Consider the following 71,940-nt stretch of genomic DNA (forward strand, 5'->3'; position numbering starts at 1 on the left):
CATGAAAACTGATACCTTGTTTTTAGTGCTCTCTTTTCCCGGCACTGCTGAAGCGTAGCGTGAAGTTTGAAAGCTTGTCTATATTCCTCGGGTTTTTTTTTGTTTTTTTTTTGCATAGAAAACTACTTTCGGGATTGGAGTGGAGCTGAATGAGTTACCAAAGGGTAGCTATGTTAAATTTAGGCTAAGTTGCATTTTGTCTTCACGGGCACCCGTCTTCACGGCCCGGTTCCTGGATGCCTTTAAAGAATATCGTCTTATCGAACCACCTGCGTCCATTTTATCGAAATAGTAGTATTGGTGATTTCATTATCACGTCATTTACATTATGTAACTGGCCACTGCACTAAACTAATCGCACATGCAAAACGACCCCTATACATTTTGACCTACCTTTCTTGTCGTCGTGTTTTTTCTTTCTTCATTAGGAATTGTTCTTACATTAAATGATGGCATTAAAGCATGTTTTATAAATATGTATAGCATTCTTTTCGTAGTACCCCTTAAAACCAGGGCCATGTCACGCTCTGCTTTCGCGCAAAAATGTGGAATTGGCGGGAGTAACATACTAGCGTAATCAAGAGAATTGGTCGAAAAGAATTTGAAATAACAAAGAATAAGAGAAATAGAAAGAAAAGACAATTTTGCAGTTATGATCCGACGAAATCAAAACTATGCAACTTGTACATATTTACATGTACACTACCCTAGCGTTCATGGTCACGTAATCCAGAGTCTTGTCTTCGCCAAATTTATCTAATCCGGCAGTTTTTGCGCGATTCCTACCCTGACCATTTGGCGGCATCCACGAAAAAAGAGGGAAGAGCATGAGGAATCGGAGCAAGAGAGATGAGAGGGTGTCACGCGGCAGGGACGGCAGATGACGACCGTCTATAGAATACATTTGCGGTGTAGAAAGCACACACGGTGCCACTTTTTAATTACCCGCTAGACACAACAACTCGCCTAACAAATTATTATAAATGTGGTTCTGCTCTATGTTTCAGGATGGAGGTCATCACTTCGAACAAGGGCCAACGCAAGCTATGCTTCGAAGGGTTTATGTATACCCGGCACAAGGATGTAGCAGCTGGGTTCCGGTGGCGCTGCATGAAGCGTGCTAAAGGCTGTAAAGGGTCAGTGATCACCGTTGAAGGCACAGAAAACGTCACAATGAGCTCAGATCATGATCACCCACCTAGTACTTCTTCCATTAACGTTGCGACAGCACGTTTACGTGTGAAGACAACTGCTCTCATTTCCAGCGAAAACCCTGCAAAAGTCGTGTCCCAGGCAACGCAGCAGTTGACTGCAGAGGAGAAGGTGATGCTCAAGAGTGAGGACAGCATGAAGAGAGCGATTCGGCAGCAGCGGTGCATTTCCCACCCGCCAACGCCAAGCTCCCTCGGCGACCTTCAGATAGTAGGTCCATGGACCTTGACGGGGGGCATTGCTCCAGAAAAGTTCCTTATCCACGACAACGGACCTGAAAACAACTCGAGGTTGTTAATTTTTGCAACCATGTCTTGCCTTAGGCTGCTGAGCGAAAGTGCCATCTGGTTCATGGATGGGAACTTTGATCAGGCCCCCAAAGGATTTCTGCAGCTGTACGGAATCCTTGTTCCTCTGAGGGAAGGAACCGTGGTTGTGGCGTACGCGTTGATGACACGAAATACTCAAGAGGCTTACGAGGAGCTCCTCACTGCCATTATTTCGGAGTGTGCATCCCTGGGATTGCACCCTGCACCTGATGTGGTCATAACCGATTTTAAAAAAGGTGCAATGAACGCCGTAAAGACAGTACTTCGTGAGGACACGCAGACGAAGGCATGCTTTTTTCACCTCTGCCAAAGCACGTGGCGCAAGGTTCAAGAGCTTGGCTTGGTGAGTTCCTACAGGGAAGATGATTCCTTCCGTACCTTTGTCGGCATGTTGAATGAACTTGCGTTCTTGCCGGTGGATGATGTTGAAGATGACATGCAGCTTCTTCGTGCTTTGATGATAAGCGTTGCCGGTGACCTCACCGAGTACTTCGATTCCACTTACGTCAGCGGGAGCTTTCGGCGCCTGACAAGACCTGACGGAGCACTCCATCTGTGGCGGTTGCCTCCGAGATTTCCATGTGATGAGGGGAACGTTCACGAAGCAACAGTGGAGGACAGCCACTGCACAAACAACAACTGTGAGGCGTGGAACCGCCGATTTAGTAGTTTAGTTGGACACAGTCATCCAAGTGTCTGGAAGGCCATAGAAGTTCTGCGCTGCGAGGTGTCATCAGTAGCTGCGAAAATTGCACAAGAGGCCGTGGGAGCCCCACCAAAGAAGCGCACAGCGTCATCTCAGGTCCAGATGCAGCGCCAACTGCAGGCTTTGTGCGCCGGGTACACCCAAGGAACTAAAACGATGGAACAATTCCTGCGCGGTGTGAGCCACACCATTCGCTTTTAAGTGCCCAGCATAATAAAGGAATTTCCTACATTACTTCAAACTGTAAATAACTTCATACTGTAAATAAATTGTACTTGTTTTTTTTTTCCAGAGATAACTGCCTCGTGTTTCTTGACCTTTCCCACTGACTTTCCCAAGGCTGCCAAAAATTCATATAAAAGTATGTATCAGAAACTGTGCCCAAGAAGGCTGCGTGAAAGGTTGTATGGCGTGAATGGTTGTAGTAATGTAAATAAATTTAAGATATGCAATCTTGAAATCCATAGCATGAACAAAGAAAAAAATACTTTCAAAAGCAATAAACAGCAATAAAGAGCGTGAGGAAAAGGGAAAATGTGAAGGCGAAAGCATCGTATTTTTGGTTGATATGTCTTGAATTTTATGTAAACATTTACGCCCTAGCCCGTCCACATTTGACCAGCCCTGGCCGGCCCCCTCCAACGCTCGTTCTTTTAACTAAACATCACCAGGAGCACCCTAGTTTCCCTTTCGGTACCTTCCGCTTCCCCCGTCGCGCGGCACCGGTTTACCCTCCTTTGGCTCTGTCTTTCACTTTCCCGGCGCGCGCTGCGTGACCCTGTATTAGAGCCCTCCTCCAACCCATCTCCCGTACAGCTGTTTTTCTTTCATGCGCACGCGATCTCGCGCTCACGCTCCCCGGCTTGCGCCATGTCCTGGCGCGCGGTTCCGTCTTAAACTTCCCAGGTCGTGCACGATCAACTTTTTCTAGCATAATTTTAAATGCGAAGGCATTTATTAGCCGGGGGTTGTCTTGCTCCGTTGGCCGGCGTGCGCCTGCATTACTCCAGCGCGAGCGCACGTGAGCGCGCGCCTCGTAGTTCTGCCTTCGTCGTCGTCGTCGTCGTAAATGCGAATGCATTTCTTAGTCGGGGGTTGTCGTGCTCCGTCGGCGTGCGCCCGCAGGTGTTATCTCTCCGCGCTCCTCCTCGCCCCTAGCAACAGCTGTGGCGCGCCTAGCAACCGGAGCAGGTGGTAGCTCGGGCGGGAGTAGCGGAGGGCAAGGGGAGAGGACACGCCCGAGGGAACTTGATATCGCACGCCGTTGCCACGTCTCCCGTTCGAGACACGTCTCCGTACAAGGACTTGTACACCCTTGCCTACACCGGAGACGGATTCTTTGTGGTGACCGTGTACCTCGCGCCCAACCTCGCTCGAGACGCCGTTGCCGCGCAACTGGACGCGGCTATGAAAAGTGTGCGCTTGCACTCCAAACCCTCTGACCCCATAGTCTTGGTTGGCGACTTCAACGTTGACGTGCGCAAGAAGATTGGCGAGTGGCTGGTCGAGTACATGCAGACCAGGCACTCTATGCATTGTCTCTCTGCCGGCTTCGACACGTGCCCCACTACCATTCACGGGAGTTGCATTGATCTGGTCTTTATGCTAAACTGTGACGCGCGTATGCTTCTGAAAGACCCTTTGACCGTGCACTTTAGCGATCACAAGGCAGTGATTGTGGCCGTCAGGTACAACGATAACACAAACAGGTGCTGATGAATAAATAATTACGTTCACACTCTCGTCATTAATTACGCCAGTACTCGCAACACACTTATCGATGCACCCAATGCATTCGCATTTCTGCCCGATTCCCTTAGGGGAGGTGCGGGGGAATTTTTTCCTTTGCCTCACAACGTGCGAATTTGAAACATACAGATGTGCTGAGATTCGTGCATGCCGTATGTGGTTGAGATGTCATTAATGTAAATATCTGTCGGTTAAGCTAGTGTAATAGCAAATCAGAAAATAAATGTGAGAGAGGCAATGAAAAGAACACAACCTGAATTTTGGTAAAACAAACGGTCATTATTTCATTAGCTGGTATTACTCGAACAAGACTACATTTTCCTGCGTTGGCATCGGGACCGATTTTTCTGGGACCATTCACAATTAACACGAGACAAAGAAACCACTTTCCGGCGCCTACAAACCAGTTCGTATCCCAATAACACCCCACTAAACGCTTTGTACCCCACCCAATACTCTGCCACCTGTAACTCCTGCCCTGCTGCTGGCATACCACGCGGTATAAGAGTGCCAACTGGCCCCACTCTAACCCCAAATCTCAACCCTACCTATGAGCCTATGACCAGTGTAGCAGCTGACCAGCTCCGATCTCTCGGACCAGCGCCGACTGGTGGAGCGTGCCCGGGCGGCCAGCCAGCTCCAAGGCATCTTGGAATAAGGATGACTCTCACTGGGTGTAGGCCCTAAGAACATCCTGTTCATTAGTACAATAAATGTTTGTCTCTCTCTCTTTCTCTCTTCCTACCTTGGCTTTGGGACCATTTTTTCCGGGACCATTTTTTCAGGGACCAATTTTTCCGGGACCAATTTTTCCTATGTAGGCTTTGGGACCATTTTTTCCGGGACCATATTTTCCGAGACCAGTTTTTCCGGGACCATTTTTTCCGGGACCATTTTTTCCTACACCCATAATTGTACATAGTAAAGTTGCTTTTAAAACGCATTTGAAACGCTTTTAAAGTTATTTGTGTTTTAGTTTTGTCAATAAAGCACGCCAAAAAACACATTTCGGTTTTTTTCAACCCTTTTAAAAACAATGTCTTTTTTTTAATTTCAGAAGAGTTAAGGGAGCTTTTAAGTTTACATTAAAAAGCTACGGAACCATCGCCAGAAGACCCTACAGGTCCATTCGATTTAGAACAGCGAATGACAAATGTGGAAAAAAAATTCTTTGGCGCCGACGCAGTAAAAAGGTGTGGTTCTGCGGTTTTTACCGCATTGCGGCTGCACCAATGGAGTTTCATACTATTATATACCATGGTCGAAGTCGACTCTCCTCCTAGTCCGGCCGAGAAATCTGGTGCTATAATCGCGGGCCGCCGTGGGAGGCGCCACTGCAGCTAGCGATGTTCCTCATCTAGCTTGCTAAAATGCTAGCTGTGAAAGCCGGCCTCCAAAGGCTGGTGCCAAAACGCGTTCCTGCCGCACGTCTGTGCCGCCGGAAGGGCCACCGTCGTTTCTTGCGGCGTTTGCATACCTCCACGCGGACAAATGTTCTGTCGCGCTTACTCTTTCCGCTTGAATACTCTTTCGACGCTGACGAATATATATATATATATATATATATATATATATATATATATATATATATATATATATATATATATATATATATATATATATATATATATATATATATATATATATATATATATATATATATATAAATATATATATATATATATATATATATATATATATATCTATATATATTTATATATATATATATATATATATATATATATATATATATATATAAATATATATATATATATATATATATATATATACATAATAGCAGAGTTGTTTAGGCCGAGCTGTGTCCGTCCGTCGCAGCAAAAAAACCTCGAAGCCTCGAGAACAAAAATGTGGTTTGGCAGTTCATCCATCGGTAATCAAACCCGGCACCTTTACGACGTGAAACCACCAATCAATCCTCTGGGTCGTCCCAAATGCCCGAAGGGTATGGGGTTAGAAGCGGCGGGCAACTATAACATGTGCAGCCAACCAGAAAGGAAAACAAAAAAAAGCGCTTCCCGGGGTCGGAATCGAACCTGAGTACTGTTCAGAAACCGGGGCCTCCCCGATCGAGCTGTCTTTTGTTCTTATTGCATGGGAGAATACGCTCGAACATAACAATACGAAAACAGTACATAATTAAGCAAGCAGGAGAATACAATGAAGTTTGGAAAAGCACAAATACGTCAAACTTAAGGCAAACCCACACAATCGTTCAAAAGAGGGAACCGAATAGATGGTTGGTCGAAAGAATTATGCACACTGCGTACAAACGCCACAGTTTCTGGGATATATGACTTCGTTAATCTAGGAGGCTCAGCATACCTATCACGTAAGCGGCATTGCCACAGGCTGTACAAATCAATTAAACCAAACACGTCATAGGGTGGCTCCCCAGAATAGCTAAATGGCCAAAAGCGGATTGAGAATGACGTGGTATCCATATCATTTCTGAACGTTCGCTTTAAAAATGTCGTAGACAAAGACATAATTTCTGCAATCTACAAAACAGCCCCGAGAAGCGAGACGAAAATGTGTCTCCCAAGCTATAAACAAACTCCTGTCTTTCATCCAAGTTTTTATAGCTGGGAGAGTACCAGGGTCCGATTTAAGAAAAAAAATGTTTTAACACGTAGTGTAACATACATTTCGCGCATTCTATTGAGGACTTCCTGATATCATTCCGGGTGCACAGCGTTTCCTTTGGGTTCGTAGAGCGGGCGTTGGCTTTGGAGTTGACCGTGGGTTCTATTGGCGGTGAGCTGGGCAACGGGCGGTGCAGCGAAGCGCGCCTTCGTGACGTTGGCTTAAGGACTCTCGCATTGGTCGTCTGCTTCAGTGTGGCTCGCTCTCCCTGCTGTTTCCTGGCGTGTGATTGACCTTAATGCTAGTCCGCTCCAGGTATTCCGTAGGCGCACATTTTCATAATAAAAGACTTAAAATTGGGTACAGTAGCACAAGGCGTGATTTAAAGTATACTTTTTGATATCGCTCCCGAATGATTTAATATTACAGTTAATTTAAAATAGCTTAGAGGCCCCTTTGTCAGGAACTTAGGGAGTGGGTAGGGTCATACAGCACAAATTTGTGAGTAACAAAACACAGCAGAACAGCAACGACTACGACGTTCGCAATCCAAGTTTAGGTCGGAAGACGATAACAAGAAGAAAAACCCGACAGTGTAGTCAGTAAAAATCTACGCACAAGATTTGCAAAGTATGCCAAACACAATCAGGGTAGTAGATAAAGGAAACAACCAAAGATAGCAAAGTAGGTGGCCGTGACGCACGAATCAGTTGCGATGGTTAAGAATGCTCATAAGAGAAAAGCACAGGAAATAACACGGAGCCTAACCACAAGTGTAAAAAACATTTGAGCTTTAAAAAATATACTGGGACACAAATTGCGACATTATAAAGTAAGAGCTTAACTAAGCACAAATGAATAAAAGTAATGAGAAAACAATAAAACACGTGCCGTAGTACAGAAACGACAGATTCTTTGGCTCTTCAAGCAGTAAAATGTTAAGAACAAAACAAAGTTATAGGATATGGCAGAAGAGGAAAAAGATGTAGAGCGAATAAGAAAATGTGAAATCAATTATGGGATTGATTGATTGATTGGCTGTTTATTGGAGGAGGTCATAAGACCCTGAAGCGGATGGGGGGGAGTGGGAAAGGGAAAAAAATATGAAAATAAAAGTAATCGATAACACATTTGCACTTTTTGTCCCATTAGAAAGTCAGTTCGCACTTGTCACAGAATCACTGACCCATAAAGGGCTGAGTCAATCACGAATCGAACTGCTTTATAGAGACCATTCTGGAGAGAGAACTCTACAATTGCCTCTAATAAAGAGGGATTGGCACGCATTTGGCTAATATGGTCCTGTTCATCACACGGGATGGAGTGTAGTGTTAAAAGCTCCGATGGGAAAAAAAATTCCGAATGCATAGTCGCAACTAAGTAGAGTCCCTTGTTTGAACTCAGCAAGAGTTGCATGTCGATGTTGGAGTCAGACAGACGAACCCTTTTTTCAATAAAAACTTCGTTGGCATTGTTGAAGAGCCATTCCATGGAAGCGCTTGAGAGTACTGTCGTGTTCTACTTCAAGAGAAGTTGGTTCAGTGCCTCGGAGTTCTAATCTGCGTCAACAGGCAGTCAACTGGTACCAGCAGGTGCCGCGACAGCTCATCCCGTGCCTCGACTGGAAGGGTTTGCTGCCCAAAGGAAAAGAAGTCCCCGGGCGTGGACGAGGTGGCAAAATCTGAGCTGGATGGCTCGTAACCGCATCCAGCATTGTCTTTATGTCGTTGGTCGCCTTGTCTCGCATAGAACTGTCTGGGATCTATGATAGCTTAAACGTTGGGATTAAGCAACTGGCGACAACGAGCTCACGCTTTCCTTTGAGGGGGCCAAACCTGCAATCCCGAACAATTCCCGGTGACTCTTCCAACGACCTCACAGCGAAGCAACTCCCTCGACAACAACGCACCAGAAGCTCGCGCGCACTAATGCGGTTATTACCCCTGAAAATATACGGTGGTTTCACAAGGTACCTCTCCCACGTGATGAAAGATAGGCCAGCCAATCCAGTCGAAGAGCAGAAGATAGCATTGCAATAATATGGAAGATTCGAACATGAAGAAGAGAATGCTGCTGTAATGGAAAGGGTAGAGGGGGATACTCGTGTGAAGGTCGACCGTTTCCCCGGTCAGACGATGCAGACGGTGATTAAAAAATTCAAGGGGCAGCTGGCCTTGTCGAGTAAGGCTAGAAATCTTGTGGTGATTGCGCGGGGCTTAACGATGTTCTCAAGAGAGGAGGGAAAACTTTTCCCAGCAGATAGCGAAGGGGGTAAACGACCTGCGGGCGACGGCCCCAAATGTGCTGATTGCAGTCTGCCTTGTGCCGGAAGGGACAAAGCAGGGCGTGCACACCCAACGGGCAGTACTCGCAGCTAACAGCGAGATTGTGAGGCGCGGCAGGGAACTTGGGCTTGAAGTGATAGACGTAAACAGGGTAGTCCGCAGCATTGGACATAGGCAAGCTTTTCAGTGGGACGGGATTCACTTCAGCCCCAGGCTAGGAAACAAGGTAGGGTCTGTTCCCGATACGAGTTGAATACGTTGAGTGAGTGTGAACCGTAAGGCAGTGTTGTACTACATCCTGTCTCCTGTAGTGCTTTCATACCCGGTTTTGTGGTAGCTAGCATTGCTTATGTACTACATAAGCGCACCTTGTTTCTTCGAGTAGCTCCGGCAATTCCATTGTCAGAGTGTGAGAGGTATCTTCTGTCGCTGTGAGGCCGTAGCCATCCTGCTGCGAAATAGAGGTATCTGGGTTTGATTGGTAGGTCGTGCGCATGTCTTTTCACGCTTCTCATTGCGCACTGGGGTAGAGGGCGTCGTCGTAATTTGAATGTTCTGCCTTTATTTTACCGTCGTGTTTAGCTTAGTAAGGGTTTCCTGGACGGCCAACAGGTTCTGCTGTATGAGGGCTTGATTTTCGCGGAGTGTATTTATCTGCACTTGCAGGTCTACGCTGAATGAGGAAGTTTTGATCGGCTGCTAAGATATGCGTCCGCTTTCTTCTTCTTTGGCATGGAGAGCTTTTCTTAGTTCCTGGTTTGTATGTCTGAGCTCCGCGTTTTCGGCTCGGAGGGCTTTGAATTCCGCTAATGCCTGTCGGAGTAGAAATGCGGTGTCGTAAGTGGTGTGGGTTGTGTCATTAGTTGCGTGGTCATGATTTCGAGCTGTGGGATGCGGCGCTACGGGCGCAGCCCAGTTCCCGTTCGTGGCACCCGCGCCTCCTGTCCGTGGGTCCTCAGTATTCCTGGTCGGCCAGAGGCGCCCTTACCACTTATTGGAAGGTCACTGATCACTACCGTTTCTCCCGCAACACGCTAAACCACCCGCCGCGGTGGCTCAGTGGCTAAGGCGTTGCGCTGCTGAGCACCAGGACGCCAGTTCGATTCCCGGTAGTGGCGGCAGCTTTTCTGATGGAGGCGAAAAGCAGAAACGCCCGTGTGTACGAGATTTCGGCGCACTTTAAAGATCTCCAGGTGGTCAAAATTAATCCGGAACCCTCCGCTACGGCGCGCCTCATCGCCTGCGTTGCGTCGGCGCGTTAAACCCAACCTTCAATCAACAGGCTAATCCGCTCACCCATCCTTAACCCTCTCCGAGGAACGCCTCTGGCTCCTCTTTCACGCTGAATCACTTGCCAACAGAGCCGACCTTTATCACATCCACCCATCAGCTCTCCAATCTCCTCCACTCTGCCGACACTGTGGCGCTAAATCGACACTGGAACAGCACATGTGGGCCTGCTCCTCTGACCCCCCCCTCAGCCATAACCACCCCTGACCACTGGACGGAGGCCCTGGGTCGCTTGGAGGAAGACTTTCAGCGACCACTGGTCCCTCAGGTACAAGCCATGGTGGTGTCCGTGGCGGCCCCTTAGCCGGTTGTGTCCAATAAAAGTTCTTATCTTTCTCTACACATCTTTCTCGACTACACACTAACTTGTAACACACAACACCCTGCTACGTGCCATGTATCCCACCCTATACCCTGCCATTTGCAAATCCTGCCCCCAACCAGGCACCTTGGACCACATAGTATGGGGGTGCCAGCAATCCCCATCCCTCACCCCTAACCCCATCCCTACCTATGAACAGTGGGTGGAGATGCTGATTGGTGGAGAGGGCACGGATGGCCAGCCCAGTCCGAGGCATCCCGTACTAAGGAATCCTCCCACCGGGCGGGTGCCCTAACATCAGCGCCTCGGCTAAAATAAAGTTTATTGATTATCATCAAAACCAAAAACATCTCCCAGCCTTCTCAGAGCCTTCTCCGACCCTGCTATTTCACTAATGTTTCCTTTTCCTGGCGCACGTCCGCAGCTCGGGCAACTTCAACTTCATTGGACCACTATTTCTGAACCTCAGAACACGCGTACATGAAACCTAGAGATTTAAAGCTTTTGCCTTAAACAGCGTGTTCCCGCTGCCACCATCCTCTCGAATAGGTTCTCGAGCTCTATACAACCAGACATTGCAATTGGTGGAGCGAATGCACCTCCCCGCGCAGTCCTCTCAGCTTGCGTATGTGCTCCCGAGTTATCGTCTTTCTTTTATCTTTCTCTTTATTTTGGGGGGTCGGTGGTGGTCTTTGCGCAAAGAAAAACCGTTCGTAACGGGTGGAAACAGTGGATGCCCCTTTGTGTGCCCATCGTGATTGTGCTGATAATTAAATAGCTTGCCCTTTGCCCTTGTGAAACCCATTCACATCTTTATGTCGCTGCAGAGCACGTGAGATGAACCTTGAGATATGAGCGTGAAGCGGCCATGAGATACTGAGAGAGGCTGCGCGCTTGAAATTCCCTAGTGGTCGACGGTGGGAAGTGAGCACGGCGGTATGTGGCATTTTCGGCTTCCGTGTGTTGTGGGAATTCTGACAGTGCCATCCTATCGAAGAATGCCGAAAGATTGTTCGCTAGTTTTCCCCGTAAGGTTATTCGCTTAGGGCCTTCCAAATTTCTTTGGCGCTAAGGAGAGGGTAGCTGTACCTGAAAATTAATATGCAGAAAACCAAAGTAGTGATCTCGGTAAAGACCTCGGGAGATCACAGCGGTTTGAGATAGGTGGCGAGGCAGTGGAAGTGGAAAGCGGATATATCTATTTAGGCCAAGTTGTGACCCCTGATTCCAACCATGAGGTAAGAAGGATAAGAATGGGGTGGAGTGCATACGGCAGAAATTCTCAGATAATGAATGGCAGCCTACCATTGTCCCTGAAGAAGAAAGTGTGAGACAGCTGCATCTTACCGATACTCACCTACGATGCAGAAACTTGGAGGCTCACTAAGAGGGTTCAACTTAAATTGAGAACGACTCAGCGGGCAATGGAGCGGAAGATGATAGGTGTAACATTAAGCGACAAGAGGAGATGGGAATGGGTCGGAAAACAAACGCGTGTTAAGGACATATTAGTAAAAATTAAGAAGAACAAATGGACGTGGGCAGGGCTTGTAATGCGAAGGCAAGATAACCGTTGGTCATTAAAGGAGCCATGAAGAGAAAAAAAAAGTTTGTTTTATTCGAAAGATTAGGTGTTTCATAGTACCCTAAGCACTTTCCCGGTAGCAAAGGATGCTTTATTCACTGAGAAATAAGGCAATTTAATCCAAAATTTTAAATCTCCCGCTAAATTGCACATTTCGTTACGTGAACAATGGCGTCATACGAGCCGGTCCATCAAACAGATACTTAGTATGTCGACTCCATATAGCAGCCACACGCGGGAATCTACAGGAACCGTAACTCGTGCCGAAACCGAGACGGCGGCCATTTTAAAAATACTAGTAAAACCTAGTGCACCCACAGCCCTAGTCATGGAATCGCCTGATCGGGAGAACAAAACTCTCGCCCAGAAGCTCGGGCTTGCATTTAACAACCTCACACCACTCGAACGCTCAATGCTTCTAAGTGCACGAGCGGCAGGAGTTGTGGGATACGCGGATGGACCGGAAAGCGATCATTCCGCGATAGCCACAACAGACGAACGCCCAGCCGTCGGCACCGCTGCCTCGTCAGCCCCGTCGCGACGGACGAATACAGACTGGTACGTATGTGCCGTATTTTTATTACGGTTAATAATATTTCAATTTCAGTAGCAGTATCGCTTATGCCAGTTGGCTGGTGTCGTGTATGGAAAGCCGTTCACGCGAGCTCTCTGCTCCGACCAGAAAGATACGAGCGTCAATGCGCGGTGTGCAGGGCATTTTTTTCCCCAAGGTCATAGCGCTTTGACGGCGACTTGACGAAGTCGTCGACGAGCGCCAGCATGTCCCATGAGTGAGCTAACGTAAGGGTCGCTGCCGTAATCACTTTCTCGGAAATGAAGCGAGCACACTCGTACTTCCTTTAGCTCTCTTTCTCCTCCGTTTGCAAAGGTCACAAAACGTAGCCACTTCCTTCGCCGAGGTTCGTCGTTGGGCAGCACATGAAAGGAGATCTCCTTACCGGCGGGGATGTCGCACTCCCTCGGCGATTTGCCCGTACTACATGGGCATTTCAAAACGCAGCAACGAAATTTCATTGTAAAGTACTCGAACAAACTGAAGTTTTCAGTGGTTGTAAACTGTAAACGAGCTCGTAACGACAGCAGCAAGCCAACACGACCTCCATACCGAAACCTGTGCGACGAGTGGCACTATCTCGTTGCTGATCTCTGTTTCTTACTCCCCTCGTTTCTATTTTTACCTTTGCTGGTAGGCGATATGACGGCCAACCTCCTGTGGAGGGATTACGATACCAAGCAAGGTCGCGGCTGTGCGTGCTGGGACGGTTCGTTGGCCCCGAAGAGCCTCGAACCCGAAAATTCGTCTGCGCGACGGTGGCGACGGCGAGATGTCGAGTTCAGTTGGCGGTAGTTTCGTACGCATTGGCGTACACGCTTGCGTGTTTATTCGGAACTTCAACCGTTTACTCCACCGTTCTTAGTGTCATAAAAGGAATGTGCAGTATGTTTAACGGGCATATAGCTCACTATGCAAACTGGTAAGCCCTGCCTAACTTGCGTCTGCTTTTGCCGGCCTCCGACAATCGCAGAGCGTTCTCGTGTGACATCACAGGTTTTGTTGCGGGAAATGAGCTGGGGGGTCACATGGTCATTCCCTTTTTTCCTAATTTTGTAGCTTATTTGAGCCAGTTTGCGTTAAAAGTGGTGTCAGTATGGTTCTAACGAGGCAATCTTTCGAATGAACCAGACGTGTGTTTTCTCTTCATGGCTCCTTTAAGAGTAACAGGGTGGATCCCTAGAGAAGGCAAGCGTCGCAGGTGGTGGAAGAAAGTTAGATGGACAGATGAGATCAAGAAGTTCGCGGGGATAAATTGGTCGCAGTTAGAACAGGACGGGGGTAACTGGATACTCATGGGACAGGCCTTTGTCATGCAGTGGGCGTAGATAGGCTGGTGATGATGATGAAGGAGCGGGTCTTCAACCACTACTACAACAGTCAGCTAAAATCCTCTTCTTCTGTTGTGGACCTTGTCCTTCCACTCCGCTGGGCATCTGCAAGCCGGCCTTCTTTATCCTTGTAGGCATAAATCGCTAGGCTGGCAGCATCCCTCGGAATATTATTGAGCACGCAAATTTCCCTTTGGGGAATTCCTTCTAAAAAGTAGCGAATAATCTTACGGCGTTCGACGATGGGAACCCGAGGTGCCATTTTGACGAAAGCAAACGTGCAGGTCGAACAAACAATTTAATGAGTGTGTCTTTGGATTAAATTTAAGCAGGGAAGTAGACAGCAAAAAACAGACAAATTGCTTATTGAACCTTGCAAATCACCGCCTTTATCGGCAGCGCAAAGCCAGCTTAAGTTCAATATTTAAGTAGAATACAATATAAGCTAGATGAATAAAGGTTCGCGAATCATATTGCTGGTATTTCGTGGTCGAAAGCGGGGCACCCTGCGATTGTGCTTCATACACACTTTATTCGGCGACGCCGTTCGCTAGCCGCTAGTGTCATCGTGTATAACCAATGAAGGACAAAACAAAAAATACCAATCAAAATATTTCTCGTAGTATTTTGAGTACGCGAGGAGCACTATTGGAAAAGCCGGCGCAATCGTCACATTAATCCGCAAATGTGCAACCGGGACAAAAGGAGCGCTACAAAGGCGTCGCTGTGCGGTGCTTCGTTACCTATCGCAACACCTTTGCATGAAACGAGAAAATCAGCGTGCCCTCAAGTAGAACAGGACGCACATGCGCGCGCGCCGGTATCGAAAACAAGCGCCAGGCCTCCAGAGTGCGCATCGGGGGCTTGTGCCGCGCGCTCGCGGGGTCAAGAATATTAAGTCCCCGCTGGTACCTTTTGCCCAGCATTACTTATCCCTGCCCATATTCGTACTGCTCGCAAAGAGGTGCGCCGCAGTGTGTGGGTATCGTGCTTTATAAAGCAACAGAGCATTAGCGGCGTATGAAAAACATGAAACAACTCTCTTTATGACTGCAGAATGGTGAAGCGACGGGCTGAAACGCGTAGCCACAACGGCGTTACGCGGCGCCGCTTCCTTTCTCATGTCGTCGTCGCGTCATCGCGTCAACAGCCACTAGTGTTGTCACCGCTGAATGTTCAGGGTTGCCTGACTTTAAGTGCGCAGCACTTTGGAACCTCGTACTGTGGTTTGGCGGCGGCGATGTCCTCGTAACCGAGCCAGCGAACGAAACACCGGCGGGGGAAACAAAATGGAGGAGCAACTGGCGAAAGTATGAGGGGAAGGGCGCTGCCGGTGGGGACGCATGGCGAAACTGTGAGAGGGAGGCAGTGAGGCATGCTGGGCCGTAGCGACGCGCTGCAGCGTCGCGTGCCGTCGTGCGCTCCAAGATGATGCCTTCACTTCCTCAGACGCAGTTCGCGCCGCCGACGCATACGGTTTTCCATAGAGTTTCATACAATAACAACTAGACAGGAATCTGACGCTGCAATCGTGCGCCTCAATGGGCGTGATGGGTAGTTTTGGGTTCGGATTGGCGCTCGATGGCTTGTGGAAGTTGATATGGATTGCACGAAGTTTCGTTTTCGTTTTTGATTTACACGAATCCAAAGGAGCCGGAGTTCGTGCGAACGCCGGCTCCTACGGCGTAGAACCAGAGTTACTCAATATAGACAGTTGCGAAACTCCGCTTCAGAATACGGGCGGCGCTAGCCCCCCCACTCCGTGGAAGCTGAGGGGCAAGTCGACGCGCGCGGCACCTAGGAGATAAAAACGGAACTTCGCTAAACTATTATTATTCAAAATTCTTCTGTAACATAAAAATTGCTTTTTAAATTAAAACACAATAATTACGTAAAATTTATTTGTGTTTCTGCGGCTTTCCTTTTTATGACTTACGGCAGCAGCCGCAAGCACTTGAGTACTGCTTCAACGTCCTGCCGACAGACGACAGGCTAGTCAACTTGCCCCGTGCTTGCCCCGGCGCAGGGGGGCAAACGAAGACCGGCTTTCGATACATGGGGCCTATGGGGTGTTTCGCAACTGTCTATATCCAGTAACTCTGGCGTAGAACAGCATCACCGGCGGCTGATAGGAACGCAGCTTCATGAATGTCACTAATTTAGGCAGGAATAACTTCTCCAAAGGTAATCGGTTTCTTTTTTTTTATGATCACAAAACCTTTCTTAGTATTACAAACTACAAGCGCCGAAACTTTTACAAAAAGTTTTTAAAGAAGTCCGACTCCTGCTGTAGTTGGCGGCAAATGCAAACCTGCTCCACAAACCTCACCAACTCCACGTCTGCTGTTTATTTAAACGCGCGGTTTTATTGCGTACAAAACCAGTTTTTAGTCACTAACTTCCTTGGTCATCATGTAATTTACAAACGGAGAACCGGGCAATAAGGGTTTTTTTGTCAGAAAACACCATTTGCGCAGCCATAGGCCCGTTTCGATCCAACGCAATCCGGTTCCAGAACTTCCCATCATTCCCATTGAAGCGTAAGCGCCGCTGCCATGTTCGCGTTGACAGTAGCGCCAGTTTCCCCTTTAGTTATTTGTATGAAACTCCATGGGGTTATCATCGCTGCCGTCGAGAGAACCAACGAGTGAGTGCTGCCTCAGCGCACTGCAGCACTCAGGAGTGAGTGCTGAACCAGTGAGGCAACCGGGGGATGGGCTTCGCGACGTCCTCGTTGCGTCGCTCATGCAAACAACGTGACGTTTGCGGGGGAGGTTCAAACGCGATTTGCAACAACATGCTCGGTGGTGGCGGCGGCGCGTTGCGAGATAACGGCAGAGTAGCGCGCGCCGCCGTGCGTTCGGTGGTCACGCGATCAAGAATTCCTGAGATGTAGCAGCTATGCGTCGTGACCGATAAGACTGCAGTTAGCACGGCGCACAAATTTGCCATCAGGGAGTATAGTAACCGTCAGCTGTTTTTTTTGCAAAGGAACTATGGCCCGGAAGTTCTTCAAAAATGTGGCTAGGTCATGGAAACTGACGGCTGATTACCTCTATCGGTCAACTGACACACAGTGGCCACTTCTGGCACGGATATGTGCGAGCTGGACAATACTCCAAATGCCGGTTTTTGCGGCGAGAGCCCCTCAAGAATGCCCCCATCCTGCTCAGAGCGACAGGCGAAAAGGACATCGTGACACCCCGGCACTCATTACAGTACCATGGCGTGACGTCTGCAGCTGTAGCTCGGAGGTTGCTGTGAGCACAGAGCTTAACATGTACACTAGGGGTAAATCGGGCAATATAACAATGCAAGGTTACAATGTGTAGGCGAGCCGCGCTTCAGCGATTGTGCATGCCGTCGGGTACGGCGGAGAAGCGTTCAACTGTCACTTGGCATGGCTTCCCAACAAACTGAAAAGTTGCCTGGGGCTGCTAAAACGTGATTCCCGTATTTCGTCGAGTCTAACGCGCCCTCGATTGTAACGCGCACCTGATTTTGACGATTGGAAAAAAGAAAAAAATACGTCTTCCCAGGACAAGCGGTTATTATACGCCCAAGAGCGTCACTTGTAATCGTACTGGGACGGCTTTTGAAAACCTCCAGTCGCAACGTTACCTTTAGGCATACCACCCGTAGGATACGCAAGTCGAGGAAACCCGGAAATATAAAAAGGCAAAGTAGCCGCTCTAGCGAAAGGCTGTACGGGAAATCATCTATAGAAAGGAGCCCACTGCACAGAACCACGTCCGTTCGCTGCTATTACCTATTCCACGGGGAAACCATAAAACGCTATCTTTTGCTTGCTATCTAAAAAGGGCCACTTGCTGTCTCATGTTTCTCTTCTTAGTTTTTCTTGCAACAAGAAGCACTCCTAAGGCTACGCGGACTCCTCACACCTGCTGTACGCGACCTTGGCGCCTTGGAGAACAAACCCGCGACCAGCACCTACCACCCGATACGTGCGTTCGGGCGCTTCACTTTTGTGCGTGTGTGCATTATACTCTACTGTGTATCCAGTAGGTGCCCTCGTTGTGCTCAAAAAGCTAAGCCTTGCTTGTGTTTTTGGTTTATTACATAGTTTTGGCGGTGGGCCTCATTGTACCTGACGTGCGATCATGGCTGCCCCGCGATGTCGACAATGATAGGCAATTAGTAGCGCTCTTCTTCTGTAAATAAATTTTATTTTAATGGGAACCAAAGTATCTTGCAATAGCACTGAAAGGCGGGCTAGTTGGTGACCAGTCATCTCTGTTTAGGCCTCGTTTTTTGTGTGCGCAAAAGTTACAGCTATGAACAAAGTATCTTGACATACGACGCTGTGGATGGCATGTTGCGAGCGGTGGGTTTAAAACCGGACGCAATGTGGCAAAATGGAACATTGTAGTGCCCCTTCGAAGCATCTACAACTTGTTAGAAGAGGTTCCTGCACGTCCAGCCAAGTACTTCAGCCTCGCTTGTAGCACCCTTTTTCCCCTGAAGTTCTGCTTGTTGCGGTGGCTGGAGAAGGGCAAGGTGATTTCTCTTCAAGTTCTTCCTAACTTGGTCGCATGTGTTGACCGCTCAGTGAGGAGAAAGCACCAACGTGCTGCAGTTATGACAATGTCAAGAAGGGTGTGGTTGACCGGAGGATGCCAGTGAACATGCCCTCAATTGCAGAAGAACTGCACCCTTCTCTGGCTGAATCGCAATCAGGAAAGCCAATGCTTCCTTTCCTGCATTAGCACTCTGTATGGCCCATTGCGTTCGCTGCTAGGTCTAATAGTACTTAAAGGAAAGCTGGACGCTGCTGACACGTCCTCAAAGTTATTAAGCATTGACGTTGACATCCCTGACAACATGATCGCTGTAGCTGCCTTAGCTGCAGCTGTCTTGCCACCGAAAGTTAGCTGCGAAAGATCGCTAAACCATCACACATTACGGCGGTGAGTACTAACAACGAATGCATTTCATTTGTTAAGGCCTGTCCAAAACACGTAATTTAAAGGTCAGGATTTATATGCGAGCTGACTAGGGGGACCAGGGGCTCGAACCCAGTGGTATATGCATCATTAGTGCAAGCTGGTCAGCAGCAGCTGAACATTGCACTAGATGTGCTTATAGGGCTTGGGTGGCTCACATGACTACAAGCGGGGAGGGAAAGTCAGTCATACGTCCAGGTATGGTCAACTGGTACTGCATAGGCGCACATGCAAAACGTTGCATGATCGCACAGGGCAGCGCTTGGAGACGCTCTTGGTCGAGCTCTTTGCAACTGCACATGAGGAACTACGCCTGTTTGTGAAGATTGTACTTTGCTTTTTGCGTGGCGATTCTTCTGTGGAGCGGGAATTTTCTGTGAGCAAGAATTGCCTTGTGTAAAACGTGAACGAATACGTGAACGAAATTTATGGTTAGCTATCACCGCCTGTGGGTCCCTATGGTTACCGATAAAACTGCATAAAATAGGCTATGGTCAAGTATTTAAGTTTTTATGCTACCGGCGCTAGAAACAGTAAACCATAAATCCCTCTTTAGACAATTATAGAACATCGTAGTATGTTATGGTATTGAGTGACAGCTATTCAGGTTACTTTAGCCAGCTAAAATAATGTGTGTGGCTGTTGTTCTATAGGCCAGCCGCGACACATCTCTTTTTTCTGGCTATAGATCATTGTTTAGCTCTAAGTCTACACACTTGAAATCATTCAGCTGTATTTTTCTAGCTTTTGCAAGAATTTGCCCTGAAGGAGACCGAAAAAGCTCTTTTGACTGGCTATAGGCCGTTGTTCAGCTCCAAGTCTACAGACATGAAGCGGTTCAGCTGTCTTTAGCTAACTATGGTAAAAAATTTGTCCTAAAGCTAAAGAGAAGAAGCCATAAAAGCTTTTGGCTGGCTATAGACCACGCTTAGCTCTAGGTCTACAGACGTTAAACCATTCAGCTGTCTTTTTCCAGCTCTTGGAAGATTTCGTCCTAGAGGCAGCCATAAAAGCTCTTTTGGCAGGCTGCAGGTTGCAATTACGCATATACTGCGCGGCGGCAAAAACGTTGAACGAAATGAACGTTGAGCGAAGGACGTATATGTTCGGAGGATTCTTCTGCAGCCCTTCGCTCCAGGGGTCAATTAAAAAGGCGCCTTCCATGAAAACGGCCCTCTCCATGAACCGCTAAGCAGATTGTAAATAACTGTCGCGGCCCACGGTACCTGCGGACACGGCCAGACATGCATGTGGTAACAGCTACCCCCACTCGAATTGCTTCTCCGCGACGCTTCATTAGAGATCAGTCATGGAGTATTGGGGAGAAACAGGAAAAAAAACTACCCACGTCGGAACGAAGGAGATACAAAAAAATAACTACAGCGCAAATAGAAACAAGTCTCAATAGGCTTAAATATTCCTTGAAGATTATGGTGACTTAATATTTAAGCTTACAAGCATAGGTATAAGTGTTTAAGGATTTAAGCATACAATATTTAAGCATACGAGGATTGGTGCAAGGGTGCCTGGATAAAATGACTTCGGGCTGTGGCATCAGCGGCCTAGTTCTCCTTTTGACCCGTGTGCATTGGCATTTATATGATGAGAACGTTTTCCGGTAAGTGTAAACAAAGAATGTGGTGAGTGATTTTGAAGACATTGCCCTGTATAAAGTTTCTGCAGGCCTTTTTCGAATCAGTTAAAATAATGGCCCTAGGGTTAGAAGCGATGGCCAGGGCGAAAGCTGCTATTTCCTCCTGTGTGGCGATTTTTGTCTTTAGGGTAGACCAGTTTACACCTGTCTTTTTCTTTCCCTTCCCAACGATCCTACATCATCATCGTCAGAGAAAGTTGGCTTTTCTGCAAAGCCTATTGGTGTACAACGGAACCAGTAAGGACACTAAAGCTTTTCTTGTTTGCCAAGCACGCTTACCAGTCAGGAAATATGCTGAGGGTCGTCAGGGGAAACCCGGAAAAGTCAGACATTTTTGAAAAATATAATTCGGAGACACCCTCCAAGTCCAGTAGGCGTGCTTCACGTCAGGATAGGCGGCCACACACCTGACAGCGGCGCGTGCCACTTTGGGCCATAATTTGGTGCTGTAATAAGAGGGCAAGGAAGGGAGAGTGTCTGCTTGGTGAATTCAAGCACCTTTGCGACGTGTAACACACGAGCGAGAGGGGGATGGCTGTTAAAGGAAAAGGCCCAGGACAGCCAATTATGGCCTCTGAACCCTGGGGTGGGCGGCGGTTTCTCCTTTAGGGCTGTAGTTCGGGGCAATGTGTAGGGCTTTAGTGGAGGAGGCGGACTCAATGCGTTCTGTGGGAACGTCTTTTCACCTCGTGGTTTCTCGAACCATCCGTGTTTTGAACGGCAGCCCCTGCCAGGATTTCATGATCTGAATGCTCAACCAAGAGCTCTGCTGAAATGCGTTCGAGCTCAGCTGCCCTTCCTCGGTTACCGGAGCCCGCAGACAGACAGGCAGACAGAGACAAACTTTATATTGGTTAATGTCATTCAGGTCGCCTTCCAAGCCGATGGCATCCACTCACCAGCGACCTCCTAAGCCCTGTCGATTAACCGGAACCTAAAGTCCGACCGGAGCTGCGGAGCGTATCCTCCCAGTGCTCCTCAGAGGAGATAAAAGGGAACGGATCCTTGAGGCATGCCCATAATATATGAGATAGGGTGACATGTTCACCGCGCAGGTGGCAGGCTGCGGGTGACTAGAGGCTTGGGTGGACGTGGGTAAGAAAGACGGACTGGGTTGGGCAAAGTGTTTGTAGGAAACGCCAAATGTGAGCTTTGCTATTATCTAATTGCTGGTCCTTCGGTGGGCAGATCCGACGGGAGAGGTGGTAGTGTATGAGGATGTCATTGTAACAAAACGATCCCTCGCAGACCGAGCCACTTGAGAGGGATAGAGATTAGGCCCTGCCCGATCGTGAGCACTCGGGCGTGTTCGTGGGCCGTGTCGTTTCCCTTGTTCGGCTGGCCGCTATAAATACGCTATATTACCGAGATAGTTAGCCGGAATACCAGCCCCAAAGCCGCAATCCACCCCTTGGCGTCGCCTGGACGCCGCTGAGAGTGCAATCTACTCACCGGAAGGTGCCAAAGACGAGCTCGGAGGCTGGCGAAGTCGATGAAGGGCGCTTTGCTACCCATTCGGTCAAGTGTACAATTATGTACAAGGGAGCGGCTGTCCCGAGCTTGGACGGAGGACGTAGTCCCACTAGCTCGCAAAGCCGTGCTAGGCCACCGGCTTGGTGCGTCTCCTGAGGGAGACTCGCCTTGCCTCGTGGTCGGGGAACAGAACACAATAAATATTGACAAACGCCATAAATATTGAACAACGTTCAAAGTACGCGCTTATTATGGGCAGGAGTGACGTACATTCAAGTGACCCGTTTAAACAGAACTAGGGGCCCCACTGCAATCGCGTAGTCATAGTTCTGGATGGTGGCCTGGGTCGGCACAGGGAAATAGCCAGAAATTGGCAGGAGAATAGCGACGGCTTCGTAACGTTTTCTTTACTATATGGATAATTTTTTGAAGTTTGCGATAAGATTGGTAACTGTGTAATCCTTAATGAACCAATCTTGTACTTTGTCTTCGTAGCCTCTTCGGGCAAATTATTGTGTGGCGCCAGAATAACCCCCTCTGTGGTAACTCGCAATACAAAAATTTCAGCTTCGTTGTTTGCGAGAGAAGACTCCAGTGTAGTCTGCAGCGAAACCAAACAAATTTGTTGCGATGACACCGGCAGTCTTGGCGATGCTTTTGTCACCAATCCGACACCCCGTCATGCTAGCGACGGAATATTACAGCAAACCAGTGTACCTCTACCACCCCCCCCCCCCCACAACGATTTCACCTCCACGGGCAAAAACTCCAAGTTCGGAATTCGTTTAAAGAACCCACAAAACAAGCATCGAAACCGCATTATGGATAAGACATGCCCCCCCCCCCCCCTTTGGGTTCCTGGTAAACGTAATGTTTCAAAATTATCGTTGATGGCTAGGCAAGATTAGTGTCACTAAAGCGAGAAGGTCGCGATCTCAAACACCGAGCCATTGCCGACGGTGGCCTATGTTTACCCCCTCAAGATGAACACCACCCACTGAGTGGCTACACGGAGATTCTCGCTCATTACAGGCAAACTCGCCGTCGCCTCCACCACCACACAGGCGCCTCTCCAGAGAGGAAGCTACAACTTGGCGACGGCTCCAAACGAACACCTACCCACATCCCACCCGCCTCCACCTCATCTTCCCCACCCAACACCCTTCCCTCTGTGCTCACTGTCCCCAGCCTGGGGGGAAATCTTACTGTCGGCCTGCACGTGCCCCCCCCCCCCCCCACCGGCGGACTGGGCTGTGTCGGTCGGTTTCGGCTGTTCTGCTTTGTTCTGTCGCAATGACAGGAGTCAGTGGTGTGCCAGGCCCACTGTATTGGGTATTCAACGCCCATGGGAGCTTGAGCAACTCCCAGGCACTCTGAGGGCAAGTGCCTTCCAAGAACACCGATGAGTGATGCGGACGCAGGTCCCGGACAGCCTGGGTGGCTACCGAGGTTGGTGCTTGGAATGGTAATTCGATCAAAATTTGCGGTCGCAAATTTCTGTGGGTCAACTATGATTCTCTTTGGCCGGGGGCGGTAACGCGCTCCTGTAATCCAGTGTGAATGAAGGCCGGGGTGTTTGATTGATTGATTGTGGGGTTTAACGCGCCGACGCAACGCAGGTGATGAGGCGCGCCGTAGTGGAGGGCTCCGGATTAATTTTGACCACCTGGGGATCTTTATCGTGCGCCGAAATCTCGTACACACGGGCGTTTTTGCTTTTCGCCTCCATCAGAAAAGCGGCCGCCGCGGCCGGGAATCGAACCCGCGACCTCGTGCTCAGCAGCCGGGGTGTCAATGTTGCGAAGTGCAACTGCACCAAGCGGTACAGTTTGTGTTATAGTGGCGCATGGTTGCTGAAGTAATGTGAGCGCTTCTATGAGGCCGGGGGAGTTGCGAGCCCCTGTAACCGCAGCTAGGAAGGGGTCTATAAACACGAACCGATCTGCTGGCCGAGGGAGGTGACGAGCCCTTGTAACCCAAGTCATAGGGGTACATGCTGTACATACAGTTCGTTTTATCGTGCCATGCTGAAGCATGGGTACACACAATGAGGCCGGGGGTGTAGCGAACCTCTGTAACCGGAGCATGGAAGGGGCCTTTAATGCAAGCTGGTCTGCTGACCGAGGGAACTTGATGAGCCCTTGTAACCTTCAGTCTTGGGGGCGAGAGTGCAGAGCCACTGGGAGTTCCTCAGAGGATCCCGTGTATTTCGAAAGATGGTATTTGTGGTGCAACTATGACTCTCTTGGCTAGGGGAAGTAGCGAGCCCCTGTAATCCAGTGTGGGAGGAGGCCAAAGGCTGGGGGTGGTAACGCGCCCCTGTAATCCAGCGTGGGAGGAAGCCTGCGGGTCAATGTTGCGAAGTAATCACTGCGCTCAAGCGGTACAGTTCGCACGTAGTGTTGGCGTACCATTGCTGAAGCAATGGTGAAGCCGGGGGCGTGCACACCCCTGTAACCATAGCTTGGGGCTCGTTCAGCTCAACTTACGAGCTGGTCTGCAGGCCGGGGGTTGTGACAAGTCCTTGTAACATAATAACCTAATGTCATAGGGGCCAGAGCGTGGAAGTACGATAATTCCACATGACATCCTCGAGGAATCGGGGAGGTCGCACTATCCCTGCCCGGGAGAGTGCAAAACGGCCGCCACTGCGGAGGTTCTTGGTACAACTGGAATCAGGTCCTACGCGGAGGTCGGGCGGTCGGGTATCAACCCGGCACTTGGCAATGCGGTTGAAGTAGAAAGGCGTGTCGAGATCGATCAACTATGACTCTCTTTGGCCGGGGGAAGTAACGCAACCCTGTAATCCCGCGTGAGAGGTGGCCGGCGAGTCAAGTTGCGAAGTAGCAAGTGATGTCAGCGTACAGTCGTTTGTAGTTGGCAGTACCGATTATAGTCGGCAAACCACTACGGGCCGGGGGACTGGCGACCCTTGTAACCGCAAGCTTTGGCCGGGCCAGCGACCTGATCGCAATAAGTCGGGGGGAGTGACATACCCCTGTAACCAAACGTCATGGGGGCTAGGTGTTGTACAGTCCGTATGGGGCCGGGCGGGGTCGCGCCCCCCTGTAACCTTGCTGCGAGGGGCCTATAGGCTGATCTTCTCTAGCTGAGGCGCAGGCGAACCTCGTCACCCAAAAGCCGCGGGACGTGCTACGACGGGCTACTTGGTGTCCCGCAAGGGGAAAACGAGGAAAGGTGAGGTTAGTAAACCGACCGGGGAAACTCTCCTGGCTTAGTAACGGCAGAGTCCTTCAATGCTTTACTGGTCACGAAACTTCGGCGCTCGTTTCATATAGGGACCGTGCGCGCCACTGCAGGCACCACCACCGCACGAAGGTCATCCAGCCGCCGCTTTCGCGGCGTATTGGCCTGCTCTTGGCGTGCAAACGCTCGCTGCTTTTGGTGTCTGCGCGCTGATTAAGTGTGTTTTTTTTTCGCAGTAGTTAGCGATATAGTACAGTCATCACCTGCTTTCTATGGGGTTTTATTTTTCGTAGTAAATTACCGTAGACTTCGGCCGCGAACGGCAACGGCTTCTGCGTGCTCTGGCACAAGCGCTGCGCCGTCGTGTTTTCGGATTTTTAAATCTCTATTTCTTCTTTTCTTAAAGCAAAAGTTCTAAATACCACACATACGGTAGCTACGTAGTCACGGACTGCTTCTGGCCTATCGATAATACAATAAAAAAACCGAAAGAGCAAGTACGCGTCGTTCAGACTACGCTTTATGAATCCGTAGATTGCTCTGGAATGCACAGAACACTAAAAGAGACAGCCCAATAGTATTGTCACTGCAATGAGTGGGTACATACTTGAGAACATAAAAACGCTGCAGAAACGCGAAGGATCAAAACACGAAGAGATATATGTTGCACCATGTGTCTTTCCGTTTCCACGCTTTGCAATTCTTTCAAAAACAGGAAGCGAAAAAAGAACAATAAAACTGATTTTATCACACGCAACGAAAATTCAATGTTACGAAGGGGGACAAAAGAGCGTGGTCCAGCGTAGAAGAAGTTTTTTTTTCGCGCTGCGATGTGGAGCACACGGAGGAAACAGAATATTGCCACGTAGCCAAGAGCGACGCAAAGCTTTTCTGAACGCAGCGAGCTAGCGAGCTTCTGTTCTACAGAAGACTAGAATGAAATTCAAACGTCGAAGAAGCAGTCCGCAGTTTGACGTGCACAGATGAACGTCGATAAAGTGAGTTGCGCGGCGTTTGCAATGCATGCATTACTCTCGGAACGTTATTAATTTCGGATCCATGGAAATGGGATCGAGAACATTGTCGAAGAAACAAAAAATCAAATTGGCGACAAGCTGCCACCCTTTTCATATCAAACAATATTACCCGACGGGACGTACGACAAAAAGAGCAAACGGGTGCTCCGGTTGAAACGCCAGATAAGAAACCGGAATCGGACACGCGCGGTTACAAAACAAACAAGACGAACCCTAAGGGATAATTCGCGGAAATATGAAAAGTAAAAGCACAAGGACGTCCCAAAGCTTTTTTACACGCGAGCCTGAGCGCAAGGTAATAGAAGTTTGCAAACAGGTAATGAAGCACCGCTACAACCTGACTGATATGACAAAAATCCGGCTTTAAGTTAGCCTTGTACAACTCTAGGTCCACGATGCTCTCAAAAGGTTACATTGCTTCTTCCATTCTCGCACACAGTGCATTTGCACGCACTGTCACACACTTATAATCGAAGCTGAAATCTCCCGTTTCTTGCCTTGGAATGGCGCACCTCCGTTTCTCTCGCAGCTCGCCGTCGTTCGGTCAACAAAACAAGGAAACATTTTCTGTGGTATCGTTGTACAAAGAACGACATCCCGGGACGCAACACATGTTAGGCATCGTCATGGCACTACTTAAGGCGCATCATAACAGCACGAGATGCACGTTACATTTTTCCCCGCACAAAACAAACACAACTCGCCGACTCGCCGCGGCTCCGCCGTTCGAGCCAACGCAACGCCGCCCGAGGAGTGACCTCAGTGAGAGGGTGGCGCCACCGCGCGGCGGCCAAACGCAGCATATGAAGCTGTCCCATTGAGTTACGGAGCAGTTTCGTGACCAGTAAAGCATTGAAGGACTCTGGTAACGGCTAGTAGGCCCGGACCGATCTCCTCTGCCATATGCAAGGCAATGCCCGAAGACTCTTGTTCCTATGAGCGACAGAGTAGGCAAAGAGGAGGACATAAGAATAGGCCCTTAGTTGCCGAGGGACCTTGCGAACGGGCCGTTGAGGCAGCATGCGCATACAAACTTCCGGTGTCCGGAGACCGTGAAAAGCAGGTCTTGCAAGTACCCGTTTATAGCGGAAAGATTCAGTGGTGATTCGTGAGTACCTGGTGCGGGGCCGTCGATCGATACGGATCGGCCGCGGAGCTGGGGGTCGGGAGGAGGCCCGGCCGTCGTCACCAAATAGGGTACTTCCTGTCTCCGACGGTTGGGGCCCAGTTAGCGGACCCTATGGGTGAGCGGTTACCCGTGGCAGGGACCGCACATTTGGCAATTGACACTGTCTGATGCCCTCGCTAGGCAATCAGTCTTCAAAAAGAGTCAGACATCTGGATTGAAGCAAAATTGCGCCCCCCATTCCCACCCTTTTTCCCATAACCCATCCCGATGTCCAAGTTCCCGTTCCCAGCAACCCACCCTATCCGGCTTTTTCCTAGGGGGTACAAGAGGGGTCCCCCCGTACTCGTCCCCCTGGCGGTGGGTCGCAAAAAACCCTTTCCCGTTAATTTCTCTCCACCTTCGGGTGGACAAAATTCTCTTTGCCGGTTGGCCTGTTTTTGTACTGTTGCAATTGGGTATAACTGGTTATACTACGGTGGTGCCGGGGAGCTATTGAAAGCTCCATTTACTCGATGTCCCCAGCCTGGCACCCTCTACCATATAACATTGGGGTGCCAACGTACTCCGGACTTGTTCCCAATTCCCAACCCCACCTAGGAGCAGTGGAGGGCTTCCCTGGCCAACCCAAACCCGGATACCCAGCTCAGCCTGGTGATCCGGGCAAGGACAGCCAGCCGAAGTCAAGGCATCCCGGACTAGGGATGCCTTCCACGGGGCGAGGCCCATTCATCAGCCTCTCCTCGACAAATAAAATATTTATTCTCTCTCTCTCTCTCTCTTGCCCAAGGCGCCGAGCGCATGCGTGAGGCTAGGCAGGACCCGGCATTTTCTGCCAGAGCAGCCCAGCGTAGTGCTAGTAGATAAGGCATTAGAGTACCGTCACTGAAGCACGCAAGTCAGCAACTACGGTCATTTTGGCACTTATCAGTGTTGCGCCCATGGCCTCGCCGTTAACTTCGACCGTCTCGCTTGTTAGCAACGGCGAAGATGCAGCAAAACGGCATCTTGACACACTTCTGCTGCTGAAATGCTTTTACACGCGCTACCTTTGATTCACATTACGAACGATGTCACTCGCGTGCAGCCGCAGAGCAGAGACGACAAGCTAAGCCAACCAGAGTTGACCGACTAAAACGCATAAACATCACAATGGCAGCGCCCATGAAGCGTGGCAGTGTAAACAAATGCCGCGTTATGCGAACTGACAAATGATCATGGCGGCAGCACGGAACAGGAGAAAAGAGTGCCGATATTGTGTAGATTTATCTAGTGACATTTCGCCGAAACGACGAGAAAAGTTTCATACCCTCCTCCATCACCATTTGAAGTGGTTTACAACAGTTTCACTTTTCCAGGGCGGGATGGCGCCCAATGTTTTGGCAAACGCGTGTGCTTCAGCTGTTTACCAATTTATCAGAAAACAGGTTCTGCCGAAATGAAACTAGGTGAAGAAGCCTGCGTAAACCTATAGCAAAGCATCGGGATCTGGCTTATTCAATGAATCAGAACTTGTTCAAGGGAATTTGAAGTTGAACGAAACTTGTTTAATGCCATGCAAATGACATTGAGCGAGTTCTGTATATGAGAATGCGTTTCGCGCGTGCGCCGGTGAAGTAAACGTTTCAGTCTGATTTCCAGAATTTGAGGCGTTGACATAAGCGTATGGAATGACTACCCTGTCCCCAAAAGGCCAGAGAGCAATGTTCAGTGGAACATAAAGGGCACGTAGCACTTACGCTGTTGAGCAGCTCAGGCCAGGAGATGGCAGTGAAGACTACGATGCGCATCGCGACACCAGCTAGCTGGCGATGATACGATTAGTGCAAAATGTTCTAACGAGAGCCTGCTGCCTCAATCATCTAGCTGCTACATATGCATTTCGGGCTCTCGGGCACAGTTTGTAAGTAGAATCCCTCTCGTGTACGTAGCGCATGTGTAAATAGACTGGTTCCCTGCTACGTAACAACGGTACACATCCGCATGCATGTCGCGCTCGGTACCGACGAGCTTACATGTGACGGGGTTCTACTGTTCCCCGATTATTTTCCCGCAGACATTGTTTATTCGCATTTGGCTCATCTGTAACGCTGTTCATCGATGGAAAACATTTGACGAAGACGTTTTGACTTTATTTGTCCTTTTTATTGCGCGCCACGCCGTCGGAAGTCCGTACTGTCGGCTGAACTGTGGGAAGGAGCCGACCCACGCTCACTGCTGGTGGCTCTTGGTGAGCCCCTTGTCGAGCCTCTCGCTGAGGCGGCACTCGTGCGGCTCCCGCGCTTGAGCAGGTTCCGCACAAGCAGGAAGCGGCATCCGCCAAGGGCGCACGCGTGGCACTTTACCCGCCCGCGCACGTCCGAGTGGTCCGCCAGGGACGCCTTCAGGCGCTTCCGCCACACGGGGTGCGCGAACGGCTGCTCGCCCGTGTGCGTTCATCTTGTGCGCCGCCACCCTGAACCTGCAGGGCAAGAGCATAGCAATCCAGCAGCCATCGAGTGGGGCTGATCGCAGGAACAGGCGAGCCGTCCTCTCAACAGAGCGACACATGCTCGGACTACGTTCCCCTCGCCGGCACCTCATAACGGAAGCAACCTCAAAAGCGCCGTCATCAAAGCAACGGCCAGCCAAGGCCGGTGAAAGAGGATGCACACCCTTCTGCTACGTAACGGGCAATTCAAGTACGCACACGGATAGAAAAAAGGTGCTAGATGTGAGGCTCCATGGTTTAATTTACTAGTTGATCTAGTTTTCGCCGGAACAAAGGAAAGAATCATCACGCAACCAGATAACACCACAGGAATAATGGCTCCCATGCAGAGTAAAAAAAGCGAACGTATTTAATTCACGGGAAGATAAGCATTGTATTCCTGCTGAGGGCCGGTAGCTGGTTACGGCTGGTGAAAGAGGTGCCTACCACGAGTTAAAGCACCCTTGAAGACCAATTCTGTTCCTCCGACAATGCAGGTAGCCTTGAATGTGTTGAAAACTGACACACTGTCTAAGGACGTAAATGCCTGCGGTAGAGCACATTGTCAAAAGAAAGGAGTGGCACGTGACTACAATTCTATTTATAAACTTTTGCACGCGTTGCTGCTCTTAGCATCCAGAAAGGAACGGAGTGGGTAGATTACCAGCGGAATGGTTTTGTATAGCCAACGCCCCCTGTATAGACATTGCCGAACGCGTCGACCGCTTTCCAACGGGAGCGGTAGGGACGCTTAGTTCAGGCACTCATCCGCTATTGGCGCTCGCCGGCGGTCATCTCGCCTTACGTCAGTGCTCGCGAGTCGGAAACGCTGCCCCCACTTCTACGACGTGTGTCTGTCAGCTTGCCTGTTGGGTTTCAGAAGCCGTTTCGCTCACATCTTAGCCGCGACGGGGCGATAGTTCTGGGGCGCACCGGGGATCTCGTTCTACGTCTCGCTCGCTTCGTACTTCCTGCATTTTCCCAAAAATAATTGACGGAGGCGCAACTGAAATAGTGTAAGAACATATTAATTGTCGGGTAGACAAATATCTAACGGAAAAACGATATTTTGGATGGTGCAGCCATTGTTTTACTCGTGTTTTTCTCTCTGGAGGATTTAGGGAAGAAAAACTTGCGTGCACATTTTTGTTCAGGCGCTCACTTCTACCATTACTTTCCAAAAATATCACGTGCTTGTAAATTTCAGAAGATTACAGAAAACAAAATTATAATCAACTAAGGGTCCCGCCACGCTGTCCGGGCGCTTCTACAGTGCAGCCCTCAATATTAAAGGGGTCCTGAAATACCTTCCGCCGATGCATGGATGTACATGTAACCAAATAAGACATTGTATTAGCAATCTCCTCCCGCAAGCATTTTGTTAAAGCCATGAGTATAAGCTGAGAAATCGTAAATCAAAAACTGCGCATTATCGTCGCGCCGCGTTTCCTCCTCCTCTCGCTGCTGACGGAGCGAGAGCCTTCCCTCCCATGATGCTGCGCGCTTCAGCGGTGACGTACTTCCCCTAAGCGCTCCTCATACTGCCGTCTGCTACGGGCAAGCTTTGTTGACACCATCAATCCCGCACTCCGCTGAAGGCTGGAAAAGAGAACGAAAAAAATGCACCCCACCTCCCCGAAGGGAATCGTGAGGAAATGCGAATGCATTTCTTTTGCGCGAGAGTGCGCGGAATTTATAATTAATGAGGAGACGGTGATTTGTAGCGTAACCATTTAGTTAACACCTGTTTCTGTTGTCGTTGTACTGGACGGTTACGATCACTGCCTTGCGGTCGGTAAAGTGCACAGTCAAAGGGTCTTTGAGAAGCATGCGGGCGTGGGAGAGTGGGGCGAGCGTCGAGAGGAGAAGCACCGAAGCACCGCGCCTACCCTCGCCTACACTCTCCCACACATGCGGGAGATCCGGCGAGCTCCCGCAATGCGAGCGCCCTCACACGCCCGAGCGCGCTCCTCCTCTCCACTCACTCGCTGCTGATCCGCCCGCACCACCTTCTCCGGTTGCTAGGGGAGAGGAGGAGCGCGCGCGCTCGCAGCTGTTGCTATGGAAGAGGGGGTGAGAGCGGAGAGATAACACCTGCGGGCGCGTGGACGCCGCACGGCGCCTGACATGGCTCGACTAAGAAATGCATTCGCATTTAAAATCTGGGCGCATTTGCGCGGCGGCCTGGCCTTGCCCTTTCGCGGTGTGCGTTGTTGCAGGGCAGCACGTGACTTTCAATCGGCGGCGGACTCGCAGCCGCTCGGGTAGGATCGTGCGCTCGGTCCCTTTCATGCACAGCGCACTCGTTTATCCAAAAAGCGCCGTATCAGATGTGGCCCCACTGGTGCCGGGTCTTATTTTGAGGTGGTGGTAATTCCTGCCGGCGGCATGTGAAAAAGACATTTTAAACCGATACAGAACCCGTGCACAAAACGCTTCAATCATGTGACCAGTCAAGCTTGGGGCGACGCCTGGTGGAGAGCGGCAACGTTGGCAAAACATGCTCCGGCGCGGCTCTGAGCTTTCTATATAGTGCTGGAGCGAGCGCCATTTCTTTGACAATCTCAAACATCGGTTGCCTTAGCAACAAGGCACAAACCGCTTCAGAAATCAGTTACGGTTGCGTGGTCCCGGTTCAGCTCGGGGCCCCACCTCGCGACATGTGGGCACTGCAGGCGTACCACTCACTCCCATTGGGAAGTGTGAGATGCGTTTGGCATTACAGGAGGCGATGGTGTGTGTGTTGTGGACGCCTTTGTTTTGCGATGAAATGCGACGTTGTGCTTCTGCGGGTGGATAGTGCTTCCCATGGTATGGATTATCTTTATCGAGCGACGTACGACTCAACCTCGCATGGGGTATGTGCAGTGTGCGTGGCTAAAAGCCATCTCGGCTTGCGCGCCAGAGTTAAGTGACTTGCTGTTCGTCCCCGCAAACCGCGCGCGAGGTGAGTGCCGAATTTACGACGGGCAGGAGGAGGCAACCTATCGTCTGTCAATCGCGGTTCAGACTTGCAACGCATGTTGTGACGTTGTGTTCGTTCGAAACGCATGTCTGGATTGTTTTGAAGTGGAATAAAATGTATCCGTCAAACCCGGGCATTCGGCTCAGGGCGTTCTCTGCGATTGCACGAAAGAAGTTCCACGGGGCTTCAACGCTTTCTTTACGGAGCGTACTCAGGTAAGAGAATATCCATGTCGTGTTATGGCCGTGTTGCATTCAATACGAACGGTTAAGCGCTTGTTCACACTTGTTTCGTTTGTCGTAAAATGTCCAAGCACTCCGACACTCCTCTGGCAGATCAACCGGCGAGCCAACGCTGAGCAGACGACTCATCTCTTTGCCGGAAGTGCGTGAAAAAGCCGCCCAATAGCAGGATGTCTAGCTCATGACGAACATCTGGGAATCGATGATGTAGAGATGTGCAGATGGCGGCGTTCAAAAACACGAAGGAAAGGGTGAGAAAAAAGCGACAAACTTTGCAACGAAAGTGTGAGCTTTCCGCTGCGCGAAAAATAGTAATACTTGGCCCAGATGACCTTGACGACCCAATCTAACGATTGCGCTACTTCATTTAGTGTGTTCAAAATGCCTGTCAGGGCCCCTTTAAAAGTGCGTACCGATGCGGAGTTCGAAGAGCGGGGACAAAACAAGACCGAAATGCGGAGGGGACCAAGGGGGGATGCCCCACTCAGAAAATTTCGAGGCCCGTGATCCGAAAGCCGGCATCAGCATGCGCGGCAGCCCAAGTCACTTTGCTTCGAGGAAAAGGCGGTTTTACCAGCGACAGACCAACACAGACAGGCATGGTGAAAAAGAAGGCATATGAGCGCCGCCTGCGGAACGCTAAACAAGCTCAACTATTTTGCATAGTTTCCGAGAAGCGGCGCTGGCCTGCGGACATGAAAGCACGCAGGAAGGGTATACGGAGCTGGGAAGGGTAGGAGAGCAACAGGAGAGTGGCTGTTTCGCCATTTTTCGCTCACGCGTTAGACAATGTTTATACTGGCGGCGTTGGTATAGCGCTTAGAGGGACAGCGTTGCAGACGACACTCGCCAGGGCGGTATCGTTCTGCGCATGCGACTACTCTCGCTCATTTCGCCGTCTTGCACAGTAATAGCGAGTTTTAGCTGACCATTTTTCACGGTCCGCTCCATTCTGATAGCAAGCGGGCGAGCCACTGCGCATGCGTGGCGCGCTTGGCCGCGAACATAGAGTTTCATACTAGAGGCAAATCTGTCGCTGCAGTCGCTGGCCGCCGTGGGCGGCGCCATTACATCTAGCGACGTTCCTCGCCTGCTCAATTGGCTTAGCTGGCCATATGACTTCTCTTTTGTCTCGAAACCAAAGTCAACAAAAAAGGGTAACATCTTTTTCTTGTTCCTCGTGCATGAAGCTGCTACCTGATCACTGGCATTTTAATCTTTTTGGAGGTTCAGTTTTAAAATAACATTGATGAACCTTCTACTGTAATATTGTTGCTTTTTTTCAGCCAGAGCCAATTTTACAGCGTCTTCATTAGCCATGCCAAGGATAAGTGGAACGTGCCTGCCCGGTACATGACGGAACGCGCGCCGAACCGCGGCTCCCGTAGACAGTCGCGCCAGATTTCAATCTAGTATATATTAGTATGAAACTCTATGGCCGTAAACGGCATTGTTGGTTGCGCTGAGCGGGCCGCTAATACCAGAGCGGACCGTCGAAAACGGTCAGCTAAATCTCTATAATGAGGCGCTGAAACACACGTCCCATATTACCGGGAAAAATTATATGTCTGTAACCGAGTTGACACTGCCGCGATAACGAGCACAAGTTGTCGCTCCTACGTCAGCCTGACGTCACTCGCCCAGCCTACATAAACCCTTCGTTATCGGCAATAAAGCGTTGTTCGACCCCTGCCGTCTGCTCGTTCACATGGTGGCAGCGGAAAACAGCCAGCATGACGACACCGCTTGCGTTGCCGACACCGCCTGCGTTGCCGACAATGCTCCTGTTGCTTCCGAAGCCCCTCGACACATCGCGAGACGCTTGGCTTGGGTGGAAGACCTGGAAAAGTGAGTTTGAACTTTTTTCCACGGCTACTAAGGTGAACAAGCAACAGAAAGAAGCGCAGGCGGCGACGCTTTTAGTGACCATTGGAGAAGAGGCTGGAAAAGAGTACGCTTCGTTCAAATTTGAGCCAGGAGAAAACACAAGTGATGTGAACCTCATAATTCAAAAATTTTAAGACTTCTACAAGCCCGCGAAGAACCTCACTTACCATGAATTTTGCTTCGGCTCCCGAGACCACAAAGAGGAAGAAAGTTTCAATGACTGGCTTGTCGAATTGCGAACGCTAGCCAAACACTGCGACTTTGGAGACTTAGAAGAGCGCATGCTTCGTAGCCGCATCATACTCGGTATTAGGGACAAGGGCCTGCAAAAGAAGTTAATTTCGGAAAACCCGTCTTACCAAAGAGTAGTCGAAATATGTCGCATCCAAGAGCAAGGCGAGGAGCAGTTTCGGCAGATACGTGGCACCATTGAAGGCGCTGAAACTGCAGCCGTAAATGCGTTGGACAGAGTGACAAAGCCATGTAGCAAATGCGGCTACAAATTTCACCGCGCCGGCCGGTGCCCAGCGAAAGGAAAAGCATGCAAGAAATGCAGAGGATTGAATCATTTTGCCCAAGCGTGCGCGCAGTCATCCTTCTTGCGCAGCGAAGATTCAAAGCGCAGGGAAATAAGAGAGCTGCATGTTGACGAAGGGTCAGATTTTTTTCTGGACGCTTTAACTGTGAGCGCACTCGCTAGCGACCAGTGGACCGCGACAGTTTGCGTTGAAGGCCGTCCGATAGTCTGCAAGCTTGATACAGGGGCAAACTGTTGTGCGATTTCAAAGCATGATGTTTTGTCGCCTCCGAGAAAGACGCATGAAGCCTGCCGAGCCACGTTAACGAGTTTTTTTCGGCCACAAAGCGACTACGCAGATTAAAGTAAAGTTACTGCTATCCACGAACGATAAACAGCATGATGAAACCTTCTTTGTCATTGAGCAAAACGTGCCGGCGACACTCAGCGGAGCAGCAGCAGAAAGCCTTTGCTTAATTTATCGCATCGATAGCGTCGAGACGCAGCAACTGTATCCGGCGGCGCAGCCTTTTCCCGATTTTTTCACAGGGTTGGGACGGCTGAAAATTTTTGAGTACGAAATGAAGCTCAAGCCCGGCGTCGTCGATGTTGTTGTGCCAGCCAGAAGGGTTCCGGTCGCCATTGAAGATAAAGTAAAGGCCGAACTTCAACGCATGGAGGAGCAAAACGTCCTAACCAAGGTAACCGAACCAACTGAATGGTCAAGCTATATGGTAGCCGTAGTTAAAGGTGATAAAGTAAGAATTTGTCTCGACCCCACGTAGCTTAACACGGTTCTGCTGCATGAACACTACCCTATGCCAGTTATAGAAGAGGTCGCGCAACGACTATCTGGAGCCAAATATTTTTCTACCTTGGACGCAGCATCCGGGTTCTGGCAAATAAAACTTTCTGAGAGCAGCACGAAATTGTGCACAATGAGCACGCCTTACGGGCGCTATCGGTTTCTCCGCATACCTTTTGGAATTGCTTCTGCCCCGGGAATATTTCAAGCAGCCATGCACCGCCTCTTGGAGGGCCTGTCTGGAGTAGCTGTTGTAATGGACGACATATTAGTCTGGGGCACAACGAAGGAAGAGCATGACAACTTGACCGGAGTGCTTGCACGTTGCCGTGAGCACAACCTCCGTCTGAACTCGCAGAAATGTGTCTTTTTGCAGGAGCAAGTTCGGTACTTGGGACACATTTTCACCACGCAGGGACTGAGCCTGGACCCCGATCACGTCCAAGCCATTTTGGACATGCCAGCGCCGAGTAACAGCAAGGAATTGAGTGTTCCTCGGAAGGATTAAATACGTGCAGCGCTTCATTCCGCGAATGTCGGTTCTCATCGCACCACTTAGAACCCTGCTGCGCAAAGATATTGCCTGGGTCTGGACGGGAAAAGAGCAAAGCAGCTTCAATGAGCTGCGCCAAGCCTTAGTAACAGCGCCAGTGCTTGCTTACTTTGATCTGAAAAAGCCAGTCACCCTTTCTGTTGACGCCAGCCACATGGGCGTTGGCGCAGTTCTGATACAGGACGTCCGCCCCATCGCTTTCTCGTCTAGATCGCTCAGCGATGCTCAGATCCGGTACATGCAGATTGAAAAGGAAGCTCGAGCGATTGTGCATGGCTGCGAAAAATTTCACGATTATATTTTCGGCCAGTCTCAGGTTACGGTGGAAACCGACCATCGTCCGTTGGTGCCAATTTTCAGCAAGCCACTTCACCAGTGCCCACTTCGACTGCAACGAATGCGACTGACATTGCAGCGATACGCCATCAATCTACTGTACAAGCCAGGAAAAGAGCTGTTTTTGCTGATGCGCTCTCTCGTTTTCCAAGCAAGGCCTTATTGACTGAAGAAACCGAGCGTTTCAATGTTAACGTCATTGCCCTCGTTCCAGCTTCCGAGATTCGCCTCGAGGAGCTCCGTGCAGCAACCACCAACGATCCTGCTCTGTCGACCGTCCGATCCTACGCCGAGACTGACTGGCCGGAAAACAAAGAGGACGTCCCAGCAAGTGCCAGACCATATTGGGCGTATCGAGAAGAGATGCATACACAAGATGGCCTCGTCTTTCGCAGCAACATGGTAACCGTACCAAGCGCTAAGAGAGCTGAAATCCTTCGTCTTCTTCATATGGCCCACTCAGGGGCGGAAAAGATGAAACTTCGGGCAAGGAGTATCATGTTCTGGCCATCAATGTCGAGCGACATTGACCAGGTTGCAGCATCATGCAAAGTTTGTCGGGCTCACCAAAAGCAAAACAGGAAAATGCCTCTACTGCGTCATGATGTCCCCAATCTGCCATGGGAAAGAGTTGGCATGGACTTATTCCATCACGATGGCAAAGAGTTTGCCATCGTTGTAGACTTCTACTCCTCTTATACTGAAATACAGGAGTTTCAATACACAACTGCCCAGCACTTGAAGGAGTATTGCGCGAAAGTTTTCTCTGTCCATGGCTTACCAGTGAAGCTCTCTAGTGACAACGGGCTCCCTTTTAGTAGCCACGAGTTCCGTGAATTTATCCATGAACTAGGAGTCACCCACGTCAAGTCAAGCCCTTATCACCCTTGAGCAAATGGCATTGCCGAAAGAGCAGTTCAAGAAGCGAAAACACTGTTGAAGGAGTGTTCCTATAACAGCCCAGACTTCTATTTAGCTCTGCTTGAGTTGCGCAATACTCCACGTGATGCTATTTTGATGTCACCTGTGCAGAGACTGATGGGTCGACAAACGAGAACGCTGCTACCGGTTCCCTCCTTCCACCTGAAGCCATCACCATTGCCAAGCCGGGAGGTGCACTCCCGTCTCCAGGATATTCGCCACAAGCAGAGGGTCTACTACAATCGAGGAGCTCGGCACCTGCGCACCTTCTCGCCAGGTCAGCGGGCCTCGGTGTACGACATGCACACACGGACGTGGTCCCCGGTCGTTGTGCTGGGATCAGCGGGAGCTCCCCGCTCCGTACTGGTGAAAACACAAGACGGCCGAGAAATGCGACGCACACGAGAGCATCTCCGGGAGGTTCCAGAGCTACCATGCCCCGACACTACCACAACACCTTCCTCAGGCTTGCCAGGCTCCGGTCCCGTTCCAGAGCCGACACTACCACAGAGAAGCACTCGGGAACGTCGCGAGCCTCGTCGGTACCCCCTGCCAGAGCGACCCTGATTTCACCAAGGAAAGTAAGATGTAACCGAGTTGACACTGCCGCGATAACGAGCACAAGCTGTTGCTCCTACGTGAGCGTGACGTCACTCTCCCAGCCTACATAAACCCTTCGTTATCGGCAATAAAGCGTTGTTCGACCCCTGCCGTCTGCTCGTTCACAATGTCTAACTCCCCCCGCCGCAGTTTTCATTCCGGTGAAGCCGATTTACTCGGCGCCGTTCCGGAGCTCCTCTTCGCCACCGCCGACCGCTCTCTCACAACTGCTATTGCTCTTGCCACCACCGATGCCTCCTTCACAAATTGCGCTATCGGCTGACAACAGTGGTAGCGCCGTTATCAGATGATTGCGGAGAACACACAGAAAGGGGAATGGGCTCAAAAAATGGCCGAAAGAGGCCGCCGCCACCTCAAGTTCCACGTCGCTGAGTGCGTGTAAACTAAAGAGCCACTTGCGCGGTTGGAACGCCGGCGTGAGCCCATAATTCTTCTTCAACTTTAAAGGCTTTCCTAGCGACATTTTCGCTGGTGTATTTCACGCCTATGTATGCGCCAACCACCGGTTGCCAGTTTATGCATGCACGGGGTGCGGGGGATGGAAGAGAAGAGGGGCGTGCGCGCACAGCTGGGCTCCATGCCGCTACCGATGTCTGTTTTGCTGGTTCGAGATTCAAACGCGGAAGACTCATGGCTCAATGCGTCCTGTACACTGCCCTCCGTTGTCGAGTGATTTCAGTCTGGGTGGGTGTGTTACACTGACAGTAAGATGCCTACCGCGGTGGAAGGAAGTTGGCAGTCACATGTTTATCGCAAGAATAAAGCTCGAGACCTTCTAGCTTTAATTTGTTATGGGACGGACGCATGTCGTTCGCTTGGGGGAAGAGCGGGAATGGAAGAAGGGCCGGCTCGAACAGAAGCGCAAATAGGCGCGAAAACAGGAAGCCGCTGCTGCTCCCGTTGCATCCTCTATTTCCAGCTCGTCTAGTAGCTGCGAATCCCTCCCGGATGAATGCTAACTTGCCCGCTTGGAACGACGAACGCGGAAATATTACTTGTACAGCTTAAATGCCTTTTAGAGGGACATTTTCGATGGTTTCTTTCACTTCTAAGCATGCGCGCATAACCGGTTGCCGGCGTGCACGGGTTGGGGGGAGGGGTTGCGGGCAAGCGAAGATATAGGTTTCATGCCCTTACGGGTGACATACCCGCTGTGCTGGCAGGAGGTTTAAAAGTGGACGTCAAACGGCCCAGTGCGACTCAGTCCGGTGTGCTCTCAGTGGGCGAGCGAACTTGACTCACGCAAGTATATTGAGGAACCTCAATGCCACGGAACGCGGACGTACGAGTACATCCGCAACTTCCTCTCGGAGCGCACTGCCGCACTCAGGATAGTAGATGCCACATCCGATCCCGTACAACTAAGAGGTAGAGGCACGCCCCGAGGATCTGTGCTGTCACCGTTGTTATTTAAAGGGACCCTGCAACACTCTTTGAGCAGTGCAAGTAAACCTGCGCGACGTTTAGATTACACTGCCAGGAATACCTGAGCCAAGTATTACACGTGCACGTGAAGCGGTGAGCGCGCAAATCGATGTGAAAGACGCGGAAAAACCAACCGCTCTCTCTTCAGTTGTCCTCATTATCCAACCCCTGGCATGGCCTAAGGGACGTCACATAGGCCATGGCTGCCCGATCGGCTGTCACTGGTCAACTTCGCGGCGAGATTCTCCCATTTCCGTCGTCGTCATCGCTGTGTACGAACCTCTTCTATGCCTGAACCTGTAGGCACAGTTTTGCCGTTTCTTTTGTGTTTTGAGTGCGCGCGGAGTTTGAGTGATGAGCTCAATACCACGGCCGCTGGATGAGAGCGCACGCAAGGTGCGGCCTGGCGCGTCGCCCGGATTTCAACGGGCGAGGGCGTGAGTGGCGGTGTTTACGTTTGCCGCCGCTTGACTGCCTCATGGCGCTAGCGTTCGGGGACTGGTTTCGGGACGGAGCGGGGCGGTCCTCGCAGGCGAGCGCTTGCGTCGGCTGAGAGACAGCCAGCGCACTGGTTTTAAACATGTTGTCAGTCCTGGGCTACTCAACCGCAAAAACTGTCTGTCTGTATGTATGTATGTCTGCCACTCTGTCGCTCGATCCAACCGCCCGGTCGTGACTGAAGTAGCCAGAAGTTAAAATAATTCTTCAATGGGATATAGGCAATACATTTTCAATCTAACAAATCTAAAAAGATGCCCCATATCCGACAACATTGTTAGAAAAAGATAATATTCAACAAAAAGATGATAACCACCGGTAACCTTTGTCTGAAAAAGACTCACACACAGCACGTAAACCGCGTTGCACAGTTTAAAGCCGCAAGCTGATTAGTTACAGTTCAAGCGGCAGGTTGTTGGTGGGACCTTATTCGTCCGAAATATCAAAAATGTCACCTTTTCTTGGGAAATGCCGTGTCGACCCATGGGAGAGCGATCAATATTTTTAAAGACACTTCTTTGCAAAAACATGTTGGCCAGGCGGAATGCGCACCTCGTAAAACGAGGACACGCGATAGGATGGTTCAAAAAGGATTTGAAGAGACTAGATATTTTACTATGCGTGTCTTTTGATACTTTTATACTGGCTCATTCATGTCTTGCCGCGCATAGAGATATGGGTTGTTTCATTTTCGCAGGCACGACAATGCCTTTAAATGCGCTACTGAAAACTTGATTACAGAGTTTGTATGGAAAGAAAAATAAATGCACCGTGCTGTGTTCAAGAGACAGTACGTACGGTCCACTCTCCTAGCTGCTAAGCATTTTTCCAACTTTGCGATGAGAACTAGCTCTAGGTACAGTTCCTCCGTTATTTCATCACCGATTCAAACTGATATGCACTTATCCCTGAAGCTAGCGGCCGGGCTCCTGCAGAGCAGCACCAGTATGTTCTCAAATTAGCGCGGTCTAAAGACGTTGCGGTAGTTTTGCTCTGTGAACATACTGCGCTTCAATTCGAAATAATTTTCGTGGCGTAGGAAACTTTTTACATACGTTATCTCGTCAGCTTTCTTTTTTGAGCACCCAAGCATAATCTCTACGTTGTGCAAGATGTGTAATGCCTTGAATCTGCACAAAAAATGCGTAATTCACGCAGTTAGAACTATTAATAATTATGATATTCAAGATGTAGATTGGTGGTTTAAAATAGCAAAGAAAGGAACAAAATGTGAAATGGAAAAGCGGTGTTTGAATGCTTACGCATTATTAGGCAATTTTCGGAATTTCTGTACAATTTCGTTTTTTCTTTTGTGTCCGGGCAGAAATTTAGCTTGCCGAGCTCGCCAAATTTTTTAAATTTTTTGTCGACCCGGAAATTCCATATGCCCTCATTAATTTTTTTCGAGGCTACAGGGAACATGTAAAAATATCAGGTAGAAACTGGAATCGCTTTTCAGTCAACTGTATATACATATATTGCCAAAATAAAAAAAAGGCCGACACAGCTGTGATAGTAGTATTACTTCATAACTAAACAACGTGTAATCAATTCATATGTGCCGTGAGATTAAATGAATTGTGGTGTTTTATTTAGTGCACGAGGAGAAACCTACAAAAAAGTTGGTTATGTCTTAAACATTGAGAAGTGTTGGCACTCATAAAGAACAAGCGCCGTCACAAATACATTGTTTCTGCTTGTCCGGAATTTTAATATATTCTCTGCAGTCGCAGCTTGCAGACAAAACGTAAATCTCTGCCGGGCGTGAGGTCACAAAGAGCATGCCTGGCGATGTAAGACACAACGACACAGCAATGCGAGACAGAAGGCACACTATCAACGCGTAATGCTGCTGCTGCGAACGGAATTTAACTTGCATCTTGACCAAATGAAGCTCGGCCGCCGCTAATCGTGTTTGTCTTTTAACAGGCGTAACATTAGTGCTGGTAAATGCCTTATGTGGAGCGTGGAACGCCGATGATAAGCCCACACTTCGAAATAAGCGGCCCGAAAGCCGGCGTCCCGCGGGCCGCGCTCGCCGCAACCAGTCCCGGAACGGTGGCGCCGCGGTGGCAGTATTTGGCTCTAGGCGCACTCACGCCGCTTTGGAGGCACGCGGCCGGCCGCACGTCAGTGCGCCTTTCATCCAGCGGCCGTGTCAATACTTCCCTTTCAACGGGACCACTCGGCTACAAACGTTTATTGCTTCAAAAATGCCCTACCTGCCCGAGCGCGCACTTGCGAGCAGGCACCCATGCCTGCTTTTTTGTGGCACCAGACCGGAAATAGGCCCCTCCGTGTTGCGGAGAAAAGGAGAAAACTAACCGGCCTGTGACATATCGAAGGCCGCCGAAGAGCACGCCGCGAGCCGCCCCCCTCTCCGGGAGAGAGCGCGCAGCTTTCGTCGCGTTGGGCGTGGTCGATTTGAGAGGGAACGATTATGCGCGATTTCTCATCGCGCGTAGTCTCGTTAATTGTGAACGGATTTCCATAATTCTTGCGGGAAGAGATTTCTGGGACAATAGACTTTATCCCAAAATACATTTCTAGTAGTCGGTGGCAAGTGTTGCAGGGTCCCTTTGATGTCGCCTTGCTTGACCTCCCCCGAAGACTCGATGCCATCGATAACCTTGGGCATGCTTTATATGCTGGCGATATCACCATCTGTACGGGAACCGACTGCCTCGGAGATATTGAGGACACCCTTCAGAGGGCAACGGACGTCATAAATCAATACGCCAATGCCTGTGGCCTCCAGTGTTCGCCACAAAAGTCCGAACTCCTTGTTGTCCACCTGAAAGTCAAGAAGAACATCACGGAAGACATCCAAGTACAACCAGAAGGACATGCGATGATTCCTAGTCCCAGTATTAAAATCCCGTTCACCTACAAGCAGATACAAATAGTGACATCTCCCTAAAAAAACTGAAGCAAACTACTGATCAAAGAATGCACATGATTGGAAATGTGTCAACCAGGAAGACAGGAAGGAAAGAGGCGGATACCCTGCGTTTGGTCGAGGCATTTCAAGGATAACTTACATCATGACTTACCTCTCACTGAATAAGAACGACATAAATCTCCTCCGTATACTCATACAGAAGTCAGTCAAGCATGACATATGACCACCCATGAGCGCATCCACAGACAAGCTGCTCAGGATGGCAGCTTGTCTATGGATGCGCTCTTCTGTGGAGTACACAACACCGCAGAAGAATTTATCGAAGGTCATCTATCCAGCCAAAAAGCCAGACTCAACCGAACTAAAGATAGCCGAAAAATTCTCAAGATAGAGTGGGCGGCCCTCTACGCGATCCCGCAGGTTCAGATACCAACCCCCTGGCGCCAGTCTTTAATTATTCATCCAGTGCCAAGAAACATGCACCCCACCCATCACGAGGCCAGAAAAGCAGCGAGAGCCTGAGCGCTGAACACGAGCTTTGGAAAAGACCCCGGAATCGTATACACGGACGCCTCCCGCTGCAGAGGCAAGACATACGCAACGATAGTGGCATCGACCAAGAACTGTCTCCTTGTAAGCTCAACAGTCGAGACCGCGGACATTACTGAAGTGGAGGAAATGGCAATTGCTCTGTACCTTACACAGACGCCGGCACAAACAATTGTCACCGACTCGCAGCAGGCATATAGGAACTACCAATCCGGATGGGTGTCTCCAGCGACCCTTAGATTGCTGCAGACCGACACGACTACTTCACGCCCAATGCTCCAACCACCATACGCTGGTTGCGCGCCATATGCGAAGCATTGTGCAGGAAGACGCACGACGTCACCTGCAAGAAGACTATGAGGCGGGGTTTCTGGCTGCTTTGCCGTGAACCACACCAGCGCTGCCATCGACGGTAGCCCCGTAGGCCACGTGACCACGTGGCCACTGCGGAGTTTGTCGGCGGCCTCGACGGTAGCGAAACGCGGTCATTCACGTAACCACACCACGCGGATGAGGTAAAGAAGCGGAAGGAAGCAGCGAACAGGACTCTTAAGCACACCATCGGACTTCTTTAAAATGCGTGCAAATGAATCCCAAGCCACACCGTCAAAATGATAACGGCATGAAGCCAACATGCTAACACAGAACCCCGGGAAAGTAACCCTCACCAATTCAATCTGACATCTCAAAAACACACAAAACCAATATGGAAGATCTCTCAGCGGCGTGCATTTTGACTATATTGCTTTCGCATTCACAATTTTTAAGAATTGCTTAGGTGTCCTCGAATATTTCTCTCTCTCTCTCTCTCTCTCTCTCTCTCTCTCTCTCTCTCTATCTCTATCTCTCTCTCTCCCTGTAATAAATAAAGTGTTTGAGGTAGCGAGGAAGAGAATTTACTTCGATTTAAATATACCGGCGGAGGTTATGTCCGACCCCTATTAGACAAGCGATTCTCACTAGTGACGAACCGAAGATAACACACAGCAGTGGTTATATTTTTTTCATGTGAAAAAAAAAACGTGTGAATTCCAGGACAGATGATAACAGTGATTTTTCTTACGAAGTGATTTTGCTTGTAAAATTATTTTGCGCAAATATTTTTTCGAGCATTACATACACCGTGGTTTTTAAGTGGTTATATTTAAGGTTTAGAACGGCACCTGTATGAAGATTTAGCACGGGAATTTCGAGGAAAACTGCAGTAACAAGTTCCCAGAAAATGTTTTGGAGCGCAGCACTTAAGCGCCCGCTCCTATGGTTCTGCGTCGTCCCTCGGAGGGTGCCTTGCCGAGGGTGCCTTGCGAGACGTGCTCGCCGGCGGCGACACGCCACAAGATAACAAAAAAGTAGCGCACGCCGTCGTACATTGGCTGATGACGCGATCCCTTCCTGAGACACAGCAGATATGCGCCTTCACCGAGGTGACTGTAGTATGCGCTGCGCTCAAGTTTCGCATTAGGAGTACCGAAATCGGCAGTCAATGTTTTCGCTCAATTTTTATAATTCCGCGACAGATGACATCTGTTAGCGCTATTTATGGGCGTTTAAAATATAAAATGAAGTACGTAAACCCGTGTCGCAGCCATGCGAAGACAGCCGCTGCCCCGCACCCACCTGGAGGGGCTGTAGTAGGGGCAGGGAGAGCTGCGGTGTTTCCATCGGTTGTGCCGCTCAAGGTACTCCTTTGTGCCAAAGCAGTCGCCGCACTTGGGGCAGGGGAACACGGCGGCATAAGCATCAGGGGCCTTCTCGGGGCCTGCTGGAAAGAAGGGAAGCGTGTGTAGCGCAATAGTGCGCGTGAAACGCGGAATGCCGAAATGTGAAGCTATCGGACTCATCGGTTTCTAATGGCTTCGGAACCCTGCATGCTCATTCCAATAATACGACGCCACGCACCACACTCACGTAGCATTTTAGTTGCGCGTTGGCAAGCGCTACTATATCAGACAGTAACCCACGAGTACAATAGATTTTGACTGAAAACTCGCGCATTGCATCGCGTGGCAAGTATACAGGCGGCTAATTATGATGTCTGGCTGGAAAGGAAAAGCTTTGAACGAAAAGGAAGAGTTACTTCTTGGAACACAACTTGTAACTCATATTACGCGGTATGTTCTCACACATCAGGGCGTGTTTTGAGTTAGTAAATGCAATCGGTTTACGACGAAAGCCCTTCGCTGGCTCAGCAAACGCGAAAAGTGACCTTAGTCTAAGACTAAGTCGTCGTCGCCCTCAACATTTATGCTACTACGATAGCCACCGCTGTAAAATGAAAAAAAAAAAACATAGTATTTGGCTCGAGTGGGATTTGAACCGGGGTCGCCAGCGCCGCAGTTAAGTGGGCTAAACACTGCGATAACTCAGCACCGCGCAAGAAAGCAACAAGAATTAGCCTGATGCGTGCCTCGTGGCAGGCGAACGTGAAGGCACGCGCATATGGAGAAAAGCTCGCGCAGAAGAGCTCTCACGATGGGGAAGCTACCACGTCAATGGCGGCCAGTCTTCCTTGCGGAGTAGTTTGCGTCCAAAGATGTAGAAACTAAAGCGAAGAGAGAGACGCAAGCACGATGCAGCAGTGAAGAACTCTGGTAATTGCTGGCTTTTGCCTTCAAATCCCAAAAGCAATCTTAAGTGCCCGAGAAATTTTTATTTCCAATTTTGTGCGCATCCCTTTGGGTCAGGACATTCGCGCCTAACGAGTTTGCATTCGTTATGTCAGTGCTTCAGCATTTCACTCTAGTGTCGGAAGTCAATGGTTGCAAAAAATGATGGCATGAGACGTTAGCCCCCGCAGATTCTACAGCCATGGGATCTGCGGGCACTGTTTGGGAGAAATAGACGTGATGCATTTAGCGCCTAAGCTGTATTTTGTCCTCTAACTGGCACAAGCAGCTATTTTCTGGCGTAAAACTCTAAAAAGCTATCGGATATATTCGAGGGAAGTGCTGAATAGCGACGAAGAAAGCGATGATCGGTGACAGGAAGGGGCCGTCGCAATCATGAGCTAGCAGTGTTGTGGAATGGACAAGTGAGCCTCATCTACTACAATCCGATTCAGAGAAATTATAACTTGTCGCAATGCCATTCTTCCATATTCCGCGGAATTCGAGAATCTGGTACATTCTCACTACTGCAACGCCTGGGTAGTTGAGTTCATTGCTATGATTCCTCAAAGTAGAAGCTGCCTCTTCGTGGCTGTATCGCGACACCGCCGAAAGCTACATACTGACGTTGTTACATGCGTTTAGAAAATAAAAAAAGGCAATCACGGCACCCAAGTTGAAGGTTAGTAGCCGTGTTTTGGCGCATGTCGTTCACAACAATGGTCTTTCTAATTCACGAAGTGGCAGTATTTCCTCTACGTATCAAGTATTTTCGTGGCCAGCGTGTTTCAGTGGCTTCCTTTTGAGCGTCGCTAGCGCAAGACACGAATCAGTTCCCGTGTGCATGTTTCGTTTTGTCGCACAGCTTGTCGCATGTCATCTTGCTATGTGCTTCGAGTGTCATGACATCAGCGCCATTAGACTGCTGTGGCTAACTCGAAGGCCTTGCGTACCTTGATAACGTCCAAATGCACTCGAAAGGTTTCCCAATGTTGTACAATCCACGTTGGGCACCCAGCAGAAACGCTATGACCAATGCGAGGAACGGCACAGCAGGGTCATGGAACAACGTAAATAGTTTGCCATTCACCGTACGAAAGCAGAAACCTCTTCCACGTTGTCAGTATTTTGCTTGTTGATTGTTTGGACGTTAATGTAACACTACCCGTTCGAAGCAGGACATCGTTTACGGCCCCTCTTGTATGCACCGCTGTACAATATGTATGCCGCGAGCCTTTATTGATCATTTCCAGACCTGATTACAGTGCTCCAATTTTTTTTCTATTAACGCAAGCAAATTGAATTTCGCAAGCCTACTCTTATTTGCGGAGGCTGAACGCGGTGCTACAACACTTGCTAGACCCTTAAGTGCTTGCGTCGGATGTTCTAAACACACTTAAGGGTCTAGGAAGACAAAATACATGTTCGGTTTATTAAAAAGGCCCAATGTTATAGCAAACTTCAAACAAGCAATCGAGATAATAAAGGAAGGATATTCCTAAGTATCCGACAATTTTTGTATGACGTCCCGGCATAGGCGGCCGCCAAGCGCCGCCGCTCAAAAAACGAGTGGGAAATTACAGTGGGGCCTCTAGTTGCGTTTGATCACATAACTTGAATCCTAACGAGCAGTTAGCCCATTGATAAAAATGTTTTTAGTGTTGTTCCATGGCACCTCAATCCTGCGCATGTTACGGCCCTATCGCACGAAATTTGAAAGGTGGTAATATTTCTTGCATTGTTTTTGTTAAAAATCGTCTTTCGCGGCTAGGATAGAGCTGAGTGAGCCGGCAAACTCTTGTCCTTTCAGATAAAACCAAGTTGCACGTTGTTTTCATCGCCCCTTTAAGTGTCACAACGCCGAGACTGACAGAACCGTATCGGTGTGGGAGCCCAGGCGAAAAAAAATATGCACCCCTCCGTCTCACGACGGCGATGGTTGAATGCGAAGCTTTCGCGAGGGTAATTCTTTGGTTGTCGTCTGATTTGGGGCTTTGAGTCGCAGACGGCCTGGACTTTTACTCATTGAGCTTTGGCTTTGAGTCACGGGCATGTTCGACTTCTGATTGCAGGGGCTTTTAAATTTGACCCTTCGCCATTTTGTTTGCGCACGAAGAAAGCTTGGGGTTCAACTATCGTCGTCGTTAGATGAAGGGATGCACGAGTTTCCCTCTCAATTTTGCCCGTCCTTGATCCCCGCCCCGCTCAAAATCCAAACTGCTTCGCCCATGTCGAAATGGCGTAATGGGATAGACGTCGGCTTTATAACGCGAGAGACCCAGGTTCGGCTCCGGCCACGGGAAGCGTTTTTTTCCCTTTCACTTCACCAACGATCATCATCACCGTCAGAGAAAGTTGGCTTTCCTGCACTGGGTTTCCGACGCGATATACGCCATCTGTGAAACATTGAAAGCATCACTTCAATAAATATGTTCACGGAGTTTATGCACACGGGCGAGCCACCTATGCACAAGGACGTGATCAAAACTGTGACACGAGGCTTTTCTACCTGCGTGGCGACGATGACCCTATATTCAAGAGGGCGAGTAAAAGCGCCCCAGCTGGAGGCGGTTGCGGAGCTCGCAGCGATGGCGCGTGAACGCGGGAATCGCGGCGTGCAAACGGGCGGATATCTGAGCTGATTCGTCCCGCTGTCTTCGCCAGTACCCCGCAGATACCCCAAAGCGAAATCAGAAAACGTCACTCGCAGTCCCAAACTCGGAGGGACACTCGGCGGCGTTCAAGTGGCCAATATTGCTTTCCCCATCACAACTCATCAGAAGTGCTTAGGAGCCCTCGATATTTTTAGTGCAGAGCACTTTGTCGCCCGGTACTGTGGTTTGGCGGCGGCGACGGCCTCGTAACCCAGCGAGCGAACGAGACAATGAAGGCAGAAAGAAAACGGAGGAGAAGCGTCTAGCGAGACTGGGAGAGGGAGGCAGTCAGGCATGCTGGACCGGGGCGACGCTCTGGCAGTTGCGCCATAGCAGCGCGTGCCGTCATGCGCTCGATGACGACGCATTCACTTCCTCAGGTGCAGTCCGCGCCACCGACGCATAGGCTTGCCATTGCTGCCGTCGAGAGAACCAACGAGTGAGTGCTGCCTCAGCGGACTGCATCACTCGGGAGTGAGTGCTGAACGACTGAGGCAGCCGGTGGATGTGCTTCACGACGTCCTCGTTGCGTGGTTCATCCGAACCACGTGACATTCGCGCAGGAGGTTCAAACACGATTTTCATCAAACATGGTGGCCGACGGCGGCGACGCGCTGCTAGAAAACGGCGGAGTAGCGCGCGCCACCTGCTATGCGTCGTGACATAGAAGACTGCTGTTCGCGCTGAACACAAATTTGGCATTAGGGAGTATAGTAACCGTCGGCTGCTTTTTTTCTCCATTCGACCTTCATCGAGGTTATAGCCTTCCCATACTGCGTGCCCCATCTCTCGGTGCCCGCGGCGTCGCCAATGGCCGCATTTCACGCTTAGCCATGCAAGCACCTCTTAACTTGAGCTACGATGTCTTCCGCGAAACTATGTTCCCTGATCCAAAATGGTCCTTCTGTCTCTCTCTCAGTGTCCCTCCAATGATCCTTCGCCCCATCGCTCATTAGGCTTTCCTCTTCAGGCGTTTTGTAAGGCGCCACATTTCTGTCCCGTAAGTTATCAACGGCAGTAAGCATTGACACTGCACCGTTCTCTTTAGTGACAAGGCTACCCTGCTATTCTTTATTTCAGAGTGCTGGCCAAGTGAACCACGGCTCATTCCAAATTTTCGTCGGATTTTTTTTCTTCTCGTGGTTGAGATCCTCAACCAGTATTATACTTCTGTCATGCGGCAGGATATTGCAAAACTTTTTTTTCTCTTTAGTACCCGTAGTGCAATTCTCCCTCTTACAATCTTCAGTGCGCTCACAGGAAACGCCGGCTAGCTGCGGTGTTACCCTGTGTAAGTGCAAATAATTGTATTTGTCCTGATGAAGAACAATGTATGCGTGCGTCTGTAAAAGCATGCATATCTCTATAACTGTCTTGTTTCATCTTGAAACTCTTACGCAGTACGGCTCCCAGCCTGCCTGAGCCAGGGAATGTCATTTGCAACCGCCGGTGAAACGTGGACCTAAATCTCCGATACAGGATGGGCCGCAAAGGCCCCCTCATGTTCTGAAGGCCGGAGTGGGCATCACTCAGCAAATTTCCACCAGTCTGCTTTCCCGCAATGCCCCGAAGAGGCCAGTAATCGCGATCAAAGTTATAAAATAAACCAATGACGACATTCAGCGAGACATTTGCCTAAAAATATATCATCTGCGCTTGACATCGCACAATGCAAGCATGACGATTTGCAATGCTGTGTGGCGTCCCAGCATAGACCACGTTTTTGGGGTCAAATCTCAAGGCGGACCTCTTTGTTAGCCGAATTCGCACCCTCGTACGGCCCGATTTGCATTCAGACGCATTGTGGCAAAGCAGGTTCATGTTCATTCTTCAGAAAGAGCCATGGCCGCGACCGGACGGCGTTTCCAACGCAGCGCCAAAGAAGGGGGAACACAAGGAGTGAAGCTAACCCAGATGTTCTTCTTGGCTGGGTTCCATGCTGGGTCGCTCGAACGAGGATTGTGGCCTCTCCTCCGTGGGGGTGTCGCAAGGCAGCTCGGGTTGCGGTTGCTGCGTGGCCGGCTGTACTGGGGCCGGGGGCTCGTAACCTCGGGGATACGGGAAGGGCGGCGAGGTGACGCCGTCGTTCATCTCCACCAGCACGTGCTCGCCCAGCTCGAGCAGGCTGTCGAAGGTGGCCGCGCACTTGGTGCAGCGGTGCACCTTCTTGCCAGCCGGAACAGCCTGCATGCCAGGCAACGGGAAACGAGCACTTCTCACCCATGGAGCACCAACTAAAGGCGCCTATAAGACGGCTAGTGAAACATATAATCTCTCGGGGAACGGCCTTACCGAGCCATACCTAAACAATCCTAGCCGCATTTAAAGACGGCGCGACGTCGTTCAATGGATTCTCCATTCTCCAGAACAGGCTTACTGGCAGTTGGGAAGTCTTACGCTTCAGATGGCCGTGTTGACTAATCACGTGGCTTTACCGACGGGGACTGTTCTCATCGGGAGCGTTGGTTCAGTGGCAGAAGCCGGACATCGACGTTGTCGCTGCTGGGAAAGATTGGTTCGGGAGCAGTACAGGAGTAAGAAAAAAACGTAAGATCACGGAAGAAGCCCCAGTCGAAGCACGAGGAATAGATAATTGCATGAAGTAATTTTTTAAAAGAAGAGAAAAAAGCATTCGCGCGAACCCCAATAACGAGCCCGAAGGGAAGCGAAATTACAGTATACGTACACACAAGCGGCGTCCGTACAAATTGTTCCAGGGTAGAGGGGCGATCGCCACCTTCTTATTCAAGAAAAGTGTCTTAAAAACTGATTCCAGAAATTGACAAATAGAGAAAGCGGGATAAACGCATAATTGGGGCATTTTTAAACGAGGCAAACATTCAGTCGGTTCCTAACGTCCATATTGGTGTAGCACAGGCGATGAGATTGCAGACGCCTTATTGAAAACATGGGAGGAATCATTTGTTTTCCCCCTCGAACAAAGAAGCCAGAGCTTTAAGAAATTTACTGGGGTAAATATTAGCAATCATCTACTTCCTTTTTAATACTCTATTGAAAGTGTAAAAAAAGAATCAAGGAGAATGGGGCTTAGATTTGGGCTTAGATAGCATATACAGAGCGTCGACATAATATTCCGAGCTCGCTGGGGTATCTGACATCAATCACAGAGGCACTACAAACCGGCACGATGGTCTACAGGAGTCCTGACCAGAACGGCCTGTGGGCAAAGTGCAGCCGTAGATTTATTTCAGGTATGCAAAGCGACCACAGCAAGGAAAAAAAGCTGTGTACTATTACTATACTTCCCTAATGCGAAATTTGTGCGCAGCCCGAACTCCAGTCTTCTCGGTCACGGCACATAGGTTCTGCATCTGAGGAAGTGATCGCGTGATCAACGAACTCCTGGCGGCGCGCGCTACTCCGCCGTTATCTCACAGCGCGTCGCCGCCGCCGGCGAGCATGTTGTTGCAAATCGTGCCTGAGCCTCCCGCGCAAATGTCACACGCTTCGGATGAGCCACGCAATCAGGACGGGAAGTATATCCACCGGTTGCCTCACTCGTTGTTCAGCCCTCACTCCTGAGTGAGGCAGTGCGCTGAGGCAGTACTCACTCGTGAGTTCTCTCGCCGGCAGCGATGGTAAGCCTCTACGTCAGCGGCCCGAACTGAGTCTCAGGAAGTGAAAGGGACATCGTCGAGCGCACGATGGCACGCGATGCTATGGCGTCATCTCCCAGCGTGTCGCCACGGCCCAGAATTCCTCCCTGCCACCCCCGCCACACTTTCGCCAGGCGCTCCTCCGTTTTCTTTGTGCCTTTGATATCTCGCTCGCTCGCTCGGTTACAATGTCATCGCTGCCGCTGCCAAACCAAAGGGCTGGGCGCCAAAGTGCTGCGCACTAAAGAGCTGGCTAGAAATGAGGGACAGAGGCAGCGAAGAGAGGGAAGGAGTGGCTTTCGGAAAGGGCGCGCGCTGCTAAGAACTGGCTGCGTAAGTCGGAGCGTTTCAGGCGCATTGAGAGGTGAAGGGCAGAACGGACAGTACGGACTGTACCTTTCATTATACGGGATGACTGAGTGGCCCACCAATGAGGTATTCTGCCTTGTTGCCCTTCAGTAACTCGAGCGGAAGCAACGACTTCAGCAGAGTTCAGCGCACTTCTCAGAATGCCACATTGCAGAGGGTGCACCGCAGTGCAAGCGATGGATTCTAAAACTATCTAGTAGCCGTCGTGCTCGAGGCGTAACTGACTAAGGCCATTGGTTGGAAGCTACTGGAACCTGTGTCGAGGAAACAGGTACCGGCGTTGACACTTTAACTGCGGACCTTCTATATTCGGGTTAAATTGATCGACCTTTCAATTTCGCAAATAAGTTTTTGTTTCGTCGTGATTTGTGTCATGGCAAAATTGAATTTAACTCCGATCAAAGAACATCAATATGTCAACACGCCGTGGACGAGGCATGTTCTTGTGGCATTTTTTACCATCCCGTGGCGCACCGCCTGAAATGTTGACCACTACTCCCATTTTACCCGGTTTAGAATAAATACGAGCGGCTGTGTCGTAGAGTATGAAGCAAGGACATTAAGTGCCAACCGAATTAAAATTTCACTTCACCTAATTTTACATTGAACGTACAGTACGTACCACCAAACGAACTGGGACATGACTGGTAGCCCCGTGAAATGCATTGTTAATTATAAGTAGAAGCCTATAAAAATAGCTCTGTCGCATCCGACGATGCACCTGCCGGCGGATCGCGCAAAGAGCCATGAAACGGACATGACTTTGCGGCCGGCCCGGCGCTTTTTTATAACAGTGAGCCAGGAGAACCGGTCGAGCTCCTCGGGCGTGCTTCTCCTAGGGCTGCGGCGAGGGCGAGGCGTTGCGCGCAGGTTTGCTGCGGCCGCTCGCTCGCCGGCTGTGCCGGCTGGAACGTCACTTCATCCTGGCCGTAATGGCCACGCTCTGCGCTAATTCGCTTTCAAAATCTCCGCTTTTTTATGGTCGTTTGGGACGCGGATGCGTGTATCTCAGCTGTCATATTTTGTATCTTGCAGTCTTTTAGGCGTAATAACGTTTTTAAGAGCTTGAAGTTTTTAGTGCGGTTGACCTTCAACGACGGACATTTTAGGCTGCCCGAGATTGTCGACGCTCGCGGCAGGGCACCGCCATCTAGAATATGTACCAGTTTTTTTTTTTTTGTTTTTTTTTTAAGTGGCACTGGGCAGGGAGACTTGCCTGACTCTCCTGCGCAGCCTGCACCGCTGCGGTAGAAGTGGATGGCCTTGAATCGGCGTACATTGGCGTAGAGCTCGGTGGCAGGGGCTGGGACACAGGCAACGCCTCGGCTGGCGCTGGCGGTTGTACAGGTCCAAGTTCCAGGTTTCCCACTGCGAGAAGGAAGTGAGAACACGTAGAAATGTCGTGTGTACAGACTGACCGCACGCTGTTTTATGTTATTGTAGATGCGACTGGCCTAACGCTTATATCTGAAGTATGCCTCCAAAAATACCTCCCGAAACTCCGGACAGGCAAAATTCATGACACATGTATCAGTTCTGAAGGAGGATTACAAGTGTGGCGGTTTCCGGAGATGGCCCTCCGCGCAAAAAAACGAGGACGAAGTCGTACGGGTCAGAAGAATAGCCAACCAGCGTTTGCTCCGTCGCGTTCTGCGCTTCATCTTTGTTGCTTTTGCGGTAATAAGCCGCGTGGTATCGATATTGGGCGCTGCAATATCTTAACAGCAAAGAGATCTCAATATATGTTTTGAGGCAGCCTTCGTACTAAACACGCAGCCTTGATATGATGGGATCCTAACGCTTCTCCTCGGTTGTAACCAGTCTGAATAAAATTTTGAGTTCTGAGGGAAAATTTGGCTTTGCGTCGGTGGTGCTTTACAAACAGGCGTTAGAGCAGACGACGAAGTGAGGTGCGCTCTGCCTAGAGTGCCGAGCGATTAAGCCGGGAAGCAAACATCTTGCTTCGACCATAGGGATGATATGGCGTCACCATGCTATAACTCTTGGCACTTCTAGTCTTCAGGAGGCTGTCGCAACTACTAGTCTACGATGACCTATCAACCTTTACGGGGTATTAGAAGACGTTACGCCGCCTCTTGTTGCAATGGGAGTCCAGAACGCGCTCTGCCACTCACTGCTTCCGCAGAACCAGGCGACTTTTTACCGCCGATTCCCACAGGCAACGCTACACAGATCAAGGCAGTTGACGGGACTCTAAAGGCTGCTTACATTGATTCTATTTAGCGCGAAAGCCTGGCTTACTTATCTGACGAGTACCCTTTTTATACTCGTCAACACAGTAGCCACGCTATCTTAAAATTTTAATTTAGATACCCCACCTTAATTCATACTAATTCATCTTAATAACCCATAATCTATCTGAATCCGCATTAGTCACACCTTTGTTCACTTTAATCCCTTCTACGTCTTATCCACATTACCCTTTTTTTTAATTAATCATAATCCACCTTAGGCCATTCTAATCTGCCTTAGTCCCACCTTAGTCTGCCGTATTCCGCCTTAAAGGACAACTGCACTCAAAATTTTGACCTCTTGGAAACCCTATTTCCATATAGTCTGCTTTTAAAAAAAAAGCAACATGCAAAATACAACAGCTGAAATACACGCGTGGACGCCGCAAGCGGCCAGCAAAAATCAGCGATTTTGAAACCGAAACCGAGGAGAGCGCGGCCATTGCAGTGACGTTGCAGCCGTCCAGCGAGCGGCCGGACGGTCACCAGCTCGGGAGGTCTGCGCGCGAGCTCTACGCGCGCACGGGGCAGCGGAGCTCGACCGGTTCTCCAGCTGCGTGGCTGGCCAGAGAAGAAGGCCCCGTCGGCTGGAACGTCACAGTCCCGTCGGCTGGAATGTCACAGGCGCGTCATGGCTGTTTACGCGATCCGCCGGCAGGTGCAGCGGCGTCTGCGGCGGAGCTTTTTTAAACGCTTCTGACTGGTTAATGAGGCGTTTTACGGGGCTGCCACTTGTGTCCCAGCTGATTTCGGAGTACTTACTACGCATTAAAAATAAATGTTGGTCAAGGTGAAATTTAAGTGCAGTTGGCCTTGAAAGGCATCCGCAACACTTTCGATAGGCGCTTTCACTCTTTACTTCGGGTCTGGAACCACTGCGAAAGCTATAGTTATCGCGAGCACGGAGTGGCCCTGCGTGATTTGCTCGTCACACCAGATACGCCTTCCATTTCTGCTTTGTTTTCGTGGCTTTTAAAGCAAAGCTTTCTACCTCTACTAGCCAACGACTCCATCGTGACGTGCGGGATCAGAAATTCCGAACGCGGATGGAACGGGGGGGGGGGGGGGCGAGGGGCCGTATTTCACTTCTGGAGCACAGTGTAGATCGCGCGGTACGCGGTGATAGGGTGCTATTACGCAGCGTTCCCCGCGCGCAGCCGCCTGCTCGCACCACCGGCGGGCGCGTTGGAGGGACGGCTTTGCTGTCTGCTTTAGCGACGGTTGTTTTTGGCCTCTTCTGGCGTGCTTCGCGTCCATTGCGCGCTTCCGTCGCACGGCTTGATTAACTTGTTCGACAGCACCTTCTGGGTAACCCGGACCCGACGGAATTAAGTGGTCGTACGGTAAAGATACGTCACGAATTGGTTTGCAGGGCCGAAAACAAAATGTAGAGACCACATTCAGACATCTGGCCGCTAGAGAAACGCGAACTTTTGCGCACTGCTTGCCACGAATGGGACTCCGTTTTCTAAACTGGTGGATACCAATTTGGTTGTGTTTTAACAAGTGTTACAAAAGGCGAAAGGAGCATCTTGATCTGATAAATTGCGATTATAAAAGTTCCCGCAGCTTTCTCGCAATTCTCAAACTCACTAAAGTGACTAGTTTAAATGGGTATAAATGCGAATCACTAAGCACACATGCCGAATTGTTTCGGTGTCTGCGCTTGTGTCACGCGATGGTGTAGCCCCTAGCTAGCACATCCGGATGGCTAGGTTCTGCTGTCTCACCCTTCGAAAGACGCTCCTCTCCGTTTTCTGCCAACGCACGGCCTGTCTGCAGCAGCGGCGTCGTCCGCTGCTCTAGCCCGGCCGTGGCCGATGCTCCTTCATTCGGGACGCTGCCCCCGGGAATTCCAGGTAACGGCTGGCAGAATCTCTCGGTTTCACTCTTTGTAGAGCCACGTCTGTTCCAACTGACGTCGCATGGGCAGTTGTTGTGGGTGTCGTTTAAAGCTTTGCTTTCTAGCCACCTTCACAGCGGGGATTGGAGGCAACTTTTTTTCAAGTTGCAATCGAAAAGCGTTCATTGCTGCAACTGAAGGAAATCCGGCCAACAGCCGCTACATGGCCTTAGTGACGTAATTCGAGCCGTCGAAGAACGCCAAGGCCGGCAAAGAGAAAACAATCGTTTGAGCGAGTTTACAATTTATCTGATGGGCATAGAGCCGTAAGTTTAGGCTGAGGTAATTTGCGACCCCCTAATTTAAGTACTGGGTGTGTTGGGTGACTACGTTCTGCAAACATTTAGGATTTCAAAAAAAGTTGAAAACAGTGTGGCAGGGTTCCTTTAACCCGTGTAAAGCCCGTTTTAGTCATCATTACTAGTAATCATTAATCCATTATTAATACTTCATTTTAATCTATTTTATGTCACCTCAACTCGTCTCAACTTATTCTGCTGCGTCTTATTCCACACTAACCTTACCTTTCATCCCATACACGGCTGGCGTGGTTTGGTTCACTTCTGGCCTTCCTTCGGTTTTCGTACTTTTCGTGTCGGCGGAGGGCTGAGTCGATACCAACCTTCAACGACAGATATCGGGCTTTCGCCTTAAAATAACAACCAACGTTCAAACGCACTAGGCGTGCCAGAACGTGTTTCGGCCCTCACCGTTTGCGCTGCACCAGGTGGTTTTTCAGCGCCCGTTCCCAAGCAACGTACAAGGGCTAAGGCGAGAAAAGACATCCCAGAAAATGAGCGGTTAAAAAAAAGGCAGCGAGAACTACACTTATGGTAGACGTAATCTGCGTGCAGAACAGATTCCACCTCTCACCGCTTGAGCTAAAAGCCGGCACATTTTAAGCCTCGGTTCCCCCAGGCAACGCAACAGTGATCAAGGCACTGGACGAAAAACACATCTAAACAATTTGACATCTACCAAAGGCCATCAGAAACTTTTCACTTTCGTAGGACGCAGTCTGCGTCCAGAACGCGTTTCGCCACTCACCGTTTGCGGTACACCTGACGGCTTTTCAGCGTCAGTGGCTGCTTATCCTGCGGAGTGTCCAAGTGCCGGGGCTGTCAGGGAGGTCTTCGGGGCTTTGGATTACCGGTAACAGCACTTTGGACTACCGACTCCCCGTCTGCCTTTTCACGTCAAATCTGCGTTCACTGTTCTCGAGCGCGAGGTCCGATGGCGTGGCACGCATGGGATGTTCGAACGCGCTCACAGCTTGTGGCACGCGCACCGCTGATCTTTCTCTACTAGGTGTCTTGATCGTTCTATCTCAGATGCTCTGAAACCGAAACTGGGGCGGTATTCTCGTAACTGTCCCTTTTGAAAACGTCCCTTTTGCGTCCCTTTCATCGTGACGTACTTCCGGTTAAGCAGTGGGCTTTGGCAGTAGGTTTGCCGCACTTGCATTACGTCACTTCCTGTTGTTTGCTTTTAGCCAATCAGGGCTCGCCAAAAGGGACACTTCTGAAAGGGACGCAAAAGGGACAAAACTCGAGAATACCGCCCCTGGTGTGGGGTAGCGTCTTCTCGTAGCTTTTGTCGTTCTATCCTTGACGTTTTAAAACCAGAACTGGGACCTACGTTCTTAAATTGTTGCCCAACCGCTTTCGGGGTTATTACGTTCTAGAAATAAAAATGTACATGTACGTGTGCCCCCAAAACGATTAGCGGTGTTTGAATTAGTGGAGTTTTAGCGGAGTTTGAAAAAGTCAAGTTTAAGACTAAATTAGTCTTCCAACGAAAAAAATGTTGCTGAACCTGAGTTATAACTATGCATATTGTTGTCATTCATCCAACCACTTACGCGCCTACCACAGGAATCTTTGCGGCGCCCCCAAGAGACATGGTGTGAAATAAAATCACCGCAAATAATAACGCGCTTCTAACACGATGACAAACAGCATCGAGAGGAGAGGCATAAATGACGCCTTCCGGAAAATGGGAGTGAACCAGAGAAAATGTAAAACACTCAGGCAGGCTAAATGTAACTGCTAGAACTTAACAATCCACAGACATGAATTCAAATGACTTATGGGCTTTATGGCAAATTGTAATGATAGGAGAATTAATAATCCACTTCCTCTAGTTAGTCTATCTAAGCGGAATATCCGATAATCCTTGAAATAAAATGGCCGACGCGGAGTCAGCCAGGTTTCCTGCAGTACCATAATCTCTGGTTGTTCTTTAGAGACTGAAGTCAAGGTCTGTGAGAGCTCACATGACAGAGCGGCAATTCCATTGTAGTACCCGAAGCGACATTACGATGGCCGCCACCGCAGCTTCCAAGATGTCGTTTGTTTTGGGAACGCCTTGACTTTTCTTTGCTTTTGCTTTTGGAGAGGATTCCAGTAAACCCACAGTCGAAGATCCAGTTTTTTTAAACGGAACTGTTCGGTGGGCGTGCTCCATGCGGTGGGCGTGCTTCATCTTCTTTTTCCTCTGTGTTTTCTGACGGCAACCGTCGTGTGTTTCGTGAAATTACACGTAAGTTTATGATGCTTATGATACTTTCACCCCACACCAACCAGTGGCTGTTAGGTACATCATATTGCCGCGAACCATACATTGGGTTTGTTTATTTGTGTTTGGCTTTTACCGCCCGGCTGTGCAGGTCTGTGTTATCTCTGCGCCAAGGGAAGCGCGTTTTCCATTCTTTCTTTCTGTGCCGCATGTGTTATCTGTTGTGATAGGGACAGCATTCCGATCTAACGTGAACAGCCCAGAATAATCTTCTTGGATCTACTATGTTCTCGATGCGAATCGACGTTTCGAGAACCACGCGCGCCAAAAGATAAAAAGCCTGCAGTGCGGACGCCGGGGCGTTCGATTCGACGACACTCGCTTGTGCAAGTCACTTTGTTGACCGCTGCTTCGCCGCCTCTGTATTCTTTTGAGTTGTTAGGGGAGCACAAGTTCGCTCCAATAAACGTGTTTCTCATTCAAGACAACTGCATCGTCCTTGTCTTCGTGACAATATCAGAAAAAAACTTTGCGGATATTGACGAAATGCCGAGCGCCCAATTCATCAAGCTCTTTTTCATCTGAGTGGCGGCTGAGCTATTTCGCATCCCTTTAACAGATGCGTGATCCCGTTTCCTCATACGCGTAGTTGTGTGGCGCAGGGTGCGCAACAGTTGGTTCCACAGGTGTTGGCACGTGGAACGAAGGAGCGGAAATCCAAGGAAAGCGATTAGCTTAAAAACTGTCAAAGGACGCTTTTCCGATTTCCTTCTTTAAGGCGTGGTCCGTAGACGAGACGTGATGTAAGCAAAACAATTTTATTGAAGTGTCATGTTGCCAGACGATGAGGCGTTGGGCGACTTTGAATATGTTCGAGGCGCATTGATCGTGGAAATTCTTTTGCGCAAACTGCAGACAAGCCGCAGTTCTAGCCATGTGGCGATTACAGCGCCAATCTGCCATTTCGCATCGTAGAAGCTAGGGTGTAAAGGAAAGCTCTAAGTATAGTTTGCCTTCGTTTAAAATTACCGCCAGAAGCACAGCTCCGCTTTTGTGTCCCTGAACAGAGGTGTCCAAAAAAGTGTTCTTTGAAACAGTGGCCACCGAACTGACCAAACCTTCGTAAAATGTGAATGAAATTATTCAGACAATGTCCCATCTTCGTCTTCGTTCATTTTATTACGGTGACGTGAAGGAAGACGTGAAACCAAGATTAACAAGAGGTATCCACATAGTTTATTTACAATCCTGAGAGCACCGCGCAGGCAAGGCGCAAAATCCTCGTCTACTTCTACATCAAGCTAGTTGTCCTAGTCCGAGCATGCAACCATCATCTTCTTTCGGCAGATACCGGGAACATGTCTGAATGTTGTACATAGCCTGTATACTAACTATTGCTCTGCTTAGCCTCTTGGGCTAATACACTGTAGCATAACCCCCGCGGCGGAAAGCGAAGTCTCGGTGCTCCATGATGAAGAATCACATCGCGTAGAAGCAAGTCTGCAACGTAGGATGCGCAGCTGGTGGGAATGGGAAGACCACGGGTAATGGTGTAGCGCGTCGTGTAATCACTGGTGGCTACTATCCACTTGTTGCCCGAGGTGGACTCCGGGAAGAGACCGAGGACATCGACACCAACACGATAAAATGGCTCAGTGGGGATGTCTAACGGCTGTAGGAGACCTGGAGGTAACGCGGTAGCGTATTTCCAAACGCTTCGCTGCACAGAGCACCCACCGGAAATGTCTGTTCGCGCGATGGAGAACGGTAATTCAACGTGGTCATTGGCTGCGCCCCAACCCTAAAGCACCTAATACATACCAAATCACCATTATTAATAAAAACGACGCGTAGAATAGAGTTTAGAAAAAAAATTAAATTTACAAAAAAATAGGCAATTGAAAAAAAACTAAAAGATAAACCTGCTGAGGCTCGAACCAAAGCAGTCAGCGTCGGTACTCATGGCTCTACGTCGAGGCTACAGAGCCAGAACGGCTTGTTCATTTTAGCAGGCGCTCAAAGGAATAGCGCGCGCAGTGACATCACACATGTCACGTGGGTGCTCTGTGCAGCCATGGGAGGCTATGGTGCAGCGACGCGGTAGGCTTCTTGCGGCGTTGGCTTAGGTCACACCTGGCAACATAATGTTGGACAGAACGGTAAAGGCCGGGCCAAAAAAAATCGACAACGTGCACGGTCACAAGGGCGGGAAACACCGCGGTGACCAGCCGTAGGTAGGTTGTGAAGTTGTTTGAAGATGTCTAAACGAAGGTGGTCAGGGAAACAAGCAGGAGCTCACGGCCATCTGGACAGAGATTCTAGCGGTAAAGTATTTCATCCTGTCGTCGAAACAGATTCGTGGTGGATGCAGGGGAGCCGATGGTGAGACTGTCGATGATGTATTTCAAAGAGGGATGGCGACGCTGCTCATCACCGATGTGGAGTAAGCCTGAAATTAACAGCATCCAGGATGGGGCAGAGGTTCGGGAGGGTCAACTGGATAACGAGATAGCGTCATGATTGCTCTGTTTCACCTCTTCGGCTAAGACACTGTAGCAGTATTCAACCAAATGAACACTCTCCCCTGTGTCGCTTCTGCCAAGAAATGGAATCTCTGGAACATTTCTCTTTTTTTTCCGCCAGTTCTCTAATTCTCGGAGAAGGCTGCTGGAGACTCCTCTTTGACGCCTAGGACTGTCTTTGTCCCTTCCTGCGCTTTTGTCTTTTGGGGGCATAAAGCTCGGTCACTGCCATAGGGTTATATGTCACGCCGGGCACTCATAAATTTCAGAGCTGGTTTTCTGATGTTTTCCGAGAAAACCACCGGAAAACCACCAGAAATAGTTGTGGTCTAGGCAAATGGCGTAAAGAGATGGCAGGCAGCTCAAAGGTGGAACCTGAGTCTACGGCGCCAGATGCAGCAGCTCCTACCCTTGCCCTTTCGATCAGATCGCGCTGATGTTCAGGTGACCGTCACCTCAAGATCAGCTTTGACCAGGTCGGACCAGGTCAAAGCTGCCTCCCATGTCTCGAAGAAGTGGAATATGTTATTTTGGAGTTTTTCGCCCCTTACCATACCCTTACAATTAGCTAGGTTGCGTGCAAGAGGGTGAATATTTCCCCGCTTATAGCAGAGTTTTAAGTGAATGCCTGGTGTTTCCACCGAACACCTTAACGCCCATAGATTTTCAGGTAAGTGTGTTAGTTTTTCGTCCACAGAGTTTGTGATTCTGTGGCATTGAGGCCTCGTTGTAACAAGTGGAAAGATCGTGTTCGTAGTCATAGGATGAGGATTCGTTCTTAATGTTTTGCGAGGAGGGGAGTGTGGTAGTCGCGGTCACAAGGAGCGTGGTGGTATGGCCCGAAAAATGACGTATACCCACTTAGGGGGTTTGGCCAAGAAGAGTTATGTTTCCATTACAATCAATCATGCGAGGCAAGATAATGGAGCAGAAGAAAGAATTTGGTCTAGGTTAATGATAGAGAGAGAGAAAAAACACAAAAAAACAACAGACAGAAGAGTAGGAAAACTATAGTAAAAGTCATCCTAATCAGAATGCTTTTAACACTGCAGAGGAGCTGTCTCCGAAATGAAGGAGTGGATGGCGTTGCACACGTCCCTATGGCATCGGCCCAGCCTAATCCCCCCAAACGACAAAAGCACCGGTACAGTCAAAGGCAGCCCTAGACGAAGCAGGGGAATCTCCAGCAGCCTTCTCCGATGGTTAGAAAATCGGCGGCAAAAAAGAAAGAATTGCTCTTCGGGTTCAATGTCTTGGCAAAAGTGGCATAAGGGGGAGGTTATCAGATTTTCCCCTTGTAAATACGGATTAAGTGGCGGCACACCACAACGAAAACAAGTCAGCAATACTTCGCACAAGCGGGTTTGGCATAAACTTCTCTTTAGATAGAAGGCATCTTGATTGAACAGGTATTGGCGATAACGTGCCAACAACACGCAAGAAAGCGGGGGAAGAACCTCGACGATCGGTAAAGCCAAAGCTGTTTTAGCTAATATGTCAGCGGTTTCATTGAGGGTTAACTCACAGTGGCCGGGCAGCCAAACGAACCGAATCTCCCGCACGTGAGTGGGGACGCAGGAATAAAAAGGCTTGAGAATAGGATGTAAAGTTCCTGAGGAGAGCAGCATGCACACGGACAAGGAGTCGGTGAGTAACATCACGGAAGAATTCGCCGAATCAAGTTTCAGGATTGCAAGGAGTAGGGCAAAACATTCTGCTTAAAAAATGGCGATGAAATCTGGTAATCGCAATGAAAAAGAGCAGTTCAACGTCGGAGAGAAAATACCCACCCCAACCTTCTCGTCCTTTTTCGAGGCGTCAGTTGCAATGACCACGTGGGATGGGTATTCGGACTGGTGAGCCAGGAGAATGTTATGTTAGTCGGGAGAAACTTGGCATTTTTCGGGAAAATATTATCAAATGAAATCCTTAATACTGTGGATGGTAACTGCAAGGCGGGAACTGACAGGAGGGTGGTGTTTAATGGAGCAAGGTATGAAACTTCGTGTGCCTCTTGGTCAGTGCGTCGTTCCCTTCCAGACCATTGGGTGCGGGTGTGCAGGTGACGTTAACTTTTTGCGTTGTGAATGGGAATACGTTACAGAAGCGCTTAGGTATTCTGCCTGCAGAAACAGTATAATCTCCTTTGAGACTCTTTAATGATGTTGCGCTTCTGTTCAATACTCCGGCTATTCGGATTTCCAGGAGGATAGGTTCAATTTCAACTTCTTTTTTCCTGTATGTTGAAGTTTTGTGGAGTCTCAAAGATTGCGAGAGTAGTCAACTACGACAATTGGGGACTCGTGCTTTCGAACAACCCGGAGTCGGTGTATACTGTGGTCTCGTGATATTCGAACTTTCCCAGAATGAACTTGATCCTTTCATATCGCCTCTTGTTCTGTAGATGTGGATCCACATTTTTAGAAGAGGAGAGTTTTTATACGGGGTCGCTGGATCAGTGCCATGTCTATCATGGAGTGCAGTAGTTTCGTTTCAGAGGGTAGGGGGTGCCGGTCTTCTATACGATGGCCCCTCGCGATTTTAGCGCGATAGCGTTATTAGACTCATTTCCGGCTAGCCCCCCGCCTCCCCCCTCCGTCCTAAAAGCGGCTCTCCGACGACCAAAAATGATGCCGGAACCAACATTGTGTCACTTAGTTGAAAGGGGGCAAAAGATTAAAGCCAGGCTCTTAAAAACGAAGGAAAGCCTAGGTCATAACCAGAAATTGGGACGCACATGCGTCCTATACGAAATAAAAGTGAGTATATGGCGTCTAATTCCTCAAATTTTAAAATGACTCTTCGAATTTTTCGTGGCCCTGTCACCGCCGCAAGCTCGGTTCGGCAAACGATGAATGGCGCCACGCGGTCAGTTAAACAAAACCCCTAAAAATAGGTCAGCATACATGTGATCACACAGAACAGCCACGTAAGAACCCTTGGCATGGACAGAGAACAGGCAGAGCCAATCTCACAATCGCGACGATACAGAAAATCTTTGAACATTTGGCCCACATTGTAGAACGTCTTTACAGGGAAGAGCGGGAATGGAAGAAATGATTAAACTTACAAAGGCACTGGTCATGAGCCCGATATTGCGCAGCCTGCCGTAAAAGAAACTTTCGCGCACTGAAGGAGGCCAAATAAACAAAATCATCAGGGCAGTATATAGGGCAGGCCTCACCCTCTCAACATTTACCATCAGAGCAGGAGTCTTTAAATTCTGTGTTACAATACCTTTGAACGAAACAGAGAGACCACTCTCTTTGCGCAAAACGAACGTCTGGCAAAAACAAAATTGGGACCAGTCGCCCTATCAAATATAGACACACCTCCAGAGAAAGAACGGCTGGATGCCGTGATGCATATGTTGCTGACATAAACGCTACCCCTACCGAACAACATAGATCCAAATCTAACCAAGGAGAGGTGACAACCAAAGATCACATTCCTTCAAGGAAAGTTCTAAAACCATGGCCACACAGTATACGCGGACGCCGGGACGTCCGAAAGTACGAAGGCAAATATTGTCGCAGTCGACTACCGTGGCAATCGCAGCGACTTCGTTACCCTCCCACACACAGGAACGGAAATAGCGGAAATAGGAGCCATCCTCTTGGCGATCCGCCTAGCGGAACTGTGGAATGGATGCTTCAACATCATTACACACGCTCAAAAATCCATTAGTCTGTTCTCTTCAGGCACTGTACCTGAACACTTCAGAAAGATTATCCAATACACAATGACGGAAGTTAACATCACATTAACACCCGGACACACGGCTCTGGAAGGAAAGGAGGCAATCTACCAGGATCTACGCGAACTCGCAACCGTGCCTCTCGTTGACCACGACTACCACACTCCCTTCCCCGAGAAATATGGAAAGTGTCTCCTCGTCCGGAGCCTATAGGAACACCAACCCTCTACGCGCCACACGATGTTTCTCACACTACCGAGGAATCGCAAATTCTGCGCAGGATAAGCACCAACACACATAACCACAAATCTTGACGGGCTAAAAATTTTGGCAGAGAATGTTTGGCATTAACTTAAAGCTGCGCTAAATACCAGGAAACTCCCACTCTCTTCTACAAAATCTGGTCACCCCTAAGGATATTCTAAGGGGTGAACTCAGACATTACATACACCTCTTATATCGGCACATTGCTCGATGCCCTGCTACGCTTGTCACCTCAAAATTAGCGTGACCTGAATATGTGACCCTGGAATTCGACTTCAACCCTTGGGGTCTACCATATCTTTACCCCATTTCCCAAACTTTCACTAACTCTTACTGAACAAAGAGGTATCTCTTTCCCTCTCCCTCTCTCTCTGTATGTGTGTATTATAAAAAAAACAAAACGTTCAGTCAGGCCACGACGCTAGAGAATCGACACTTTTACACACTGACACTGTTGTCTTCTCGCTCAAACTAACCGACACCCGTGTTGTAAATTGCATTGTAACCTCGCGCTGTACTGTCACGTGTTTCGAATGAGCCACGCAGGGAAGAGGACGATGAGCTAGAAATGTGCGTGCAGCACGCAGCGCGTGCTGTGCCTTTTGCTTTGTGTTTTGAAAAAGAACACGACTCTTGCTGAGACGCATGCTGGGTTTTGCGTCTCTTTTCTTTGGCGCCACTAAAGCCGATGCGTGGTCTTCCCATAACCCGCACGGCGCAGTGCCCATATATTAAGCCGCAGACTTGTAGGTTCCACTGAGTTTCTTCTGCCACGCTGAATTAAAACCTTTGTGGCTAGTCTTGTTCCAGTCACTGAATTTCAGTGCCTGGTACAGATAAATGGTAAATGCTCTAACTCCATTCAAAAACGCTCCCTCGACGCCGAAGTAATGCTATCACGTCATGACTGATTGATTGTAGGGTTTAACGTGCCGACGCAACGCAGGCGACGAGGCGCGCCGTAGTGGAGGGCTCCGGAATAATTTTGACCACCTGGGGATCTTTAACGTGCACCGAAATTTCGCACACACGGGCGTTTTTGCTTTTGAGTGATTGATTGCAGGGTTTAACGCACCGACGCAACGCAGGCGATGAGGCGCGCCGTAGTGGAGGCCTCCGGATTAATTTTGACCATCTGGAGATCTTTAACGTGCGCCGAAATCTCGTACACATGGGCATTTTTGCTTCCCGTCTCCATCACAAAAGCGGCCGCCGCAGACCGGTATCGAACCCGCGTCCTCGTGATCAGCAGCACAACGCCTTCGCCACTGAGCCACCGCGGCGGGTCGCTATAGCGTCATACATTTTGAGAACGAACGTAGATGTCCTTTTGCTTTCCCATTCGCTTTCTTGATGCTAGGAGATTGGTTTCTCTTATTTCTTGAAATTTTTTATCAAGACGCAAATTGAAGGCATATTCATAGTCATTATCACCTGCATCCTATTTTGGACGAATGCAGGGTGAAAGCGACTCCCATCCGCTCTTGTGCTACTCGGTCTGAGTCCATTTTTTTCTCCTAATATAGTTTTCTTATCACTTTATCGAGTTAATGGCCTTCCCCTTCTTGTAGACACGCCTACGCATGACCTTTATACCCTGGTGGTCCACCCGTTGTAGTTCGCCTCACGTTCAAAATTGCGAGATTGAGGACTGCCCTAATGCCGTCCTGATTATGGTGCTTCGTTCACTCTCTTTGGTGCGGGGGAATTTGTGGTGCGGTAGGCTCTGCAGTATATTCGGGTCATTATCAATAGTTGCACGTGTCTTATCGTTTCTTTTTGTCTTCTTCTTGCTCTGCTCTTGGTTGGGCGTTTTGTTTGTCGAAAATTGGTTAAAGATTTTCTGTTTTTGGCGATTGTGAGTTTGGCGTACCGCTTGTCTCTATAGAGCCACGCCGATTCTTACGTGACTGTTCTCAGGGAGGACATCCGTCCCTAATTCAAGGGTAATTGTTAACTTGGCCACGTTGCGCCATCTGTCGTTTGCCAAAGCGAGCTTGCAGCGGAGACGGAACCGTGGGAATATTCAGAAGTATTTTGAAAACTTATGTGATTAGACGCTACATAGTGGGCGCTACTTTGGTCCTTTTCTCATAATTATGCTGTCCTAGATTTCTAAGAGACCGGCGTTAATCATTTGTCCCCTGTTTTTGTTAGGTCACCCCATGTTGGTGCCCGCATAGGTTGCGGTGGTGAACAAGCCGCAGGGGCTCAGTGGGTAATGCATTGCGCTGCTGAACTCAAGGACACGGGTTCAATTCCCGGCCGCCGCGGCCGTTTTCGCGAGAGAAACAGAAAACAAACACGCCAGTGTGTCCAGATGTCGGCGAATTTTATTGATCCTAAAGTGGACTAAATTTACCGGCCACCTCCACTACGGCGTGCGCCGTAGCGCACGTGTAGCTTCGGCGCATGAATTACCGAAATTTATATTTTTAGGTCTTCTGCTTGAAACACGCTTTGGTGTAATGGCGTAGGTTGCGGCCACGGCTGGCGACGGTGTCTGCTCAGCATGCTACCACTGAGTGGACATAGAACAAACCTCCCCGCGCAGGAGCGGCGACTGCTGAATACGCGTGTACCTAACTTCGCACCCGCGGTTGTATCGTTGTCCTCCTTTCCAAACTTCACTTGCCGTTGCGCCACATTACAGATTCAGTGGGGCCCTCGAATCTTGCAGCCTCGGAAGTAGCTCCCGGGTGGCAGCGGTGACGTATTTCCGTACAGCCCTGATGAGCACGGGTGATAGCGGACGGCTAGGAGCCACGGGAAAATCTAAAAATGAGCCTAATAACGCTATCACGGTAATACAAAGAAAAAAAAACTTCTCTAGCGTGAGGCACCCGGCACGACCTTCACGCAGCTGCATAGGCAGAGCCAAGTGTCGCCCAGTCATAACGTCGTGGCCGAAAAAGCCAAGCCCAATCAATAAACCAAATAATAAATAGGGTGCCGACGACCCAGACGGCGAAGGGGACAAACGAACAGAGGTCATTTCACCAGAGGTCTCCTCTGCGGGAGAAAAGCAACACAGGGCGGGAGGTGCTAGCGAGCACGACGTGGATAAAAGCCTCTGCAAGGTACCCGGCAGTGAAAACTGACTGGTCGCACTTCGAGGAGTAGCGGAAGCGCTCTCATTAGGGACAGCGACAACCAGGGACACGAACTGCTGCTTCGGAGCCATCTTTGACTCACACAAGATCGCAGATATGCACGGATAACCGAGCGTACGCTGCTTCGCTCCTCGTCTTGCATGTTATATGATCGGACACTGCTCATTGAGAAGAGCTCGTGATTCACGTTTGAAACAGGCGCTCAATATGGGGAATCGGCTGTACATTGGAGATTACTTTTATAACTTTCGCCAGGGTACAGTGAACTAAAAAAAAAACTATCGCAGTCAACTAGAATAGTTCACTGTAAAAGCATTTTCTGCACTGCAGCCAGGTGGAGGTGGCTAGAATCACGGAGTTTCATACTAATATATACTAGAGGGCAATCTGGCGCTGCAATCGCAGGCCGCCGTGTGCGGCGCCATTGCAGCTAGCGACGTTCCTCGCCTTCGTTTCGGGCCACCTAAAAAACCACTCCCTAGGCCTAGTATCCGACGATGGAATGTCAATGGCCTGAGCACAAGGAAACCAGAACTCCTAGGGCAACTGGAAACACACCTTTTTGATGTACTGGCACTGCAAGAACCAAACATAGGCCCCTCCGGAATTCCCCTACCTAACTATGTCTGCTACAATAGCCCCCCCACTCGCTGCTCAAGGCAATGCATACAACAGAGCTGCTCCTCAAAAATTTGCGGCAAATCCCGAGCTGCCCTTTATGTCAAAGAAGCTATACCACATTCCTCCATCGATACAACCGATCTCTGCTCTGAAACCTTCCATTGCGCGGCAGCGGCAGTGAAAATTCAAGGTGTGGTCACAACCATTGCCTCTGTCTACGTACGGCCAAACACCCGCTGGGATCCCCAATCCATTCACACCCTATCTGCACGCCTGGGCAACGATGCAGTCATATGTGGTGACTTCAATGCCCACCACAAAGAATGGGGCAGTCGGGAAACCTCAAAGAGGGGCCAAGAGCTCATGGACGCCCTCCCACACTTATTTCCCAAGAATGATGGGCAATTCACCTTTGCCCGGAGGGATGGTGCACGTACATCCATAGATGTATCTTTCACTTCCTCAAGCTGCCATTACATATGGTCAAGATCTCCACTCTTGGGGTTCAGACCATTTTCCTATTTTCTTAACTCCATGGAGCAACGTCCCCCCGAAAAAGCGCTCCTATAACGTCACCAATTGGGCCATCTTTAGAGCTCGCACGGTGGACATCTCCCCGGATTCTGACTTTTTCACAGGGCTGTCTGACTGTGTCAAAGCTGCCACCAAGCGTTACGATGTCACTCCAGGACAACCCACTCCAGACATCAAGCTCTTAAATCTCAGAGCTGCTCGTCGACAAGCCCAACGGCGTGCTATCCGAACAAACAACCCAACAGATTGGAATATGTACAATCGACTCGACGCTGCCTGCCGGAGACACGCTAGAGCCAGACGTAAACAAGGCTGGCTTTCCATATGCTGATGTTGATGTTGTTTAGAGTTTAATGGCGCAAGGCCGACTAAGGGCAAAGAGCGCCAAACAAAAGTAATTACATGAAAGTGACATGGAAGTAAAAGAACACTTTAGTAAAAATAAACACAGTAAAACACAACGTAATGAAGATGACTGGTGTAAAGGGCCAGGTTGTCAACATGCATGATAAGAAATGAGATGTAAAAATTTTACGTCGGTGAGAAACTCGAAAACGCGTTGGATTGAAAACAGGGCTTTGTCTCCTATGAAGTGTGACGGGTGTGGTGGAATATGTCGTGTGTGTAGTTGAGGGAAGTGTTTGCGTCGTGTAGTGTCGAGTGCCTTACATTGTACGAGGATGTGCATCACGGATAGGGCCTCTCCGCACCTACTGCACAGAGGTCTTGGAGACCCAGTGAGAAGGTGCGAGTGTGTTGCATGAGTATGCCCTATCCGTAATCTGGCCAAGGCGACTTCAGTGTATCTATTGCGTGTGTCGGTGGTGTATGGTCCCAAGTGTGGTTTTATTACGTGTAACTTGTTGTCTGTCTGTTCACTCCAGTGTGTTTGCCATGTTTTGCGAAGTTGTTGTCTGATGTGTGGTTTCACGTCAGTGTAGGGTAATGTGGTTATGTCTACTGCATTCGAGAGTGTAGCAGCAGCAGCCATTCGATCCGCTGCTTCGTTCCCGGCTATACCACTGTGGCCAGGGACCCAGCAAAGGACTAGTTCAAATTTGCGGACATACACCGACATAATATCCTTGATGATCAGATTGATAACGTGGTTTTTCAAAGGCACTGTTGACGA

At 49.6% G+C, this 71,940-nt stretch overlaps 1 protein-coding gene and 2 pseudogenes across 1 annotated transcript; 2 read left to right on the forward strand and 1 right to left on the reverse strand.

Moving 5' to 3' along the window:
• Nucleotides 1-29,594: 29,594 nt before the first annotated feature.
• Nucleotides 29,595-51,589, reverse strand: LOC144138662 (uncharacterized). Its single transcript, XM_077671089.1, has 3 exons — nucleotides 51,310-51,589; nucleotides 45,757-45,898; nucleotides 29,595-29,909 (listed from the first exon to the last, which is right to left on the reverse strand). The coding sequence occupies exons 1-3, from the start codon at nucleotides 51,587-51,589 to the stop codon at nucleotides 29,660-29,662; spliced, it is 672 nt and encodes a 223-aa protein (XP_077527215.1). The 3' UTR covers nucleotides 29,595-29,659.
• Nucleotides 36,111-37,063, forward strand: LOC144174121 (uncharacterized; annotated as a pseudogene).
• LOC144164778 (uncharacterized) lies at nucleotides 37,285-38,711 on the forward strand (annotated as a pseudogene).
• Nucleotides 51,590-71,940: the final 20,351 nt, after the last annotated feature.

The sequence above is a fragment of the Haemaphysalis longicornis genome, unplaced genomic scaffold, assembly GCF_048455015.1.
Source record: "Haemaphysalis longicornis isolate Haplotype H1 unplaced genomic scaffold, Haemaphysalis longicornis Haplotype H1 scaffold_1, whole genome shotgun sequence".
NCBI classification, from domain to species: domain Eukaryota; kingdom Metazoa; phylum Arthropoda; class Arachnida; order Ixodida; family Ixodidae; genus Haemaphysalis; species Haemaphysalis longicornis.

Excerpts from the sequence above, each read along its gene's own strand:
- LOC144138662 (XM_077671089.1), bottom strand. The coding sequence starts at position 51,589 with ATGCAGGCTGTTCCGGCTGGCAAGAAGGTGCACCGCTGCACCAAGTGC. Across the intron at positions 45,899-51,309 it reads CAGCCAAGAAGAACATCTGG|GCCCCGAGAAGGCCCCTGAT; the intron begins GTTAGCTTCACT and ends TCTTTCCAGCAG. Across the intron at positions 29,910-45,756 it reads CCCTACTACAGCCCCTCCAG|GTTCAGGGTGGCGGCGCACA; the intron begins GTGGGTGCGGGG and ends CTTGCCCTGCAG.